General features: G+C 36.5%; 4 protein-coding genes across 14 annotated transcripts in view; 2 read left to right on the top strand and 2 right to left on the bottom strand.

Moving 5' to 3' along the window:
- The window catches only part of LOC127874089 (zinc finger SWIM domain-containing protein 6-like), a 358176-nt gene extending 333449 nt beyond the window's left edge, over positions 1 to 24727 (bottom strand). For all 6 annotated transcript variants that reach the window (XR_008046623.1, XR_008046621.1, XR_008046622.1 and 3 more), the window contains exons 1-4: positions 24360 to 24727; positions 3547 to 3637; positions 1711 to 1838; positions 210 to 353 (exon numbers count right to left, since the gene is read on the bottom strand). Coding sequence is in view for 1 of the 6 variants with exons in the window: in XM_052418208.1 (XP_052274168.1) it covers positions 210 to 353; positions 1711 to 1838; positions 3547 to 3637; positions 24360 to 24726 (730 nt within the window). In the remaining 5 variants the exon portion in view is untranslated. The remainder of the gene's footprint in view (positions 1 to 209; positions 354 to 1710; positions 1839 to 3546; positions 3638 to 24359) is intronic.
- A 9330-nt stretch (positions 24728 to 34057) lies between these two features.
- Positions 34058 to 42838, bottom strand: LOC127874098 (N-sulphoglucosamine sulphohydrolase-like). Of its 2 annotated transcripts, none has more exons than XM_052418229.1 (7): positions 42568 to 42838; positions 41851 to 41983; positions 40142 to 40275; positions 37481 to 37637; positions 35899 to 36137; positions 35179 to 35360; positions 34058 to 34821 (listed from the first exon to the last, which is right to left on the bottom strand). In XM_052418229.1, the coding sequence occupies exons 1-7, from the start codon at positions 42653 to 42655 to the stop codon at positions 34216 to 34218; spliced, it is 1539 nt and encodes a 512-aa protein (XP_052274189.1). In that variant the 5' UTR covers positions 42656 to 42838; the 3' UTR covers positions 34058 to 34215. The 2 variants fall into 2 exon arrangements, with proteins under 2 accessions (XP_052274189.1, XP_052274190.1); XM_052418230.1 differs by having other exon boundaries at positions 35185 to 35360; positions 42568 to 42836.
- Positions 42839 to 43581: 743 nt separating this feature from the next.
- On the top strand, positions 43582 to 70267 carry LOC127874094 (uncharacterized). 3 transcript variants are annotated; one of them, XM_052418222.1, is made up of 10 exons: positions 43594 to 43706; positions 43841 to 43980; positions 53371 to 53548; positions 53812 to 53885; positions 54208 to 54363; positions 54945 to 55588; positions 58704 to 59017; positions 63839 to 64009; positions 67805 to 68009; positions 68882 to 70267. In XM_052418222.1, exons 3-10 carry the CDS (start codon positions 53392 to 53394, stop codon positions 69645 to 69647), a joined length of 2487 nt encoding a protein of 828 aa, XP_052274182.1. In that variant the 5' UTR covers positions 43594 to 43706; positions 43841 to 43980; positions 53371 to 53391; the 3' UTR covers positions 69648 to 70267. The 3 variants fall into 3 exon arrangements, with proteins under 3 accessions (XP_052274183.1, XP_052274182.1, XP_052274185.1); XM_052418223.1 differs by lacking the exon at positions 43841 to 43980 and having other exon boundaries at positions 43582 to 43706; XM_052418225.1 differs by lacking the exons at positions 43594 to 43706; positions 43841 to 43980 and adding an exon at positions 45229 to 45332.
- LOC127874093 (ice nucleation protein-like) lies at positions 45352 to 49373 on the top strand. 3 transcript variants are annotated; one of them, XM_052418221.1, is made up of 2 exons: positions 45352 to 46345; positions 46586 to 49373. In XM_052418221.1, the coding sequence occupies exons 1-2, from the start codon at positions 46108 to 46110 to the stop codon at positions 49288 to 49290; spliced, it is 2943 nt and encodes a 980-aa protein (XP_052274181.1). In that variant the 5' UTR covers positions 45352 to 46107; the 3' UTR covers positions 49291 to 49373. The 3 variants fall into 3 exon arrangements, with proteins under 3 accessions (XP_052274181.1, XP_052274180.1, XP_052274179.1); XM_052418220.1 differs by having other exon boundaries at positions 46562 to 49373; XM_052418219.1 differs by having other exon boundaries at positions 45353 to 46345; positions 46538 to 49373.
- Positions 70268 to 72089: the final 1822 nt, after the last annotated feature.

Genomic DNA, 72089 nt, shown 5'->3' with positions numbered 1-72089 from the left:
TCCCTTAGAAATACATTTAATAAAAGACCTTTCTTATCGATTCAAGTTTTAAAGGCTTCATTTCCGACCCTTAGATACTGATGAGCAGCAAACAGCATAAAACCTGAACCGAGTGCGCGTTACTCGCAGGCTGTTCTGGTATAATGCTGATTGCATATAGCCATTTTCACTTTGCTTCTAAGTGGGAAAGGGGTAAAGGAAACACCTACCTGCCAGAAGGTTGATCCGTGATTTGGCCTGTAGAATTTCATCTGCTATGTTCTGTGCTGTTGGCAGGACATCTGTATGGTGTTCTGATATCAAATACTGAGCAAACTTCTGTAATTGTTCCCGATTCATCTGGAGTAATGTTTCTAAAATAAATAATGAACCAATAATAAAAGGCAAACACTATTTTTGATAATGTCTATAACATAATAAATACTGTCATACCTGCAGGCTTTTCACAAAAAATATAATATAAGTGTGAGAAAAATGCACAATCAGCATTGCAAAATATATTTTATCAGTTTTTGCACCAACAATTCTTTTTTTCATATAATTTAACATATTCATACTGATAACTATGCCACAACAAAGTTTACACAATACAATGAGACACTAACTGTTTCCTTGACTTCAGTCATTGTGGTACAATTACCACATTACATTTCTTTTGTATTCAGCTTTAAACATAATTTTCAATATTCCTATTCCTATTTTTCTTTGAACTTGTTCAGCAACAATAACCTGCTGAATAATGCAATTTTCTACCATATTTTATACATGTCTATGCAAATATGCTGTTTTACACTTGTATTAACTTAATATCCTTCTCGATGTCCCTATTCAAATATTTTATTTTTATTTTCTTTAACTATGTGAAAACTAATATAACCAATATCGCTCCACCACACCAATTTGTTGGGGTTCATTTTTCCAGCTTTTATCTTTCAAATAATTTCTCTCTAGCAATTTAATGGGAAAAAGTTAAACTCATCTGCATTCTTAAAGCCATATGAATAATATGGGATGGTGTTGATTTATTATTTTGTTTGCTTTACAACTTTTTTTCTCTCCCAATACTTTTAAAGATGTTTACATGTCTTCAATAACTTGTACATAAACATCTAAACGGGGCATTTGAACAAGAATCAATGTTTTAAAATAACAAGAACAATTTATTGACGAGATTAAATGAAATGACATGCCATGCTTGACGTAAATCCTTTCAACATGTATTCCTTCGGCTCAGTGGTTAAAGCTTTTGATCAAGGTTTTACCTTAAAATATATATAATTCTGTTACTCAAATCACAAAAAACAGAATCAGAAATTAAAACAAGAGCACCGCATAACAGGTGCCATGCTGTTCTGCTTATGCAGTTTTGAATAAATGAAAGCTTGTCAGAATTTTTTATTTTTTTTATTTTTTTAGGTCACAGTGACCTTAACCTTTGACCTAGTGACCCCAAAATGGGTGTGGCATGTAGAACTCATCAAGGTGCAGCTACATATTAAGTTTCAAAGTTGTAGGTTGAAGCACTTTGATTTTAGAGCCAATGTTCAAAACCTTGACAAAATGTCAAGGTTTTGCGGACGGCGGAAAACACGACGAGCTGGCTATGACAATACCTCGGGTTTTCTCTGAAAACAGCCGAGCTAAAAATGAGATTGAGTCATATAATGCCTATGGGCCAGGAACAGGACTTGAGTATTTCATAAGTCTTACCTGATATAGGGACTCGTAATTGAACACTATTGGCTTTTCGTATTCGATACAACGACAACGCGACCACATGTTGGCACCAGAAAATGTCCTTATTGCCACACCCGCACTTCACTGAGGTTATTTTACATCTGAAAGAGATCACACTGCACTGATTACAAAAGTGCACACTGAAATCAAAGTGGAAATGACATGTGTGTATTCATAAATATGTATGCAGGAATAAAAAAAAATTCATGTGAAATTAATCTTAGAAGCAACCTGAACATATAAAAATTTTGGAACGTTCTATTTGAACAGCTATAGCAATAACACAGTGTCTGGAAATATCTTGCAATACAATTTATAAGTGCTGCTAGAAAGATATAAGTTTATACTAGTACTTGAAAAGGCTATCCATATATTTCCAATAAAATCAAGCTCAAAAGTTCAATAAAATGAGGTCATAATGTTCATAGGCTAATAAAGTACATCTCATGAATCAAATATATTTTACTCTCTATTGGTGTATGTTTATCAAATATCGCATTCAACATTATTTAGGAGTATCAAAGCAATCTCATAACGCTGGGTCACCGGGACCTAGTCAAAAATCATTTGATGGCTGATTCAAAGTGAGGTAGAGACATTTCTACCCAATAATTTGCACAATGCAAAGGTATATCCCACATCAACTTGACTATGAACCTTGATATACTCCACATCAACTTGACTATGAACCTTGATATACTCCACATCAACTTGACTATGAACCTTGATATACTCCACATCAACTTGACTATGAACCTTGATATACTTCACATCAACTTGACTATGAACCTTGATATACTCCACATCAACTTGACTATGAACCTTGATATACTCCACATCAACTTGACTATGAACCTTGATATACTCCACATCAACTTGACTATGAACCTTGATATACTCCACATCAACTTGACTATGAACCTTGATATACTCCACATCAACTTGACTATGAACCTTGATATACTCCACATCAACTTGATTATGAACCTTGAATCTCTTTGAATATTTATGAGCCTTGCTCTGCAAAAACAAGGTTCAAAGCGTTAAGTGCCGTCCCATATTGGCCTGTGCAGTCCACAACACGGTTCAATGCGTTAAGTGTCATCCCATATTGGCCTGTGCAGTCCACAACACAGTTCAATGCGTTAAGTGCCGTCCTATATTGGCCTGTGCAGTCCACAACACGGTTCAATGCGTCAAGTGCCGTCCCATATTGGTCTGTGCAATCCACAACACGGTTCAATGTGTTAAGTGTCGACCCATATTGGCCTGTGCAGTCCACAACACGGTTCAATGCGTTAAGTGCCATCCCATATTGGCCTGTGCAGTCCACAACACGGTTCAATGCGTTAAGTGCCGTCCCATATTGGCCTGTGCAGTCCACAACACGGTTCAATGCGTTAAGTACCGTCCCATGTTGGCCTGTGCAGTCCACAACACGGTTCAATGCGTTAAGTGCCGTCCCATATTGGCCTGTGCAGTCCACAACACAGTTCAATGCGTTAAGTGCTGTCCTATATTGGCCTGTGAAGTCCGAAACACCGTTCAATGCGTTAAGTGCGGTCCCATATTGGCCTGTGCAGTCCACACAGGCTTATCTTGGACAACACTTTCCGCTTTTATGGGTTTTTCTATTGAAAGGAAATCTCTTTAACGGAATTTCAGTTTAGGCCGAAAAAGTTGTCCCTGATTAGCTCGTGCTAAATTGCGCAGGCTTATCTATGATGACACTTAATGCATAAACATAAAATCCGGTTTTCAAAAAGCGTGGCGTGGAAGGGGATCAGTAATAATAAGAACTGTACTTACCTATCAAAACTAATTGAGACTTGAAAGACACGTTCTGGCTGGGAAAACAAGGGACTAGCTGGCTCTGTGACTTTGCCACTTAAATGGAAACCTGAAAAATAACGATATACAACCATAATATTTGTTGCAGCTTTACCTTTTCGTGCCAAAAATTTAAAATCTTAAGTTCATTTTTTGTTATTATTGCAATATTTAATACACAGTGGAATCGCAATTATGCAAATTGAGATAACAGTTTTATAGCAGCAATTTTTGCAGGCCAGTCATTTTGGCTCCTTCATGTAATTTTAGTACTGTAATTTTAGTACTGTAATTTTAGTACTGTAATTTTAGTACTGTAATTTTAGTACTAATGAAAGCATCAGGATTATATGGGAAAGCCAATTAAACAAATTATTTTCAAATCATGTATGTGTTGCTATTATTTATAACAAACTTTTTTAAGTTGCATAAATTTCCGCATTCATAATAGATGCCATTTCAAGCACCATTTTTTTATGTACATGTAGTTATTATGTATGCATATTGAATTGCAGCTTTGATTTTAGTTGCCATGTATTGCAGCATTTGATATAGATCATACTAAGTAAAGTGAATGAATCTGAGACATGAAACAACATTATGTTTTATTTTCTCTGCTGAACACTATCATAAACGACACTTGACATTGTGCGATATTTAAGGGGGTTAAGTGAGGGCATTTTAAGAACTGCTAAACATACCCTTAGAATAGTTATCCAACTTCCTCAAATTTTTTAACAGTGTTTCTTGGTGTTTATGTTATTTCCTTTCTTTTTGTTGGATAAGATATTTCAGTACTGACAAAAAAGCTTAAATTCAAAGAATATGCCTTTGCCCATATAGGATGCAAAACACAGCATTACATTGCACTCATATAAACTAAAAATAAGAATACATGTTAATAATCTAAAAAAAAATCTGTTACCAAACAAACACAAATGTTAAGGAATTATTTGTATTTCCATAAATAACAGCTTGTTGCCCAGATAAATGAATGAATATGGTCATATGGCAACTAGGTGAGATTCATTTTCCAAAGATATGATCTGAAACAAATATTTGTGAAGGATGACCTTGACCTTGACCTTTCACCACTCAAAATGTGCAGCTCCATGAGATACACATGCATGCCAAATATCAAGTTGCTATATTCAATATCAATATTGCAAAAGTATTCATAAAATAAGCGATTTGGGACACATATATTTGACCTCTGACCTTGAAGGATGACCTTGACCTTGACCTTTCACCACTCAAAATGTGCAGCTCCATGAGATGCACATGCATGCCAAATATCAAGTTGTTATCTTCAATATTGCAAAAGTATTTATAAAATAAGCGATTTGGGCCACATATATTTGACCTCTGACCTTGAAGGATGATCTTGACCTTTCACCACTCAAAATGTGCAGCTCCATGAGATACACATGCATGCCAAATATCAAGTTGCCATCTTCAATATTGCAAAAGTATTCATAAAAAGAGCGATTTTGGCCGTATATATTTGACCTCTGACCTTGAAGGATGACCTTGACCTTTCACCAATCAAAATGTGCAGCTTCATGAGATACACATGCATGCCAAATATGAAGTTGCTATCTTCAATATAGCAAAAGTTATTGCAAAATGTTAAAGTTGGCGCAAACAGACCAACAGACAGACCAACAGACAGACAGACAGACAGGGCAAAAACAATATGTCCCCCACTACTATAGTGGGGGACATAAAAAGGGGGGCCATGATGGCCCTGAATCGCTCACCTGACTAACCAAATACAATCCCAACCCAGTTTTCATCAACATAAACATTCTGACCAAATTTCATAAATAATGGATGAAAACTGTGACCTCAATTGTCTACACAAGGGTTTTCTAATATTTAACCTATTGACCTAGTTTTTGACCCCAGGTGACCCAAATACAATCCCAACCCAGATTTCATCAAGACAAACATTCTGACCAAATTTCATGAAGATTGGATGAAAACTGTGACCTCTATTGTCTACACAAGGTATTTCTATTATTTGACCTAGTGACATAGTTTTTGACCCAAGATGACCCAAATACAATCCCAACCCAGATTTCATCAAGATAAAAATTTTCACCAAATTTCATAAAGATTGGATGAAAACTGCGACCTCTGTTGTCTATACAAGATTTTTCTATTATTTCAACTAGTGACCTAGTTTTTGACCTAGTGACCTAGTTTTTGACCCCAGATGACCCAAATACATTCCCAAACCAGATTTCATCAAGATAAACATTCTGACCAAATTTCATATAAAGATTGGATGAAAACTGCGACCTCTATTGTCTACACAAGGTTTTTCTATTATTTGACCTAGTTTTTGATCCCAGATGACCCAAATACAATTCCAACCCAGATTTCATCAAGATAAATATTCTGACCAAATTTCATAAACATTGGATGAAAACTGTGACCTCTTCTGTCTACACAAACAAATTGTTGATGATTTTTCAATTATTTGACCTAGTGACCTAGTTTTGGATCCCAGATGACCCAAATACAATACCACCCCAGATTTCATCAAGATAAACATTCTGACCAAATTTCATAAAGATTGGATGAAAACTCCGACCTCTATTGTCTACACAAGGTTTTTCTATTACTTGACCTATTATGTGACCTAGTGACCTAGTTTTTGACCCCAGATGACCCAAATACAATCCCAACCCAGATTTTATCAAGATAAACATTCTGACCAAATTTCATAAAGATTGGATAAAAACTGTGACCTCTACTGTCTACACCAACAAATTGTTGACGGACAGACGCACACATGCACGCACGCACACACAACCGACGCTGGACATAACATGGTCACATAAGCTCACCATGTCACTTCGTGACAGGTGAGCTGAAAAACTTACAAGGCGCAAATGAGGAAATCAGGAAAACACTATGAAAAGATGGTTCAATGACCTTTAAGATATTCCTCTTGCCACAACCTGTAGCCATACTGCTGGGGGCGGGTGGTTTGACCTGACACTGTGCACAGCTGCTACATGTACCATAATATGCACACCCAGGATGTTACATCACTCTCAGAATGTTACTCTCTCAAAGGACAAAGTTGAAAGTTTTTTTCAAGCTGTTGCGCAAGAATGCCCAGAGTCTTGCAGATTGGCATGTGTGTGTACCTTCTCTTTATTATACCTTTGTTGTCAAGTGCAAAGCTTTAATCATTATTATTACAAACACTGGTTTTAAACTGATCATAGAGTACTCACTGACTGGCGTAACCACATCCAATGAGATGTGCTCTATCCTCTGGGCTAAACACAGTCTAATATTAATGACATATGTTTCAAAGAAACATATTTTGATTAGCATAAATTTCAAACCAGTGAAAAATCATTTTGAAAGCCACAACTTCTAGTGGCATGTACAGTGTAATTACAAAAGCAGCCGATTTCAAGGCACAAACTCTCTGACCACATGATGAGTTAAGAGTTAATTAAATCAGTTTTATGGTGATCAAATTTGGAGTTCATATGCGTACTGTACGCTACAGGACAAGGGAGTTATATGGAAATCTTGTACACATGCACTCCATGTGAGGACCACAACAAAAATCATGACTAATCCAGTGTATTTCTGAGAGATTCCTAAGAAATATCATGTGACATACATTTAAATCCAGGTTAGGGGTTTCCCTGGACAAAAACACAAAAAGAATGTATTTTCTGGTCTTTCTCTCAATAAGAAATCCAGGAATTAAAGTTCCAATAAATATGCTAAATTATAGGAATCAAAGCTTTTTATGTCAACTGTAATAAATGAAACCACAGTATATTTTTGTGACCATATAAAACTGTCAACAATGTTGACAACCTTTGTGTTGAAATAAAGGGTTATAAAATTAAAATATCTCCAATAATTAGCAATTACAAAGTAACAAATCAATCAGAAGGATGTGGTTTATGCTACTTCTTGGGAGATAATTATCTTTGTTTAGACTCTGTTTCTAATGTGTCAATACAAATTCTAATTTTTTAACAAGGCATATTTTTATCATGAATTCAGTACAGGGTTTTTTTTGGCCCGATTTTATAGCCGAAATTCGGCTATGTTCCCAATCCCAAAAAGTATACTTTTTTCCCAAAATGTGGCAAAAAATTCCCAATTTCCAAAGTAACAAATCAATCAGAAGGATGTGGTTTATGCTACTTCTTGGGAGATAATTATCTTTGTTTAGACTCTGTTTCTAATGTGTCAATACAAATTCTAATTTTTTAACAAGGCATATTTTTATCATGAATTCAGTACAGGGTTTTTTTTGGCCCGATTTTATAGCCGAAATTCGGCTATGTTCCCAATCCCAAAAAGTATACTTTTTTCCCAAAATGTGGCAAAAAATTCCCAATTTCCAAAAAAAAAAAAAAAAAAAATTTTTTTTTTTTTTAAAGATGTCTAATGTGTATTTTATCTCAATTTTAATTCAATTACATCTAACAAAGTATTATATGATTTTGTTCTTTTAATTTGAATGATTATAAAGGGTTTTATCAAATTTAGTATTTCCCTAATCAGTGGACTTTTCGTGTGGAAAAAAAGGCTAATGAATTTATTTTACCAATTTCATGAAAATGCCGATAAAATTCCCAATTCCAAAGCCATGGGCTATCTTCCCAAAAAGTGTAAAAAAAAACCTGCAGTAATACTGACAGATATCATAACTACAATCAAAAAGTAACATGCGTAACTAACACAAGCAATTTTTTTTTAAACATTTCAACAAGAAAGCAACAATAAAGCATTTTGAGGTTTATGATTTATAATAAATACTGCTAATTTCAATAATAAAATAAGTATTAAAATATTGAAATAAATGTGCATTTCAAAACATAATGCCATTACAGTTAGGAATGTGTATGTTTTCATTTAAGCTGGAATTAAGTAAAATAGTTTTACCCAATGGCTTTGTATTGCAGGCGTATGTAATTCACTTTGCATGATGAATCAATGCACAAATATTTCAAGCTGATTTGTGAAAGTACTTTCAATTTTATCCATGCATTAACTTTCTTTTGATACTGTTGTTACAAGCAAGATCGTTTTTTTACATTTGATTAAATAGAGATTTCTTGAAGAACAATGCAAATACTTAATAGTTTCCCCCACAAAACAGGATTATTTTTGGACACCTGGATTTCAAATGCCTTTAAATTCTTTAAAGCTAAGGCAATCCAACACTTGAAAATCTCAATACTATTGAAGCCAGATATAAACAGTCAATCCACAATCATTGTAAAGAACAGTCTAATTCACAAACACCAGTTAAATTGCCAGCTTTTTTAATGCAAACTAAGTGTTTACATGTAGCATTGCCAATAACCAAAACAGCAAAATAAGTTAACTAAATTTGAACTGAATATTATTTTAAACTGAAAATATGATTTCCATGTAAAGACAAGTAATTGTTTGCCAGTGCCAATCCTAAACAAGAACCTTTGAAATTTGAGAATCATCAACTATCAAAGTTTGTGCATGAATTTCTTCAAAGAATGTTGTCTCACAAGCCCTTAGCCTGGTAGTTGACACAATATCATCATGGGAAATTCTCTTTCATCAAAATTGTACTTTGGCTCCAAACAATCATGCAGCTAAAGTGGAACCTGGAGTGGATCAACATGATGCATTCACAGCAGGTTTACAAACAATAGCCAGTTTACTGCTATTCAAACAGAATCGATTATAGATTGATAGAATTATTAATAGCTTCTGAAACAGTTGGCAGATTGCGCTGATCAGATAATTAAGACAATAAGTCTTTTTCAAAAGCCAAGTGCAAAACTGATGTATGCTTTAAATATTTGTATACCAGATAGAACAATAGTTTCACAAGCAAAGCCTTGACACTGCAATGTGTCAATGTGTCTGAACTGCAATGGGTTATTCATTCTGCTCCAGACATATCAATCATGGCCATGGAAGACCCTTATTCCTCACTGGCAATCGAATACCCTTCACTGTTCTGCACAGTGCTTATTGATAAATTGATGCCCAACTCATACATGGAAATGTTTGCTGCTGGTATTTATATTCAACAACAGACATTGACTTTCCCTTTCTTTGCTTAATCTATAGGCAAAGGCTTGTCCAGTAAATGGTTATAGATTGGCTTGTGCTACATTTTGACCTCAACACATCAGTGCTTAAAGTCAGAACACTTTCAAGCATTTAAAGTTTAACATCGGACATTCACAGATAACTCTTAACAAACAAGGGAATAAATAACTAGAAAACTTTTCTTAAAGCATTTGCCATGAACAACTGAATATATTTTTATTAATATAAATTACGCATTTTTGCCAAGAAATGCAAAACTGGATTTCTTACATTAGAATACACAAAGGGAATAATTTAATGCCAGCCTTTATATACTGTGAAATCATTTATTTTCGCCAGCACGAAATGTCGTCATTTTTATAAAAATGACGTTTTCGTCAGCACTTAAATTCGCCAATTCCTGACTTTAAAAAAAATGCTTCAGTCAATATCCGATTTGTTTGTCCGAAATATATCGCGGTTGTGAAAAATCGTAGTGGGGAAAGAGGGAGGACACTCAAGAGTCACTTGCAGGAGGTGGGGCCTGTTTGTCACATGTCAATATACTAGTCTTTTGTTGTCAGGTGATCAGTAATTTGCCCCCATTAGTGTATCATTATTATGATTAGCGGATGAGTGGGACCGAATAACCGTTAACGAGTGTTTGAAACACGGGTTTGAAACAGTGAAGCCAGTTGTCAATTGGTCCTATTCATTTATTATCATGGCCAAACTAAAAATAATCTTACCTTTATCGGCGCAAATTAGAAAAGGTGCGAAGATTATTGGTTAAAATTAGTGTTAGCAAACTGTTTGGTCAGTTTTCAATAAAGTTTCAAGAGTTTTGCATCGTAAATATTTTATCACTTTAAGTACAATATAAAAGATCGGAAGTGTAAAATTAACAGTGCATTATGGAACAGCGGTTTCATAGGGCAAAGTTAAGATTTAATTGTAACAACCAATGGACGAGTGAGTTTAAATAAGATTGAATGCAACAGGATACAAAGCAATGTTTTATTGCGTCATACTCAGTCATTCCAAACACGTGCTTTCCGGGGATTTCCTGAAAATCGCGCAAAAATAAAAGTGAATTTTTGAAAACAATTTCCCTACGTTTGGATGGAACTAATCGTCATGATTGCTAATTTCTCTTTACCTGTTATGTTGTCAATTGCTACAAGTAACTATTATTTGAAACATGTGTCGTAAAACTTGTAAAAGATGTCAATGATTAAAAAGATCGATAGCCCATAAAACGAAGCACAAGCTATTTTTACACCTGTATTGTAGTTAAACGCAAACAACCAAACACAAATCAAAATGTTCTGTACTTATTTGTAATCAATGCGGAGAATGTATACGGTAAGTACATACATCACCATCTTTTAATTGTGTTTATTGTCTTTGATCCGGATCTAATCCGGTGCGTGGAGGTTGTATAATCTTCTGCAACAACACTGAAAAACACAATGCACACAATGGGTAATACAGTTGTTAACAATTGGCGCTTATCGTTACAATTCTACCTAAACGAAGTCAACGCAGTCGATACAGCTGTACTGCTTTCGCGTTTTAGAGCAATGTCACGTGTCAGTTAAGTACACTGTGTAATGTACACCCTTTTGTGTCAAAACCGGATTTATCTTGATTACGTAACAGACGGAGTATTGTATGCGTGGATTACGTTGGATTTTAGTGCCTCATGCCTTTGGTAATTCAGTCTTAATTTGTTCAAATTTCGGACATAATTGTTTGTTAGGATCTTGAATTCGTCAATCGGTCGACTGACGAAATATACGAAAATTAATGCCTGACGATATATAATGGTTTCACAGTAATCTATGAAAGTCATAATCCAGCAATACAGTTTCAATTTTATACAAAACTCATCATGTCCATGCAAATTTCAATGCAAATTTAAAAGCAAATTTATCCACAAGTCTGCAGTGTCATCCTCCCCCATAATGGCCAACAGGCTGTCCATAGATAACCGGTCCACAAAAGGGTTGATAATTTATCACCTTAAATAGCTTATTGAAACATTGGGAGATGCCCTAGTCAGCGTGATGATCCAAGTGTGTGGATAAAAATCTATTCATTCATTTCATCCCAGTACTTTTGGCAAACAAATTTATCTTGGAGTTTATGTGCACAGATACAGAATGTACACATGACATACAAAAACAGGTTCTCAAAAATCCTTAGTCGCTCAAATGATTGTATAAATTGGTTTGCGTAGGCTCCAGTGAGATAGTGCTCCCTGCTATGAATTTTTCTATGAGAGTTTCATGTTTAACAGCTTGACAAAGTGATTTCCTTAGCAACCAGCCCTAGCAACCACTCTGCTGCTAAGACTTATCTGGCAGGGTATTGTGTGATTTATGACTCAAACTGTCAAATTGTTACATATTCCAGGGGACATGGGGTTGAAACCTCAATCAACAGAGGCTGTGTTCCTGTGGGTGAGTGAGTGAGGCATATTGCAAGTGTTTCTGCACGAGTGTCCTAAAATAAGACAGCAACATGGTAACTCAAACTTCTGACACAAATAAGATTACACCAACCTATGGTTTACTTTTCACACACATTAGACTGCCACAAAAGCAAGTTCTGATAACTCATTTGCATATAAAAATACTTTGCCTAGGATTCCATACAAACCTTCAATTGTTTTTACACAAGAAAAACTTTATCAAAAACCTCTTTAAGACGAAATGCAAGAATGTACAGAAAGATTAACTCAATAATTGTGCAGCCAACTGAATCAAAATCTAACATTTCAACCTACACGTGTAAATACATGGGCCGTGCACTGTGAAAAAGGGGTTTAATGCATTTGCGTAAAGTGTCGTCTCAGATTAGCCTGTGCAGTCCGCTTATCAGGGTTGATATTTTCCGCTTACATGATATATTTGTTTCAAGAAAGTCTCTTCTCAGCAAAAATCAAGTTTAGGCTGAAAATGTCCCAGGCTAATCTGGAACGACATTTAACGCACATGCATTAAACCCCCTTTTCACAGAACACGGGTCATATGTTTTAAGACTTTCAAGCCTTCAGTCAATCACTATAATAAAGTCTGATATCCGACTATCCCAGTATAGATTTACTGGTAAACCCCTTGTAACAACGGCAGTCTTACAAACACTTGTGAAAACACATAGGCTTGAGCACATAAAGGGCAGATTATACCACAATCAGTACTTGAGATCCTTACACACCAAAAGCCTTTTAAGAAAAACGCCAGTCAATATTTAACCACAGTAAAATCTGCCAACAAAAGTTTTTAAACGTGAACAAGTACGAATAAAAGGCAGCTTTCCATTTGATGCCAAAGCAATGAAAGAATAGAAAGAACAATTTGATCATAATATTTGTCATTATGCTCTGTGTTCTAAACAATCAAACAGCACAATCAGAAATTTAAAATTGTTGCATTATGACCGAAGTAGCTATAGACTTTCAGTAGATTACCTTAACACATTCCTTTTGCAGATTTTATTTGTATTATGATTTAATACAAATAAAGGCTCAACATAATTGCGATCACTTGAGTCCCATTCCTTCTCAACTTAAAATGATATACATTCCAAATGTGTGATTCATGTTTCTCTTTGGGTTCTTCCTTTGGAACATAAATGGATTCCACAAGGCTTCTTCCTTAAATTTATTTAGCACCTGATTTCAGTTGCACATTGCTCAGTTCTAAGGAAAGCTCTAGACAAGCAAATTAAGTTCTTAACATTCAAAACTTATCTGAGTAAACTTCAGATTAAGTCTTCACTAACCGCAACTGCAATTTGTAAGTTTTTCTTAAAATACTTGATTGAAATCTGTGAATATTATTAATAACAAGACTATTGCCAAGCAATATTGTCCCCTACCGGCTCCACCATTGTCAGAAATTCCACCCTTGTCAGATTTTTTTTAATTTATATTTGTTGCCATAGCAACCAGAATTTTTTAAGTAGGAACAAAATGAAATGACGTGCATAATGTCCATATTGCCATATATCCATGTTTCAAGTTTCATGAAAAAATATTTAGAACTTTTAAAGTTATCGCAGGATCCAGAAAACCACCATTTTCAGCAGTATTTCTAGTCTATTTATTTCCATAGCAACCAGAATTTTTGACGTAGGAACAAAATGAAATGACGTGCATAATATCTATATTGCCATCTGTCCATGTTTCAAGTTTCATGAAAAATATTAAGAACTTTAAAAGTTATTGCAGGATCCAGAAAAGTGTGACTGACTGACTGACAGACGGACAGAGCGCAAACCATATGTCCCTTCCGGTGAAACCGGTAGGGGACAACAAGGTAGCCCCAGCCCAACCCTCCAAAATCACTTTTCAATCAACTAGTATAGTATATGATAACCCTTTACCCCTTACATAGGTATGTTCACGCATTTGAATTCCCATAGAAAGTTATATTTTATTTAAGACCTTTCTTACTAGATTCATATGTTAAAGGCTTCACCTCCAAACCTTAGATACTGATGAGCAACAAACAGCATAAAACCGGAACAGACTATGAGTTACTCGCAGGCTGTTCTGGTTTGATGCTGTTTGCACATAGCCATTTTCATTTTGCTTCTAATCGGACAGGGGATAAATAATTGTAAGAACTACAGCCACATCAATAAAGTGCACATCAATAAAATCGTGTTCCTTCTGTTCTTTACTTGGACAAAGAACTCAGAAAACATAAAGCAGTGCACCCAATGCATTGCAGCCAATTACTTGATGCACTGACAAGAAACCAGCAATCTGCACCAAAATCAAAGGTTAAACGCAGCTGAAAAACGCCTGTTGTTACTCAATAAACAGCAAAATAAAACGGAAAGTATTTATTGGTAGGACAGTGTTCAAAATAACCAGATTTGTTATATTTTAATTTTCCAACTACAATTTATATGAGCCGTGCTCTGTGGAAGGGGGTTTAATACATGTGAATAATGTGTCGTCCCAGATTAGCCTGTGCAGTCTGCACAGGCTTATCAGGGACAACACTTTCCGCCTAAACTAGATTTTTGGCAGAGATCAAGCTAGACTCCAATTTTTGGGAGAAGTCATTTCTCCCTAAGCTCTGGAGAGGAAGAAGTGAGGCAGTTTTAGGGAAAAGTGGATCTTTTGTGATCACCATATTGTCAGGCTGTTCATTAAAAATTGTTTGTTTGCAGTAACACTACATAATCCATCAAAATCTTCCCTACTAAGTACTTGGATGTTTTTTTCAGCATGTTTCCTTAGTGAGTAGGAATTAAGTTTGATTAATTTACTATGACAAAATTACAACGATTTGGGCTGAAGAAATGGTTTTAGCAAAAGATGCTCAGGTATATACATGTTCATGTATGAGCTTCAACATTTTAACGACAAACCAGTGACTACTTGTCTCGGACTAATCCTGGCAACATGGTTTAGTAGTTTTATAAATGTTTAAGATTTTATCGGAATGTGTTAATATAGGTTTTTATTTGCAGTTATATTGCCAGTAAAAAATACCTTAATATTCGCAAAGGGCACAAACTTGTTCTGGTGCATAGTAAATGTGTGTGCAAAGACAAATAGACTGAATACTCAGGGTTAGAGCAGAAAATTTGCATCTGTTGACAAAACGTTTTGTCAAATCTGGGTAAAAACAATTTGCAGAGTTAATAATTCAGCACATTTCAAGCAAATGTGTTACACATATTATTTATTTGTCTACTTTCATGAGAATTTCTTAAAGGGACCTTTTCACAGATTTTGGCACGTTTTGAAGTTTGTCATTAAATGCTTTATATTGATAAATGTAATCATTAAATTTTAAAAGCTCCAGTAAAAAATCAAAAATAAAATTTTAAAAAGTAGCCCGCAGCAGGGCTCGAACCAGTGACCCCCGGAATCCTGAAGTAAAAACGCATTAGCCCACTGAGCTATCCTGCCAAGCATACATAAGATGCGTATTATATACGTTATATAAGAATCTTCGTAGTTTCACAAATTTAAACGACAATAACAAAACTCTCCAAATTATTGAATCGTTTCGCGTTGCAACGCTTTATAATTTTTAGGTTTTTAAATCGTCAAAAGATGCATATAATGGCTATATTAGACCATGGCAAATGTTCAGTAATTATTATACTAATACTGTTTCCTCACAAATATCATAACTAAACAGAAAATGTGCGAATCTGAAACAACTATTTTCAATTTTGTCAATTTACCAAAATGTGAAAAGATCCCTTTAATAGCACTGAGCCACAGAATTCACTGTGACACAGACAATTGTTTACATTAATTATCAAATTTTATATTGATGATTGATAAATGCAGAATGGTCTCTGTAAAGTCAATAGAGGTGAGAAAATAATCTATTGATCGGACACAGACTACAGCTCTAACAGTTTGGAACTGGGCTGAAATATCATTGGGAATGTTCTGACCAAGTTACATTTGGGCAATAAATAATATTTTATGCACACATAAAAGATTTTATGTCATTGTACGATTTCTTAATTGTTGAACATTATATTGGTTCAAGCCTTATATTTAATTACTTGTGTATAACCTCAGTGTGGGGTCACATGGGCTCTTTTGACCAATCAAATTCAGTGTTGGCCATTGTGGCCCTTTGTATCCTTTTAGACTAACGAGGAATCCAATATGGTCGAAATTAACAATTACGCTCTTAGGCGATACTTCCAAGGAATAATTTTAATAGGATATGATGCCGTTTCATTCCGTTTATGTGAAGGATTATCTCTCGTTGTACGAAGACTTACACCAATGGTGTTATCCCGTGTGATACTAAGTTTAAAGGGCAGTTGAACGAGAACACATGCTTATCACTATCAGTGCCGTGTGCAGAAAACTTTGCGACGTATACGCAGTCTACCGTGAAAGGTTTCCAAGATGGCGGCGCCCACAGCGTAATTAGCGCATATCGCCAGTCACTTTTTTTTATGCTGATCAGCTACACAGTTGTCGCTGCCCTGTATCAGTCATACTGATTCAGTTCAGATAAGTATTCAAATATCGTGTTAACATTTGTGCCTGACTTTAAGTTCTGGCTGTTTAAATTATTATTTTTTCTGCCTTTTTAAGAATGATGATCAATTCGGGTCAGCTCTATATATCTTGTATATTTATTATTGTCTTATTTAATTTAAAGTTCAGCCTGGGCTTATACTTTATGAATATTTACGACACATTTGTATTGTCAGTTTAGCTGGGTTGCCCACTGTCACATTAACAGATGTCTTCACGTTTTTATGAAATAAACAATGAAACACCCTTTCATTTTAGTCTATATTACCATACCTCATTTATATGGTCAACGTGTGTATTTTAAAATTCTTGTGATGTGTTTTGTTGTGCTATTGTTGTTCATGTTTTCTTTATGGCAATTATTTGGTCGTAATATTTTCATTAACATATCCTTGTTAAGTCTGTAACTACTAAAAACTATAAATAATTTTAATATTCTTAAAAGCTTCATATTCATATATATATATATATATATATCTTATTTGTATGTGGTGTGGTGTGTCTTATAGTCACAATGTAATTTTAACCTTCAAGTTTTGTCTTGTAGTCACATCTGGTCAGTCTATTTGTGACTTGTAGTCACAATAGTTCACATAAGGTTATACCCAAGGAGTGTCCGTAAAGGTGACCGGTAGCTGCAGAATCCCCCAGCCCGAGCCAGAGAACAGAAATATCCTTTCACGTATCCTTCAGTTAATGAAAAAGCGTGTCTTTATGATGCCAAAAACTTGCTGAAGTTTCTTTCTACATTTTTATTTATCAAACTATTTTCCATTATTATACTTTCATTAATGCTTCATAAGTGTAATATCTATCAATTTTAATTTTTTTATATCAATTTTATGTACAGGTATATGTTTTGTAAACACATTTTGATTTATATAATTATATACATAGGTGTTTCATCAAATAAGCAAGTTTCAGGTTTCAAGTATTTGTGTACGTATAACATTTGTGCTCATTATAAGCAAGACATATGTATTTGTATCTATCTAAAACACACTCTAGTGTTATTGTCACTAAAAGCCATGCTCGCTATTTAATATACTATCATTTACCGGTATGTGTCTTTATGTACTTAAGTCATGAACAATGTGAATCATATTCACAATCTTGAACTCGTGGGTTATATACTGTATGAATTATAAAAAAGCGGCTCTTCTTAACATTTGATTATGTTTTCGACTCACAGTATATTTTACAATAGGATTTTGGAGACAATTATTTATAATCTCTTTCGCAATATTAATGTAATTTTTGTTATCTGTCATTATATTTTCAAGATTATACCAAGTTTAAATCATTTTAATCATCTGTTCTGTATGTTGCTGGTTTTATAATATATGCACGCTGTTAGTTATCATTTCAGGCCATGCCTACCTCTCAACACCGCAATACAAAGGACCTGTCCGCTGGCTGGCACTTGTAATACGTCTAATGACCAAGTGACAAAGATTTCAGCCCTACATTACCCAGTTTCAAACTATATTTAGTTGGATGGGACAATGTTCTGACCTAGTTTCATGAAGACAAAAGAATAAAATAATGTGGCCTCAAGTATGGTCAAAATCTTCAATTTCAAAAAGTGACTTAGTTAAAACTGCATATGAACCTATTAAAGACTGCCACCATTAAATCGAAACTTATTTTGGACTATAAGTTAAATAACATTATAAACATGTATTGGGCAATGAGTGATCACAAAGTAAATGTAACTGTTGATGACGTATGGACTAAAAGCGATTAGAAAAGCTCACAATGAGAACATTATGCTCAGGTGAGCTAATTTAAGCAGACAAATGAGAGAAATCTCATTCCAGTTAAAAACATGTTAAAACATTGTTAATAAATCATCAGAAAGGGGAAGTTTTTTGTGTATTTACTCAACGCAAGGAAGCTATCACCAAACAAGGACTTCTTCTCAAACTTATAATTTCCCTTCCAAAAAAACATCAATTGGACAGAAAAAATATTACCTGGTTGTACACCAGCCTACTCAGTACTGGTGCTACCTGTCTCTTCATATACATGTACAAGATAACAGATGATCCATTGTTAGATCTTACCCTGTATCAAATCCAGGTCCCCCAGAACACATAAGGAGTCCAATTGGAGTCAAATTATGAGCCCATTGGACATTCCATTAGGATAGGCTTATCATAATGATGGACATGTGCTTTCTCTGAGAGCTGCCTGCACAACAACACAAAATTGTGGTCTGACTGAGTGATTCAGTTCAGTTAAATGAGCATTGTTAAGTAAAAAAAATTGTCTCATGGTTTACCTTTCTCCCACATCTCACCAGTAGTTTTGACATTATTTACAGACTTAAAACGACAAATTGTTTACATAAAGCTTCTAAAATGCTTGTATCTTGGTTTTCAAATCTATGAAACATGGTTTATCACAGTCATTGTTCACCTTTTTAAATGAAAATAAACTGGCAGAGAAAGATGTCATAAGAAATCAAGTCATAATAATGATCAACACATTAATGTTATAATAAAACATTTCAGAAATATACTTTAAAAGTATATCAATGCCAAAATATGCCTTCTGGATGTGACATCAAGGAAAGTAAATAACAACTAATATCTTCGGGCCAACAAATGTTACTTTTTCCAATAAAAATTGCCTTACAGATAGTTATGATTTATTAGGTACACAAGTCATTAGACAAGAACTTTAACAATGAGCTGAGTGACAAACGCACATAACTCACTACTATACCCCCAAGGAATTTGGAGTGCAAGTACGAATAGGCCAGGGGATATATACATTACATTGATCATAAAATAAACAAGTGTCATGTATCGGGATGTTTTTAGTGCAATTTATGAAGATCACTATACAAAATTTTAGACAATCTTTGAAAAAATTTATTACCTTTGATGTAAAGAAGCGAGAATCAATTGGTATACAGAGTGATAGTCGGATGACTGTTTGTTTTTTTAGGCTTCATTTTAAACTTATACAAAATACAAAAGGTTAAAACGTTTAATGGCATTATCAAATGATTTTAAATTAAGTAATCATTACACAATAAAAATAATACATATAAATAAATACATGTTTCATAAACACATTTTTAGTTTACTGATTTTTCTTGTTACCAATCACTACCCTTTACATGAGTCCCAGTAACATGGTAATTTTATCACGGGAAATCAATGTCTGGCAAGAGTCCAGATTTTGCACTCCAATAAATAGGTGAATGGGTCAGAGGAATGCAAGGTCTTTGACCTAGGTCTGGGATTAGCTTGGAGTTGTAAAAGGCAAATCACTTCCATTAGCCTGTTGCTGGAGTCTGGTTATGCTTGAAAGATATGGGAGAATAATATACACCAATCAGTGAATAACTGATTAAATCATGAAACTAGAGGCAAATTTCAGTGAAAAATTCTATCATGTAATGCCAATTTTTCATAAACCAGAAATTTATAAACACAAAATGTACTTGATAATAGCAAAATTTGAACATAAAACTATAAAGAACAGTTTCAAACATGGGACATTTTAGAGAGCTGCTAAAAAAATAAAGACACAAAAATGAATTTATATAAAATCAAAAATGTATATACAGTTCTTCAAACATCTTTCTCTCTGTCCAGTCAATGTTTGAAATCCCATTGTGAAGGTTTCGCAGAGTTATACTGATGTTCAAAGTAAACACAGTGAGTTTATTTAATAACTTTGTATTGTGCATTCAATAATAACAAGCAAATTCTTTAAATTGATATCCCCTGCAAAATAAATTTTGTTTATGGATGGGTGTAGAACTTAAAGAAAATGTATAAGAGAAGGGTTGTGCCTGATAATTGAGAACAATTACATCAGGACATTTTGAGAATACATTTTAGAATGGTAGAATCCTTACCAAATAAGGCATATTTAATCAAAATGTGTTATTTTGACCTTTGAGTTTGTGTGTGACTTTAACGATGACCCTAGCAACCTGGATATTATATTTGACACTCAACTATATAATGGAGAACAATTGTGGACAGTGATTACAGAATCCCTTGATGCAAAGTACATGTAAAAAGAAAGACTAAATAATGAATAATTCATCAAATTTGTGACCTTTAACCTCAATGTGTGACCTTGACCTTAGCCCATAGGATTATGGGTGTTGAATGTGAAGCACCCCCAGATGATTGAGAACAACTATGGCAAGTTTCATGGCTCTGGCTCATGTGTTAATGGAGATAAAGCTCTAAGTTTATATTAAAAAGCATTTTTTCAAGATACAAAGGGCCATAGCTCTGTTATTAACAGATGGTGTACAATGCCATTTGGCGTGCATCATCCTCTTATCCATATACATGTATATAAACTTGTATCAAGTTTCAATTAAAACCGCCAAAGCACTTCCAAGATATGGCTCTGGACACAAAAGTGAGCATTTTTTCAAGATACAAAGGGACATAACTCTGTTATTAACAGATGGTGTACAATGCCATTTGGCGTGCATCATCCTCTTATCCATATATATATACTCATACAAAGTTTCAATGAAAATCCGCCAAAGCACTTCCAAGATATGGCTCCAGACACAAAAGTGCCAGATGGAAAGACTGACGGATGGACAACGCCAAAACAATATACCCCCCCTATGGTGGGGGATAATACGGACGATCAGAAAGACGGATGGACGGAGAACGCGACAACAATATCCCTCTGCCTATGGCGCAGGATAATAACCAATTAGACTGACAGGTATCCTTTAACTCCATATAAAAGTACATTGTAACATAAATACATCAACAATCACCCAGTTTCATAGTACATGGATAGACAAACAATTAACAGTGCAAACCACCACAACAAAGAAGGTCTAATAATACAGTTCTCTGCACAAAGCACTGGCTATGAAGTGTGTTTCATTTATCCAGGCTTTATATCAATACCCATTTCAATGATTTCAAATGTGTACACAGCTTTTGATAAAACATGTGCAAAGACTACACAAAGAGGCCAGGAATTTTGTACTTCACAAAAGACGCCACAAGTCTTTGCAGCCTGCCTCACTTCCCATGTGGATCACTTAAGTGTCTAACATTTGATAAAAAGATTACAAAAGTTGTATGCCTTTGTGTAAGCAGGATATCTTTCCGGCTAATTACAGCCTGGTCAATAAGCATACACAAAACCTTGCCTGCAGTATGTGTTTATTTGATAATAATCAGCTTAATTCAATTGCACCATTGACCCACCCATAGTAACAAAAGCTTAATTATCCTCTATACTTTATGAGACATTGAAAGCAAACTGTTGTGGTAAACAATTGTGCTGTTCTCTAAACAGCCCTGTTCCTGTTGAGAACCATTCAGGTTCGCAACAAAAGACAATGAAAAGTAAATTGCACCAAGACTGGGTTGACAAACAAGTGCCCGCACTTATGACTTATTTTGATAAAATCACCAATACTTTACCAACAACTGAAAGATCATTTCCAGGGACTTTTTTAAAAACAAAGATGTAGAGAGTGAATAACCTTTCACAAGCACTTGTCTTTACATGCAAATCTCCATATTTGTTGTCAAACTCAAGTCAGTAAATGATGTTGTATCTCTTCTTTATTGTTCAACACCCTTATCATGCGGCATGTTTTTATGCAAAATATAACAGAAAACAACGAAGTTCCCTGTATGTAAATATTGTGTATTATTAATATGCTCTTATTCATAATTTATTATTACTGCATGTAAACCTTTCAGCACAGAGTTGTTTTATTGTCTAATGATCATTTGTTACTAGTATTTCAAACAATGGTTAAATTCAATGTATGTTGTATTGTACTTGAAAAAAAAAATTCTTCATGGGTTAAAATGCCCATTAATAACAATAGTATTTTTACTTTCAGGGCACTCAATCTGTCAAATCCACGGCCGAAATTCGGCTACATTCCTCCCCCTGAAAAGTATACTTTTTTTCCCCTTTTTGGGGGAAAAATTCCCCCTTTTTATAGATAGATGTGTCTCATGATTATTATATCTCAATTCTATTTTTAATTTAATCTTGTCAAACATACAAAAATTTGGAAAAAGCAATGAATATAGTGCAAACATGTACAAATGTTATAATTAGAGAGTAAGTAAAAAATCCCCCCAAAAGGGAAACGCCGTGAAAATTCCCCCTGCTAAACTGGATTTAGGGCCCTGACTTTTTTAAAGAGATCATATCTATGCAAATGTTCAGTGCATGGAAGGTAGTATATTTGACCCCATCATACTACACTGATGTTCTATATATATATGACCTAAACAGTGTATTCAAAACGCTGAAAATTGTTGTATTAATGCCAATGGATTGTCTTCAAAAAATCCCAATAAATGTACTGTAAACCATAAAGCTGTGGTCCTGCTTTTCATTTTCTTTGCAAGTGCAGTGTTTGTACCATAACCATACTACGGCATAGCTTTGTGTATTTTACTACAAATGTTACATTTTTGCCTGTATGGATGCACAAAGCTTCTTTCTTGATTTGCAGAAAGGACATGGCCTTCCATGTTTGAGGAAAATTATCAAAAAAACTGAGAAAGGGGACAAAATCTCAAAGTAAGCTTGAAATAGAGTAAAGACTAAAGTCTTATTGTGTCATCGGTCTCATTGTTAAACTTAAGTTTTCAGTGAATAATTTATTAGGATTCATACTGGTGCAGCTGAATATTCAATGTCACAAAGTGTATCTTTAACTTTTTGATGTTTAGTAAATACATGTATATAATAAATCTAGAAAAAAAGAGTTTTGAAGTTGTAAAATGTCAAACATGTTTGTTTGAAATTAATGTCTTGTGTAATTTGTATTACCAATGGATACAGATTTATTCATCAAGATATATTTTTTTGCCAAATTAACAGTAAATTGAAGCTATAATTGGATTTGTTTTCAGTATTAGTCATATTTCCCATGATCAAAACCTTGCCCTTATACATGAAAACAATATACCATACAACTTATATCCTTACGTGCAAAGTGGCAGACCAGGAAACTGTTTTTATTTGATTATTTAGTACAAAGCCCAAATATAATTGTCACTTTTGCGTCACAACTCCATCCTCTGTTGACAAGTCATGCATTGTTGAAATTATTATTATTAATCTTTCCTTAACCATTGGCTGAATTCATAATGTTTCACTGTCATTAATGTAGTAACGTTCTGACAAAAATAACTTAATTAGTCATCCTTTTTTTGTTCAATCACATTTTTTTTTAAAGGAATGATGATTTGAGATATTTAATAATGTAATTTGCTCACAGGCACGATTGGAAAAAAATTAAGCATTTTAAGTCTTTATTATGTTTAACCATGCCAACCAGACTGGTAGTAATAGACGTAGAACTAAAGCAGTTTTTTCATAGTGTGTTTAGTCATTAGCATTATTTCACTCCCTGATCAAAAAAGTGTTGTTTTTTTTAATCTTTTTTTAATATGTTTGAGTGACAAAAATCAAAAAGTTCAAAAAATCGTTTTTCAGGACATTTAAAGGAAAATAAAAATATTTCTAAAAGATGCCTTAACGCAATATAGACATAAGATGTTTTGAATATTTTATACTTAAATAAACCATGTAAATACCACTTTATATTATGAATAGAATTCTGACGAATTCATGGGTCAATGGTGCGTGACCATCGAACTGGCAACTTCATAGGGGGTGACACATTTCTTACCAATTTGTAACACATTATCCACAGCTCCTGACTCCAAAAGTTTAACTCCTTGATTGAATGGAAGCTTTTCACTGTCAGCATTTTCTTTCCCAACTTGGGTAAAGGAAGAATACATGCAAATATCCCTTTCATTTCTAGGGAATGACCAAAACACAATTCGACTTTGCACTGGTTCAGGAATACGGTCGAACCGCTGCTCTATCTTCTGAAATGGTATGTTTTCACCTACAATTTTAGCACATATATCGAGAAGAGAATCTACGTTATGAAGTTTTCCACTTTTCGAATTATTTCCTTTTGCATTAGATCCATTTTGGTCTTTCGAACAGTCACCAAGCGAAAATCGCATCCGCTTAGCAGCCGCCATTGGGAACATCTGATTGATTGACCTTCACAACGCATGCGCCAATTTTACACACACTTGAGTTCATTACACATGCGCAGACAGAGTCGAGCTTTACTTACGCCCGAGAAGGGCGTTTGGAATTCCCATTCTTTATCGATAATTACTACGTTTTCTGTATTACGGCCACGAGGCAAGTGTATAAAAAAATCCATTCATTGATTTGTTTTACGAGCAATAAAATGTCAACAATGCGTAAATTGATAATGGGTGGGATAAAGATGCTGATGATGACGATGATGATCATTAATAAATAATAATAATAATAATAATTATTATTATTATTTTTATTATTATTATTATTATTATTATTATTATTATTATTATTATTATTATTATTATTATTATTATTATTATTATTATTATTATTATTATTATTATTATTATCATTATTATTATAAATAACATAAAACAATGTATTATTATAAGTATGATTTTTATTACACTCTTTTAATGCGTATGAATCGTTTAAAAATTAACTAGAGATCTTTTTATAATATTGATAGATCTTTGATACAAATTATTATCAACTTAAATGATTTTAGTTCTAATAATCTGAAAACGCAACACTATAAGAAGCGTAGAACATTCCTGATGGCCAATAAAAACTAATGAAGTTGGAAATTAACTGTTTTGAAAATAAGATAAATAGAACTTTACACAGAAGTCTCATTTTCATACTCAGACTCAATAAATAAGCAATCAAAAAAGTGTGTCGCCCTTTACAATAACGTTTTAACGCACTCTTTTCTCTCGCCGAAAAACAAATAAATCTATTACAATACGTTCTAAGCGGTGCACAAAGGCTAATCAGGGACGACACTTTCTGCTTTATGGATCTTTTTATTAAAGGAAGGCTGTCCTAAACGAATATCCATTCTAGGCTGAAATGCAGTTTGCACAGGCTTATCAGGGCCGACACTATACCTACAAGCATTAAGCCCCGTTTTCCCAGAATAAGGAATAAGTGTGAGCGCGTATATATATACATACATACACGTGGAAGCTTAATTGGTATATGCGTGGGCGTGTTCCTACGTTCGGAGCTCGATAGCAAGTGGCATATGTTTGAGACCGTATAGATACGCAAGAGATTTCAGCAGGTCCGTGCATAAAGTAGACGTGAAGACTCAACAACGACCAGGAAATAAACTTCGGATCTTCACACGACCCCATATAGATGTCGACGTCCGACTATTTCCGCACTTGTTCTGACTCGAAATCCTACATGAACACCTGCATCAAGACATATTATCAGTTCCTGAAACCGAAGATTTGAACTTTCTTAATTATAATACAATTTTGTTGTGTTTTTTTTAATTAAAGGACCTTTTCACAGATTTTGGCATGTATCAAAATTCGTCATTAAAGGCTTTATATTGATAAATGTAAACATCTTGAAACCTCCAGTAAAAAACAGGAGCAAAATTAAAGAAATAAAAAAAGGAACCCCCAACTGGGCTCGAACAACTGACCCCTGAAGTAAAAGTCTAACGCTTAGACCACTCGGCCATCCGTGCTCATACAATGAGTGATGTATTTTATACTTTATATAAGCAATCCTCGTAGTGATACAAAATATTACGACAACAACAGTTTCCTCACAAAAATCATCACTTTAATGAAAATTTGCGAATCTGAAATATATTTTTTTAAATTGTGTCTATTTACCAAAACATGAAAAGGTCCCTTTAGCAACTATTTTTATTTTGACGCGTAGCGTTTGAGGAGCAATACACGCGCGGTTACTAACGTTTGATGTGGTGGGAACGGAAAAAAAGAAATATCAAATAATATTTACGTATGATTTTTTTATTTAACGACCCTTTTTATTTTGACACGTTAACTATGAGGAAACTTGTATGCATGCGGGGTTAAAGACGTTTGATGTAGATTTGAAGGACATGAGAAATATTCGATGAATTTTATGTACATACAATTATATATATGTTCATATGTATTAATAGTTATATATAATGCTTAGTCTGTTTAAAAAATCGACTCAAAACATGTTTTCCACATCCTTGTTGTAAGCTTATCATTTTCCAACATAGCATTATTAAAAAGCTAACAACCATGACAACTAACAGTTAACAACATCACAGTTTTCGATTAAAAAGTAGAGAAAGTATTATTCCGATAAGACCAATCAAATGTTTTTGACTGTACAGATCTAGTTACGATTACTATGTTCGACAAATATCCTCGATGACAACAGTTGCTTCCCTTATATCCTCGATGATAACAGTTGCATCCGTTATAAAATGCTATAATTTTAATGGGGCCTTTTCACAGATTAAAATAAAATTAAAGAAAGAAAAAAAGTAACCCTCAACTGGGCTCGAACCACTGACCCCTGGAGTAAAAGTCTATCGCTAAGGCCACTCGGCCATTTGTGCTTATACAATGATTGATGTATTTTATACTTTATATATGCAATCCTCGTAGTATCACAAAATATAACGGTAACAACAGAACTCTCCAAATTATTCAATCGTTTCGCGTTGCAACGCTTTATAGTTTTCAGGTTTTTAAATCGTCAACAGATACATATAATGGATATTTTAGAGCTAGTAAATGTTCAGTATTACTGTTTCCTCACGAATATCATAACTACAAGTACATTTTGTGAATCTGAAATATTTTTTTAATTTTGTCAATTTACCAAAACGTGAAAAGGCCCCTTTAAAACACAAGTTAATATTTATTGGACGCGTTCACAATATAATCGGTCAGTGCACACGTTTGAAGATCAGACGGAATGACGTTCAATCCAAGAGTACGTTCGAGTAATATACATGTAGTGTTGTGTTTGTTGTTTCAAAGATACGCCTTTAGTAGGGGGAATCTAGAATACAATAATACTGACACAGAGGACCAGAACAGCCAGGTAAACCCTCGATTTGTGGCTTTGTAATAATTTGCTAAACCAACAGTTTATTAAGCGAATCGCTTATATTCACATGACATGGGATCATACAATAATATAATAATAATTAATAATAATAATAATAATAATCTCTTTATTTTCCGAAGGTAACTCATTAAGACAACACATTGATACAAAGTCATGCAGACAGTTTAACAATGGCAATCTTATTTTCAATGAGGCCTTCAAACAACTATGGTATGTATAATGCATTTCTACAGTATAATGCAAACATGTAGACTTTGACGGACACTGTAACAGTGTAATAGAAGTGTCATAAAAAGCAAGTATATTATATGACTTCTCTTATATTATTAATTTCTCTTCCGATAATGAAATGGTCTCAAGGAACAAATATTTATAAACAGAAAGTATTTAAGAATATAAATGTATTGTTGATTACATTTTCCCATATGCACACACTCTAACGCACGCACGCACACACACACGCGCGCACGCACACACCTATACACACACACACACTTATACAATTACCATATCTTAATTAACACGACCAATATCAATAACAAAAAGTTAACAAAACAGCCGCGTACATTATTGTACAAAGTCAGAGTTTAAAAACGTGGAATACATAATTCTTGAAATAGTTAACGATTGATAGAAGCGGCTGATGTACACAAATATTATAATTACAGAAAACAATATTCATGACCAGTGTTGTTCACAATAGGATATGAAATTACCCAACTGTTATGAAGAATAGCCTGCACCTCCTTGCTATATAAATAGTTTGAAAAAGCAATATGTATATTTGATTGCAGATTTTAGATCTACAGTAATCATTACGACACTTATGGAGGAGTATTTGACTTTTGAATAAGAGGAAAACAGAAAAATGTTACTACGCAAATATGACAGTCATAACAATGTCAAATACTATGCATGACTATTAAATACAGTGATGTTTGTTAACATGCAAATGTATAGCAGCTAGACTATTTAAATTATCACATCTAAGTTTGAACGCTTCAACCAAAAAAGTGTGCAATGTTTTTGGTCTAAAGAACTTTAGTACAAGACATCATTGATAAGTGGTCTTAAAAACTTTAGTACAAGACATCAATAATATGTATTTACTTATGGTGGGCTATGATTTTCTGATATTATATTTTATACTCAATTTGTTATATAATTGACTACATAATATAAATTGATATTCGGGTTCACAAACATTCTGGTTACATAGTTTACGCTGGCATTCTTCGCGGGACAACCTGCTATATCAGTCAACTTCTATTTCAAGACAACGAGAACCTATTCGAAATGGGCTCATTTGGATTCTTTTCTTTTCATTAGATATGCAATCAACAAATTTTTCATACTCGAAGCTAAAAAAAGTGAATTCCATTTTTGACTGTGAAGCTAAAGTATCGCTCCATTCTTAAACAAATTGGTCTTTTTTATCTGATTTACCGTGTAGGCAATGTTGGACGTGAAATCAGATGTATAAAGCATAAAAGCCAAGGTTGCCTAAAGTTGACACCATAGATTATTTTTCGTACTTTTAAAATTGGTGAAAGCACGCAACTGTCCCATAACACGTTGGTATCAACATATGCAGTTTGGTTATTTACAACTTTGATCTAATAACGCAATTCTATAAGTTTGCATACAACGACAAGAAGGAATTAACCAAATTTACTAAGAACAGCATAGTTAGAAGTAGGTGTTTTACACTTACACAAAATATTTTTGCAAATTGTGTAATGTAATTTTTCAATTACAGAGTTGTCATAAACGCCCGAGACTTCACAACCATACAGTATGATTGGTTAAATATAACACACGGAATTCACTTCACGTGGATTATCTGTAAAATAATACGAATAGAATATAACGCATTTCAAAAATGATTAACCTTCCCTTTTAGAGGCGCTCCAGGAAGCAGCTATTTCGCCACAAATCTTTCCTTCAAGTACGTTAACCATTTACTACTTAGATACGTATTTTGACGCATGTCTGGTCCCTTAGAAAGTTATATTTAATTGAAGACTTTTTTTTGTACTAGATTCACGTTTTAAAGGCTTCATGTCAAACCCTTAAATACTGATGAGCAGCAAACAGCATAAAACCTGAACATATTGCGAGTTACTCACAGGCTGTTCTAGTTTTATGCTGTTTGCACATAGGCCACGACTTTTATATTTCTTGGTTTACAAAACCGCCGACCCTAATTTTTGGAAAAAGGGAACAAAAATAAAATCGGAAAATCGTCTTTTTTTTAAATATTTTATTCCCGACCGCACTGCAAAACGAACGAAACGAGAAAAAAAACCGATCCGGTTTGAGTACGGTTGCGAATAAAATCAAGTAAGTACAATCAACGATTGGTTCACATATATTGCAGAGATCGGGATATTTTTCAATGTGACACTTTATGTACCAGTCCTTTTATGGGCACTTCTCAAAATTTATTTCGGGTAAAAATTACAGACAATAAGAAAATCAGCGTCAGTAAAATGTCGACGCAACTATGTTGTTTAACATGTTAATTATATTAAACAAACCCGATATTATAGTAGATAAAAAAGTATTTGATAATTAGTATAAATAATCAAATAAAACACTGCCATTATTTACGATATATGTGTTTAGGAATTTTGTAAACACGTCCGCCATAGTTTATAGGAACTGTACAGAAAGTTTGGAAATCGGAACAAATCGGTATCAATGCTTAGGGCCGAGTAATTTCGGCAAATCGGAACTCAACTTGCGTAAAACACAAGCTCAATTAACCATTAAACTCCGCCTCCGTTCTCGGCAAAAGATTCGAAGGCGGAGCTATGCACGTGCTTTTATTAAATTGGAGGATTGCAATTGAGAAACAAACACACGATTGGTTCGGCATGTTGATTGCTAGACAAAGGAAGCCAATTTTTTCGGCGCGAAATTTGTCGCTTTATTGCTTCCGACAGAAAGCGGCTTTCCTTTGATGACGTCAAACTGTCAATTCACACAGACTGCACATTTTCGGAAGACTTTAACTGACTCCTTGTTTACAATTCCGGTAAAAAAAACACTTGCTAACATTAAACTTTGGATTAAATTATCAAAATAAAGCAAAAGCGAAGTTGACAAATATGATTAAATTAATTCGCATCAGTTCAAATAAGACGTTTTGCGTTGTAAATCAACGAGTTTTCATGACAACAATAACTTTGACAAACATTACCGCGACGACTCATGGATCGATCTACCTCGATTTTTTTTCATGTACGATCTCATAAGTCGAGTAAGAGCAAACACATACCGGGTAATTTGTGTATGAGTAGTTTATCTTATATAAGATTTATGCAACGGGCATTGCATTGCGTAATGAAGCGCATCGAATTATGGAATTGAAGCGCAGTTTTTCGTTTTAATGGGAGAAGAACGCATGTCATGTAATGGAGTGTTTAAAATTGCCTGATGTTACAAAAGGTGCTTTTAGGACTCATTTTCATTTGAAGATATAGATGTGTTTCATTGCATAATTTGACTTTTTGTCTCTGTGTTAAGGTTATAAAAGATATGTTGTCTTTGTTCTGATGTTTTTAGTATTAACTTTTTTTTCCGATGTTTTTTTTTTTTTTTTTTTCGACCGCCCGATGGACCATTTTCAAAATAATTTTTGTAAACCAATAAAAAAAAAAGTCGTGGCCATAGCCATTATGACTGCTTCTGAGTAGGAAAGGGTTAAATAACGCAAAATATACTGACACAATGATTATATACCGGTATTGATCTATATGAGGAATTATTAGTTTCTTTGATGCCGATGTGGAAAAATCGGAATGTTAAACATAGAATATTGTCAATTTACATCTTTTCTGGACTTTTCTAAAATCGTATGCAACGCTTCCAAAAAATTAAATACTTTTCGCAACTCAACGAAATAATGAGCATAAATATGGGAAAATGTGTTAAAAGCGGACATTAACTATCATAACGATGTTTTTAAAGAATTGCTATTTTTTTCCCGTAGATGTTTGTTCAATCGTGCCGTTAAGAGCAGTTTAATCCGCGCTTCTAAGACATTTTATTTTTGCTTGGAACCTAGGTGGAGGCGTACTTTTGTCTGTTTTTTTTTATTTACAAATTCTGTGATTGACTGTCCAGCAATTGGTTCCTAGCCATAGACAATTGGTTCCTAGCCATAGACAATTGGTTCCTAGCCATAGACAATTGGTTCCTAGCCATAGACAAATGACTGCATTGTATAATACGGGGTGTCTCTCTTGCTAGTGCAGAATAAGTTTCACTTTATGTGCGTTTGTAAGATAACTATGTTGTTGAAAACAATGCAAATAGAATCATAATATGAGCCTTGCTCTGTGAAAAATGGGGTTTATTGCATGTGCTTAAAGTGTCGTCCCAGATAAGCATGTGCAGTCCGCACAGGCTAATCTGGGACGACACTTTCCGCTTTTATGGTATTTTTAGTTTCAAGGAAGTCCCTCCTTACCGAAAATCAAGTTTAGGCAGAAAGTGTCGTCCCTGATTATTAGCCTGTGTAGGACTGCACAGGCCAATCTTGGATGACACTTTACGCACATGCATAAAGCCCAGTTTTTTCAGCACAAGGCTCTTATACCATCGTGTTAAAATACATACAATGTACATATCATTGTTTGTTTAAAATGTTTTCTACATACTTGTGTATCATGCAGTATCGGATTGTATATTGTCATAATACAATGTTATGATGAGATTATATAGTGCAAACAACACATTTATGCCATTTGTTTTTGTGTCATCTTTCGTTTTTGTTGATGTTGTGTTTCTATATTGATGGAATTTCCAATATAAAGTTTCAGTACTGATCGAGGCCCGATCAGGATAACACCACTAATTATTTCAGAAACAAATACATTGGCAATACATATGAACAAACGCACATACATTAATTAAGTAATAATTACATTAAATGTGTGTAATAAACGATCCACCCACAACTATGTTTGCTGGCCTAAATGGTCGTCCATCGTATGTCGTTTTGCCTTTGTTTACACGCTGGAAGTGGAAAATCCGAGTGTAAAAATCGCAACGAAAAGCACATATTGCGTATTTGTTTATGCCACCAACTTTTCACAAATCTATTTCATTCCAGTGTTAGCCTTATCTACTAATTCATAAGTGATTAAAGCGATCATAATTAAAACAACACATTTGCATTATTCATTAACCGGTTACAAATGTATGTGTTTTTTTTTCGATTTCTACGGGGCATGTACACGCGGCACATATGTGACATATAACTTTTTAAACATATTTATTTATTTCCCACGACTAAGTAACTCATTAGAGCAACATAACTAACTCATGGTAAGGGCATACTCAACCATTCAGAATACACGCTAGCAGAAAAACAAACATTCAAAAGCGCGAATATGTCCGATTTATATCGCAATAAATTGTGTTTGCTATCCACTTTCTCGGTAAGTTTCAATTATGCGCAAAACAACATGTATTTAGATTGGCTGATGATGCCGCTAAAACGAGAAATATATCTCGTTACTACGGGTTACTAGGGCGTTCTTACGAGTTACTTGGTCGGTCCTACGACTTACCATGGCGTTCCCCTGGGTTACTAGGGTGTTCACTCTAGTAACAAGGGCGTTCCCACTAGTAAGACATGTCTTTCCCACGAGTGAGTAAGTCGTTCTCTCCAGTCAGCAATGTCCATACCAAGATTAACTAAGACGCTTCAACGACTTATTTAATTTTTTCCACGACTTCCAATTAGTAAGTAATAACTTATTTACCAAGACTTACTACTTCGTCGTTGTAACGTCATAAATACAATATATGATAAATAAACCCCCGTATGAAGAGTTAATGATATGTGCATGTTTTATGTTGTTTCTACGATTCGCTAACTCGTTCACAGGACTTAGTGACTCGATAATAATTCTTGGGGGCGAGATATTGAACTCGCGTGAACGACTTAATACTTCATTAGTTGAAACTTCTAAGCTCACGGATTTCACGGGAATGACATAACTAACTCGTGGGAACGACATACTAGTAACTAACTCGTGCGAACGACTTCGTAAGTCGTGGGAACGAAATTTCTAACTCGTGGCAACGACATAAATCAACCAATCAGAATACGGGCGGTTTGAAAAGAATCTATTCTATTTACATAATACAAAATTATGTTTCTGTCTCGTATCAGCCAATTTTAAACATGCGTTGAAAACATAAATATGTATTTTGATTTGGTAGTTTGGTAGTTTCCAGGAATTACTAATCTCGTTTCACGATTTCTTACGTCGTTACCAGGAGTAAGTTATTTCGTTTCTACGTGTCACTCGGTCGTTCGAACAACTAAGTCATTGTTATGAGGACATAAATCAAAACATGTACATGTTACATATTTATTTGCCACCATATTCAATACAAAATAATTTTGGCATGTTACAGCGACCAAAGTGTGTTAGCCTTTATTTACTTACAGACTGACAGACGAACGGTGGATTAACAACCTTTGAAATGTGTCTAGTTTTTCAAAAAGAACAGTGTTATTTATTTCGACCCATTCCCTTTTTTCCGCCATTATACAGTGGGTAGCACGTGTTTCCTTCTAGTTCCCCGGCGGGCAGACATCGCCACGTGTCGTCTGTTTCAACGAGCCAAGCGTTCAGTGTCGTCTGCATGCTCGTAATGACGTCATGGTATTCTGGCGCGTCCGCCATATTCATTTGCTCGTATGGATCAGACGTCAAATTGAAAAGCTGCCACTCATCCCTGAAGTAATACTTGTCCAGCGTAGTAATCCACGGCAGTGTTTCGCCCGATTCTGTACGGTTTAAAATGTCCAAAAATGTAGGATTAAGATATAAATCCGTTGCCATTGGATATGGGGCTCTGTAATTCAAATTGTGAATAAGTTTCATGCCCATTGTGCGGATGACTCTCATTGGATAATACATCGTGACCTCGTGGAACACGTGACTTGAAAACACCAGGTCAAATGCCGGTCCTGGATTCGGAGCTAGGGCTTTTAGCAGTGACTTTCCGGTAAGTTGGACTGCCTGGCCGTTCAGGGAATACTTAGGGTATTGAATTTGAAACCAGTCTAAAATAGTGGGTAGAATGTCCATCGTACTGGCCATAAGTTCGGTCGTCTGTAAATGAACAAATAGAGAAAATTAGCAACAACGGGGAAAAATCAATAGCAGCACAAATAGAAATTAACCAATGTTAATACACACATAAATTCATGTATGAGAAATGTTTTTTAGAAACCAGACAAAGATCAGTAATGGTATCTTTCATCTCTATGATGTGTTCTTCACTATTTAACTATTCGTATAAAGTCAAATTTCATATTGCACACAATTTAATTGTACACGTATAATTGATATGGGCTTTTCCAGACGCTTTGTCGTGTACAACCTATAGCTTTCATGACACCTACAAAAATCAAACAAAACAGTAAAACATATCATCCTCTGATTGTCGTTAACCGGAAGTACACAAACCTTTACCTTTCCCCACGTGTCCCTTTGATATGGAGACGAGATCATGAAGGGTTCTCCTTGCCCCGGGTCGTACAGATTCGTCTTTGCAAGCGGAAACGGGATTCCGTTGTCAGACGTGAACAGCACCAGCGTGTCGTCTGCGAAACCGGCGTTCTCGAGTTCTCGCAGGAATAGTCCGACACCTGAGATGAGAATTCATATGCGCTCTATGAACATAGTCATGTCCATAAATGTATTTGTAGATGCCTACGTTCTATTGATGTTATTATGAAACGGACACATTGCAGAAATAATATTCGCACAATAGAAAATTGTATATACTTTGACTTATTGAATCCGTTGCAGATTTGACGCACGCTTGTTCAAAACTCTACAATACCGGCAATCTTTCACAATCTATGTATGGCCGCGCTCTTTGAAACGTGGGTATAATGCATGTGCGTTAAGTGTCGTCCCAGATTAGCATGTGCATGTGCACTTTCCGCTTTTATGGTATTTTTCGTTTACAGAAAGTCTCTTCTTAGCAAAAGTCCAGTTTAGGCGGAAAGTGTCGTCCCTAACTCATGTCAATGATTATGACAGATGAAAACGATGACAGCAACACAAACATAAAAAATAATATTTATTTATAACATCAAGTATTAATTTATAAAGTCATGAGACGGAATTTGTTTCTCATTGATTGTAGTGTTCATCTAAAAAAATATCACAATATTTCACCTTGGTCAAACCTGCTGTACGTTTTGTACATATTAGCGAGATCCTGGCGCGTAGCGGGCGTGTCGGGCAGGAAATACGGAACCTCGACATCTTCCGGTGTGTAAACTTCCGGTTTCCAGTCCGGGATAACGCCGGTCCCGGGGGAAGTTCCGTCCCCGAATTTCTCACAGAAGTCCCCGAGTTTACCGCCTGTATCGCATCGGTGGATGTCGTGAATACCGATGTACAGCATAAAAGGCCTGTAAGAAAAATTCATGTCACTATTGTTATATTTGAGTCGTGTTCTGAAAAAAATGGGAATAATGCACGTGCGTAAAGTGTCATCCCAGATTCGCCTGTGCAGTCCGCACAGGCTAACCAGGGACGACACTTTCCGCCTAAATTGGATTTTTGCTGAGATGAGACTTCATTTAAACGAAAAATGTCATAAAAGCGGAAAGTGTCGTCCCAGATTAGCCTTTGCGGACTGCCTCTGGGATTAGACTGCACAGGCTAATCTGGGACGACACTTTACGCATATGCATTATGCCCAGTTTTGTCAGAACGAGACTCATGTAATAATAACGTTATTTTAAAATCAATATCTGTAAGCAACCATAATTGCTAAGACTACACGAGTCAAAAACGTGCATATAATATATTTGATACTTTCTTTACTTATGGATATGTTGAGTGTAGAATAAGGCTTTTTTCTAAAATGATTTGATATAAAACACAAAACACAACATCCACACACACCCGCACTTGCGAACTTACGCACGCAAGAACTCACACACAAACATATTTATAAGTCTTAATTAACTGTTTGTAATGTTATTTTCAGTAAAACTAAAAATTTGTAAAAGTAAGTGGATATTTCATTATTAAATCATATTATTACAACTTAATTCAGTGTTTGAGTTAAATCCCTGAGACACCATATTCAAGAAGCGATACTCACAAAAGCAGAGGAAATACATATGCGAAAAAACACTGTACACTTTGCAACTTATAAATTTATTCCCCGATAATTAAGTTAATATCGATCGACTTATCAGTGAGCTATAAATCCTAGAGCTAAATGCTATCAGTTTGTCCTCCATTTTCCTCGATAAGCTTAGTTTCGAAGTTCACATTATTTTTCAACGACTTTTGTTTATTTCGTTGAAAAAAAAACGTACACGAAAGATTGTTTAACGAAGTCAATGGGCAATCGGAGTCTATCTTTTTCAAAGCTGAAAGGTAATTTTGTGCGATTGTCAGCTTCAATGAGTAGAATTTCCGAAATTTCTTTTTAGTCCGTTTGTACAGTGTTTCGCATTCTAGGATTTCTAAAGACTGAAAATTGCCGCAACAAAATAGCCCTGGTAAATTAAAACAAGAATAATGATGTGTCAACTTATAATGTTCATACATTTAAAGCATTTGTATTTCAGGGACTAAACTTAGTCTACTTTTGAATTAACAATATTTCATCATGCGGACTGCACAGGCTTATCTGGGACGACACTTTACGCACATTTATTACGGTACGCCCCGTTTTCCCAGAACACGGATCAAATGCATAAATACTAGCATGTTCCAACAGCATGTTCCAACTGACCTGGTGTCATTGCGCGACGCCTCCAGGAAATCCCTGACGTGTTCCTTCATGAACGTGATGTTGCGGCCCACTTGATTAATGGAGTACTCCTCTTCCGTTACTTCCACCTCGAACTTATACACCGTATCCGGTTTCACGTGTTTCTTGCCGATAAGACCTGGAATGCAACGAGTCAAATATTTAATGTTAATGTATTCTTTTATACCAAATGATAAAATGTGACATTTCTGCAGTGAAATAACAGCAGCCGGTGAAAAGAACCAATTTCCGGAAATCCTTTTTCTATTTTTAGATAATAATAAATAATTGTATGTATATTTTCTATGATCACGAGTGAATTACAATCGACATTCCACCGAATCCAACAAAATTGCTTTATATTTAATGCTTTTTCATCGTTTATTTACATTGAATTTTGGCGGTATAACGACGTCATTTTGTCACACTAATGACGTCATTTTGTGTTTTGAAATGTATTGAGGCACGCCACGGGAGAACTCCGAGAAATGGTAACTTTTAAGCGAAATGGAAACATTTTCTTTAAAAAGGGACATAAAAGAAACATAAAATGTGTTCATGTCAGTGTAAGATCGTTTGTTATTTCACGAGTGATCATAAAAAAGTATATTTTCACGAGTGGTATTTCATGTTTGTGTTCACCTTTTTAAGTTATTTTTTTATGAAAACATGCCCGTTATATATAGTCACAACGTTCAGCAATTGAAAATATTAAAAGAAAATCGTCTTTTGATCGACAGCGCACGATCATCTGCTTGTCGCCGATCAAATGCCAACCTGCAGCCGATTGACAGTGATCTGCAACAAGTCGCATTTTGTCTGCTCGACATAATTGATAGTCGATGGAGTAACGACCGATAAATGCGTTCTCGCGATCTGTTTAGGGTCTGAAAAGCAGACAGTCATACCGACACTCTGTCGCTGACCCGTAAGAACCAGTCCAAGACCAACAGCAACCACCTCCTGTCGAGAGTCTGATCGATCTTGAGTTTAAGTTGATCGCAATATATCACTGCGACATACAAGTAAAAATACATAAGACTAGGACACACATAGGAAGCATAGGTAGCAAAAAAGCTTAAAAGCTACCTACAACCGGAAAATAACATTTCCGACGACAGACAAGAACCTCTTGCGAAGACGCTCGCGCGCGTACGGATGAACTTATTATTGATTTGCACATTCTTGGTCGATAGTCCTTTGGTCGGTGTTTTTATCGATGTATATATGGTACTTAAATTATTTTAGGTTCCATGCCGTTGTAACCCGATTAGAAAATATGTTTATCCCAGGTCGTCTGTCTGTTTGCATGTTCGTCCGTCCGTTTGTTTGTCTGTCCGAATCTGACCACTTCAATAATTGTAACTCAACAAACATTAAGCCAGCTTTATAAAACTCGGTATGTTGGTAGACCGCCATATGGCCAATATACATGTTGTATCAGTACTGTTTTTGTTAGAAAAAAAATATGTTGCTATGGTAACAGAAGCTGTAATTATAGCGGGGTTTGTTGCATCTGTGCGGCCACTATCCCTTTAGGGAAATACATTCAATCGTGTTATCGAAACGTTTGCGATAACATGTATAATTGTGAACGCTGATAACAAATCATCTTTGCAGCATATCGAAGTTAAGTTCACTGTACTTAATTTTCAACACTCACTGTGTCTAAGATATTGTACTTGTTTATACAAATGATATGGTGTAAATGTATGCCTATTTGCAATTTACTAAACCACACCAAAGGTGTACTATTTACGTAATAAAGCATCCCATTTGACATTATCAAGAGCGCGCGAACAATAAGATATTTCCGTACCAAATGAAGGGCTGGGAATTGTAGACATGATTCGAAACTCGCTCCAAACTTTCGCAGAAACTTTATTAGGCGAAGATGTGATGACCCATACAGGTCTTAACATTATGCAGCAACAAGCGCAAGATGACCCTTTTGATTAAATTTGTAGTATTGAAAACACGTTGAATGGCAATGCACTTCCTTCACGCTCAAGGAGTCGCATGTTCGACATCCGCAATGCATGACTCATCTTTCATAAGAGACGCCGTGAGGTGGCGCTGTGTACGAGGTGTTTCACATCGAAGACTTGATAATAATCCACAGGGACATAGACGGTACACTCTAGAATAATCGGAATTTTGGACGAAATCTTAAATTTTAACTGCCAGTTAAGGAAGGAAACTCCGCCGGTCCGGTATGGTAACAGGAAACTCCGCCGGTCCGGTATGGTGACCATCAAACAAAACTCCCATATGCATTGAGTGGCATTTGAATCCGTGTCGCCGAGGTGAGGGGCGCGAATACCTACTACTGCGCTAACCAGATAGCTCTAGGCCCCTATATATCATAAATAGATCTCGAAAAACGGGACTGAATGCAAATGCGTAAAGTATCGTCCCAGATTAGCCTGTGCTGTCCGCAATTTCTAATCAGTATCCGCTTTTATTATATTTTTCGTTTTAAGTAAAGTTAGTGAAGAACCAGATTAGGTGGAAAGTGTCTTCCCTTATAAGCCTGTGTGGAATGCACGTATGCTATCCTGGGACAACAAATAAGGCACATTAATTAAACACTGTTTTCCCAGAGCGAGGCTAGAACGTATTATATAACACTTGTACATGTACCTGTTCGAATCCCGTGGCTTGCCAGAATGAGCGGCAGACTCTGTACCTCGTCGAACGACTGGAAGTGGTGGACATCGTGTGCGAGACCGTATTGGCCGTTCTGGTGTACCGGAAGTCCCGTCAGCACAACCGACCTGCCGAACATACGGAACGGAATGGGGTAAACATGTGCAGATATTTATATGAAAATACATGACCACATTGGCGCATTTAATGTGTGCGTTTGTAACAACAAGTATGTGTAAGGTAATCGGCGTAAATAAGTTCTTAGCGGGAAAATGCGAACATGCGCGAATGAACGGACACCAATTCATTCGTTTGTGAAAATGCTTCGCTGAATCGGCATTAATATGCATGCGAAAATATTTTACTGAATCGGTGTTTATATGTGAGTGTGTGATCATGCGTTATGTTATCGGCATTTTTAGTAATACGTGCGTTAAACTTTACGCGCACACGGATAAAATAAGGTAAGCGTGTGACCAATACACACTACTGCATACAATCTAACAATAAGACATTATACACACTACTGCATACAATCTAACAATAAGACATTATACACACTACTGCATACAATCTAACAATAAGACATTATACACACTACTGCATACAATCTAACAATAAGACATTATACACACTACTGCATACAATCTAACAATAAGACATTATACACACTACTGCATACAATCTAACAATAAGACATTATACACACTACTGCATACAATCTAACAATAAGACATTATACACACTACTGCATACAATCTAACAATAAGACATTATACACACTACTGCATATAATCTAACAATAAGACATTATACACACTACTGCATACAATCTAACAATAAGACATTATACACACTACTGCATACAATCTAACAATAAGACATTATACACACTACTGCATACAATCTAACAAAAAGACATTATACACACTACTGCATACAATCTAACAATAAGACATTATACACACTACTGCATACAATCTAACAATAAGACATTATACACACTACTGCATACAATCTAACAATAAGACATTATACACACTACTGCATACAATCTAACAATAAGACATTATACACACTACTGCATACAATCTAACAATAAGACATTATACACACTACTGCATACAATCTAACAATAAGACATTATACACACTACTGCATACAATCTAACAATAAGACATTATACACACTACTGCATACAATCTAACAATAAGACATTATACACACTACTGCATACAATCTAACAATAAGACATTATACACACTACTGCATACAATCTAACAATAAGGCATTGTACACACTACTGCATACAATCTAACAATAAGACATTATACACACAGGATACTATTTATCTGATCTAACAATAAGACATTATACACACAGGATACTATTTATCTGATCTAACAATAAGACATTATACACACAGGATACTATTTATCGGAGCCGCGCTCGGAGAAAACTGGGCCTTATCCATTTGCGAAAAGGGTCGTTTCAGATTAGCCTTCGCATAAATACTAGTAGACTCTGTTATGTGTTTTTTCGTTTAACTGTATTCTCGTCTGAGCGAAAATCGGATAGTTTCAGCGTAAGGTGTCGTCCTTGGTTAACCAATGGGAACTGTGAAGGCTAATCTGGGACGACACTTCACGCACATGAATAAGGTCTAGTTCTTCCAGATCGAGGCTCATTTATATTTTTCGTACCTGCTTGGGGAACAACTGCTGACGGAAGTGAAGCCATTTTTGAACAGCAGACTACGCTTGGCGAGAGCGTCCACGTGTGGCGACCGGATCTTCTGGTTACCATAGCAACCGAACTGGAAACCTACGTCATCACCTTTCAGAAAGAATCATATGGCATTTCACAATATTTATTTTACTCTTTTTTGAAAATATCACAGCTCATAAGGTCGCCGCGGCGTAATGGATATGGTGTCCGCCTCGCGACCGGGAGGTCACGGATTCGTTCCCCATTGTGGGAGCGTTCTTTAGATTTCCCCTATATACACCCATTCCTGGTTCTAGTCCCATGAAACGTTCTGGACCGAGAGCGTTTCAAATAAGCCTTAGGCTTTCAATGAAATCGAGCTAAAATAAATTGGTAAACAACTAAAACTAATAAGAGTATCTTTTGCTTACGAAATCTGGACGGAAATATCTCTGGTCTTAAAATTAAGTTCTCATATGTTGTTTTATTTGACGGAATAGCAGGACTAACAAAACGTTATCTTTAACCTTTTGATCAATGTCACACAATATAATCATGTAATTGTTTTATTCAATTAACATTCATTACAAAAGGCTCAATTTATTCACACATATGTGTAATGGCATACCGAGAGCGACTTAGATCTGCATTAGTATTAAAATAAATAATAATGTTGTTCAAGCATACAAAGCTGGCTTAGGTAAATCGCATACCTAGAAGAACCAATACGTTCCTTTTCCCGTCACTAACACAGGTAAACCAGAACAAAACAAACACAGTTGCCGTTACTATTGCTTTCATTTTTATAAGTAGCGCACAGTGATTCAACACACGAACATCTGCTGTTCTTATTGATTTGTCCTCAGTCTGAAATACGTTTATCTCTTTACTAAGTGTATATCAATTAAAGGCATATAATATCAAGTAACAAACGCTTGCACGTCGGTTACCCTACATTTATGTGAGAGCGTGGAACGACAACTCTGCATGGCGATTTATCGAGTAGCTGATCCATGGTCTTGTCATCTTAAAGGGGCCTTTTCACAGATTTGTGCATGTTTTAAAGTTTGTCATTAAATGCTTTATATTGATAATTGTAAACAATGGAAATAAAAAGCTCCAGTGAAAGATCGAAAATAACATTAAAAAAAGAAAAAAAAGTAACCCACAACTTTGTTCGATCCACTGACCCCTGGAGTCCTGGAGTAAAATTATAAACCATTAAGACCACTGGGCCATCTGCGCTCACACAATGTGGATAGCATTTTATGCTTTATATAAGCAATCTTCGTAGTTTCACAAAATATAACGACAACAACAAAACTCTCCAAATTATTCAATCGTTTCGCGTTGCAACGCTTTATAACTTTCAGGGTTTTTAATCGTCAAAAGATGCATATAATGGATATTTTAGAGCATGGTTAATGTTCAGTATTACTGTTTCCTCACAAATATCATAACTAAAACGAAAATTTGCGAATCTGAAACAACTTTTTGTATTTTTTTTTCAATTTACTAAAACGTAAAAAGGCCCCTTTAAGAAGACTTTTTACGATATTTTTCTGTACTTTAAACACATTTATCACCATTCATATCCTGATAATGTTGTTCCATATATTTTCAACAAGAATAATGCTAAATTGTGCGACTATGCGTTGCATTGTTTCAAATAAACTGTTTAGCACCGATTGAAGTCCGATTGAAGTCGTAAATTAACGAAGCGTTCTGATTGGGCGGAAATTTCAACGATTGGATGGACTTAGTCAGCGTTGGTAAACCCAATCGGAAAACCCATTTTCGATTTTGAGAGTGTAAAGAAACATAGTAGTGAGGAACGCGATTATAGTTTAATGTAAGTATACAACAAACGAATGACACATTTTTTTTCTAAAACATTTTTCGTCCCATACATTATTTAGATTCCTGTTTATCAAATATTGACTTTCAAACAACGTGTATTTAATCTTAAACTTAATGTTTTTGTAGGAATATGAAACCGAAAGTAGAGTCATCTTACGGACGAAAAACAATAACAAAAGAATTACGCATACTGTAAATGTTTATTACATGAAAACTGACAGATAATCTGATACTCGCAACAAGCATATCGTCGCTCACTGCATACGGTAAGTTTAAATATTTTATTGAAATGCACATGCGCATCTGGTTTAAAAGCAGAGTTTCAGAATGTTGATGGACTTGTGAAAGGTAAGTGTGTTTGCCAGAAGTGCAATATATGTTATTTACGGTAAATGTTTCTAACATGTTCACAAGACTTTCGAAGACTTCGTCTTAATCATATTCCACCTCGTAATTACATAATTCATAAGAACAAAATAATTATTATAAAGATATGTTTAACGTCGTGTGAAATGTACGACAAATTAACTATACGCCGTTTCCGAAACAGAGATCCGTATTTAGCAAGTGTTAAATTAATTATAATGTCTTTTCGACCGTTAGGAGGGGTCCAATAATAAAAACACGTTAAATTATAAATATAGGATGGTGCTAATAATGCAAAATAAGCCTCCTACACATACGTTTCAGGTGGCATTAATATGTTAATATTACGAATGCTTGTCTTTTTGAAATCTGACGAAAAGTTCAATTCGTTATTGATAATAAATATTCTTTTAAATATTTTGCATGAGACAAACATGTTCATAAGAGAAAGAACATGGTATAGTTTACCTACCAAGAACACATTAAGTTACAGAAATGAAACGCCGTGGAATGTCATGCTTACCTGTATCGTAATGAAATCATAGAAGGCGATGCTTTTCTGTATTCTTATGTTTCAATGTAGTTATATGTATCGTATTTTAGTCGAAGAAGGCGTTTACATATGAGGTCGATACACATCTTATAGATTACGTCTTGTAATTTGGACTAAATAGATTACGTCTAATAATTTGGACTGAATAGATTACGTCTAGTTATTTGGACTAAATATATTAAGTCTTATTATTTGGACTAAATAGATGAAGTCTAATTATTTGGACTTAATAGATAACGTCAATTTTTTTTGACTATACGTAAAATTATTTTGACTAAATTGATTACTCCCTTAATTGACGTTTCGGCATAATGCCTTTATCAAAACAATGAATTTTATTGTTTACGTCAATTAAAGGAGTATAATCAGAGAGTTATAATTATTTAATATCCCTTAGGAGAATTCAACTGAGCTTATATTGATAACGTCTAATTATTTTGACTAAATATATTACGTTTAATTATTTGGACTAAGTAGATTACGTCTAATTATATGGACTAAATAGATAACGTCTAATTATTTTGACTAACATTGGCTTATGTATAATGTTCTTCCTTTAGTGTAATTTATTCAGAAAATATAATCTCCGAATCAGGTTTAATACGGGGTTTCCCGAAAAGTGAACAATACTATTGTAATAGGCATTTTCCCGAAAGTTTCGGTTTCGATCTGGATCTGGCCAAATAAATCGACAAACTGGTTGGTAATGGTTGCGTTAATTTTTGTTTCTTTATGATATATCAGTATATTATTGCTACGATAGAATCACTCGTTAGTGGGAAAGATGATTTAGTTGTAATATGTGTCGATATGTTTTTGAAAAATGTCGTCTGTATGGGGAGCATACTTCTAGATAACCGGTAGTTCGAAATTCATTTCGTGACCCTTAAAACTGTAAATAAATGACCATATGAGCCGCGTTCTGAGAAAACTGGGCTTAATGCATGTGCATAAAGTGTCATCACAGATTAGCCTGTGCAGTGCATATGGTCATTTATTTAGATAGGCCAATCTGGGATGACACTTTACGCACATGCATTAAGCCCAGTTTTCTCAGAACGCGACTCATATATGTTTAATATTGATTGCTTATATCCTCGTATAGCCTAAACAATCAAAAGATGTAACTATGACTATATGTCATGGGCATTCATAGATAGGACGCCCAAAAGAAGTTTTTCCAAATTAATTTGACGCCTTACTATGTAAATATTTAGTTCAAATATAAATTTGTATGACAAGTGCCGAAGGGGTATTAAGAAATGACTAATCCTCTTATCATACTTCTTTTGTATACGTTTCGAAGTTGCCCCTATATAAAAATGCAAAAAAATTCAAAACCGAAACGTTAAAAAGGAAGAGGATCAATTATTATGACGTCACCGAAAATGACGTCACTGACGTCAATGGCATTGTTGTCGTTAGAAACACGTTCAGCACTAACAGCGATCGCAAGCGTAAAATATCAGCCATAATGAATAAAGAAAACTTGTTCAAGCTAGACCCTATTGGGAAGTATTTCGTTAGCCAGTGGGGCAACAAGGCTTATTTGAACAATGTTTTATTGCCGAAGATTAGAAGGGCAATTCAGAATAAACACGCAGAGCAAAGAAAGGTGTATAAAAATGTGAATGAACGGGCAAAGCCTTTTTTATTTGAGGACGAACTGACAACCGGATTTCGCAGCTTACGACCACAAAGAAGGAATAAAGGTATATATTTATGATTTAATAATAATATATTTCCTAATCATGTTTATCACCGATTTTGTATATATCTGATAAGCTTTGACAATGGAATGGTATCATCATTATAAAATTTAATTTCATAATAAAAAGAATGGTAAAAATTTCAATTAAAAAATAAAATGATAAGATTAGTATTATATATTTTATTATCATCAGACACCGCTGGTGAAAACAGCCCAGACACCGCTGGTGAAAACAGCCCAGACACCGCTGGTGAAAACAGCCCCGACACCTCTGATGACAACAGCACAGAAACCGCGGGTGAAAACGGCCCAGACACCGCTGGTGTCAACAGCCCACAAACCGCTGGTGCCAACAGCCCACAAACCGCTGGTGTCAACAGCCCACAAACCGCTGGTGCCAACAGCCCACAAACCGCTGATGCAAACAGCCTACAAACCGCTGGTGTCAACAGCCCACAAACCGCTGGTGCCAACAGCCCACAAAACGCTGGTGCCAACAGCCCACAAACCGCTGGTGTCAACAGCCCACAAACCGCTGGTGACAACAGCCCACAAACAGCTGGTGCCAACAGCCCTCAAACCGATGGTGAAAACAGCCCACAAACCGCTGGTGAAAACAGCCCCGATACCCCTGATGACAACAGCACAGAAACCGCTGGTGAAAACGGCCCATATACCGCTGGTGAAAACAGCCCAGACAACGCTGGTGTCAACAGCCTACACACCGCTGGTGCCAACAGCCCAAGCGCCGCTGGTGAAAACTGCCCACACATCGCTGGTGAAAACAGCCAAGACAACGTTGGTGAAAACAGCCTTCAAACCGCTGGTGTAAACCGCCCAGACACCGTTGGTGACAATGGCTCAGACAAGGCCAATGAAAAGAGCCCTCAAACCGATGGTGAAAACAACACAATCACCGTTGGTGAAAACAGCCCAGATACCGCTGGTGTCAACAGCCCTCAAACCGCTGGTGTCAACAGCCCTAAGACCGCTGGTGAAAACAGCCTAGACACCGCTTGTGTCAGAAGCCCACATATCGCTGGTGAAAACAGCATAGACAACGCTGGTGTCAGCAGCCCACACACCGCTGGTGTCAGCAGCCCACACACCGCTGGTGAAAACAGCTCAGACACCGCTGGTGAAAACAGCCCAGACACCGCTGGTGTCAACAGCCCTCAAACCGCTGGTGAGAACAGCCCAGACACCGCTGGTGTCAACAGCCCACACACCGCTGGTGAGAACAGCCCAGACACCGCTGGTGAAAACAGCCCAGACACCGCTGGTGAAAACAGCCCAGACAACGCCGATGAAAACAGATCAGGCACCGCTGGTGAAAACAGCCCAGACAACGCTGGTGTCGGCAGCCCAGACACCGCTGGTGAAAACACCCCAGACACCGCTGGTGAAAACAGCCCACACACATCTGGTGTCAACAGTCCACACATCGCTGGTGAAAACAGCATAGACACCGCTGGTGTCAGCAGCCCACACACCGCTGATGAAAACAGCATAGACACCGATGATGAAAACAGCGCAGACACCGCTGATGAAAACAGCCAACCCACCGCTTGTTTCAACAGCCCACACACATCTGGTGTCAACAATTCACACATCGCCGGTGAAAACTGCCCAGACACCGCTGGTGTCAACTACCCAGACACCGCTGGTGAAAAAAGGCTAGGCAACGCTGGTGTCATCAGCCCACACACCGCTGGTGTCAACAGCCCACAAACCGCTGATTCCAACAGCCCACACACCGCTGGTGAAAAAGGCACAGACACCGCCGATGAACACAGCCCATACACCGCTGGTGAAAACAGCCTGGACACCGTTGATGAAAACAGCCCTGACAACGCAAATGAAAACAGACCAGAAACCTCCGATGAAAACTGCTTAGACAACGCTGGTGAACACAGCCCTTACACCGCTGGTGAAAACAGCCCAGACACCGCTGGTGAAAACAGCCCTTACACCGCTGGTGAAAACAGCCCTTACACCGCTGGTGAAAACAGCCCTTACACCGCTGGTGAAAACAGCCCTGACACCGCTGATGACAACAGCCCTTACACCGCTGGTGAAAACAGCCCTTACACCGTTGGTGAAAACAGCCCAGACACCGCTGGTGAAAACAGCCCTTACACCGCTGGTGAAAACAGCCCTTACACCGCTGGTGAAAACAGCCATTTTACCGCTGGTGAAAACAGCCCTTACACCGCTGGTGAAAACAGCCCAGACAACGTCGATGAAAACAGCCCACACACCGATGGTGAGAACAGCCCAGACATCGCTGGTGAAAACAGCCATTACACCGCTGGTGAAAACAGCCCAGACAACGCCGATGAAAACAGCCCAGACACCGCTGGTGAAAACAGCCCAGACACCGCTGGTGAGAACAGCCCAGACACCGCTGGTGAGAACAGCCCTTACACCGCTGGTGAAAACAGCCCAGACAACGCAGATGAAAACAGCCCAGACATCGCTCATGACAACACTCTTAGCACCATGGATGACAACGGCCTTATCACTGCTGAATACGATAGCCACGCCACAGCTGATTTCAATGGTCTCAAGGACGCCTATGACAATGTTCTTGTGACTGCTAATGGCAATAACACTCTAACTGTTTGCAGCGCAGTCTCCGTGAAAGAGAATATCAACATCGCTGCTAACAGCTCTTTTACCTTTACTGACAACTGCTTAGTCACCGCTGATCACAGACGCCTACGCGGCGCTGATAACAAGAAATGGATTATTGAAGACAACACACCATGCAACCACAACGAGGAATACATCACCACCCGTGATGTCAATGGTCATTCATGCACCTGTGACGCCAAGTACCGTGATGCCAAGGGCAAAAATGCTATTAAAACATGCAGACGACTACTGAATAGAATCCTTTCTATGTTTCGGCGGCTTAGTTGCTGTAGAAAGTGTCAGGATTAATTAATGTTAATCAAGATTTATATTTGTATTCATTTTCTGATGCAGCGTTGTTGATCTAATGATAATAAACGTGTTCAATACTACGTATACTGTCATTATTTTTGTCATTTCAGCGCCTCAAGATATTAATTAGGAAACGAAACGTGCAAATGAATGTTAATTTACGAACATGTGTGAGCGAAAATGGGAACAATACCTATCACGAAAAAAATATCGACATGATGTTTTCCCCACATTTTAACTACATTGTAGTTAATTACTAGAACGATAGTCCCGATGGTACAATTATGTAAATTATTAATTATACCCCATTACCATTGGTAATGGGGTCTATATAGGAGTCACTTTGTCGGTCGGTCTGTCTGTCGGTCGGTCTGTTTGTCCCGAAAATTTCATCCGATCTTCACCAAACTTGACCAGAAGTTGTATATAGATGATGACTAGGTCAAGTTTTAATATGGGTCATGCCGGGTCAAAAACTAGGTAACGGGGGTCACTTAGTGCGTTTTAAATTGAAAGTTTGTCCGGACCATAACTATGTCATTTATCGTTAGATTGTAAAATGACTTGGTGCATTTGTTCATCATCATGAGGCGGTGTGTAATGCGAAAGAAGTACGTCGATATTTCCAAGGTCATGGTCACACTTGGAGTTAAAAGGTAACTGGTCAAAAACCCCATAAATGAGCTTGTCCGGGCAATAACTTTGTCATTTATTGTGAGACTTTAAAATCATTTGGGACATTTGTTCACCATCATTGGACGGTGTGGCATGCGAAAGAATTACGTCGATATCTCCAAGGTCAAGGTCACACTTTGAGTTTAAAGGTCAAACATGGCCATAAATGAGCTTGCCCGGGCCATGCCTATGTCGTTCATTGTGAGATTTTAAAATCATTTGGCACATTTGTTCACCATCATTGGACGGTGTGTCATGCGAAAGAATTACGTCGATATCTCCAAGATCAAGATCACACTTTGAGTCCAAAGGTTAAAAATGGTCATAAATGATCTTGTCCGGGCCATATCTATGTCATTCATCGTGAAATTTAAAAATTACTCGATACATTTGTTCACAATCATTGGACGGCGTGTCATGCGATTACCATTGGTAATGGGGGCTATATAGGAGTCAATTTGTCAGTCGGTCTGTCGGTCTGTCCCGAAAGTATGTCTGGACCATAACTATGTCATTTATCGTTAGATTTTAAAATGACTTGATACATTTGTTCACCATCATGGGACGGTGTGTCATGCGAAAGAAGCACGTCGATATCTCCAGGTCAAGGTCACACTTGGAGTTCAAAGGTCAAAATGCTCATAAATTAGCTTGTCCGGGCCACAACTGTGTCATTTATTGTGAAACTTATAATCATTTGGCACATTTGTTCACCATCATTGGACGATGTGTCATGCGAAAGAATTACGTCGATATCTCCAAGGTCAAGGTCACACTTTGAGTTCAAATGTAAAAAATGGCCATACATGAGCTTGTCCGGGCCATAAGTTTGTCGTTCATTGTAGGATTTTAAAATCATTTGGCACATTTGTTCACCATCATTGGACGGTGTGTCATGCGAAAGAATAACGTCGATATCTTCAAGGTCAAGGTCACACTTTGAGTTCAAAGGTTAAAAATGGCCATAAATGATCTTGTCCATGCCATATCTATGTAATTCATTGTGAAATTTTAAAATTACTCGGTACATTTGTTCAAAATCATTGGACGGCGTGTCATGCGATTACCATTGGTAATGGGGGCTATATAGGAGTCAATTTTTCGGTCGGTCTGTCGGTCTGTCCCGAAAGTATGTCCGGACCATTACTATGTCATTTATCGTTAGATTTTAAAATGACTTGATACATTTGTTCACCGTCATGGGACGGTGTGTCATGCGAAAGAAGCACGTCGATATCTCCAGGTCAAGGTCACACTAAGAGTTCAAAGGCCAAAATGCCCATAAATGAGCTTGTCCGGGCCACAATGTGTCATTTATTGTGAAACTTATAATCATTTGGCACATTTGTTCACCATCATTGGACTGTGTGTCATGCGGAATAATTACCTCGATATCTCCAAGGTCAAGGTCACACTTGGAGTTTAAAGGTCAAAAATGGCCATAAATGAGCTTGTCCGGGCCATAACTATATTGTTCATTGTGAGATTTTAAAATCATTTGGCACATTTGTTCACCATCATTGGACGGTGTGTCATACGAAAAAATTACGTCGATATCTCCAAAGTCAAAGTCACACTTTGAGTTAAAAGATCAAAAATGCCATAAATTAGCTTGTCCGGGCCATAACTATGTCGTTCATTGTGAGGTTATAAAATCATTTGGCACATTTGTTCACCATCATTTGACGGTGTGTCATGCGAAAGAATTACGTTCATATCTCCAAGGTCAAGGTCACACTTTGAGTTCAAAGGTCAAGTTTGGCCATTAATGAGCTTGTCCGGGCCATAACTATGTCGTTCATTGTGAGATTTTAAAATCATTTGGTACATTTGTTCACCATCATTGGACGGTGTGTCATGCGAAAGAATTACGTCGACATCTGCAACGTCAAGGTCACACTTTGAGTTCATTGGTCAAAAATGGCCATAAATTATCTTGTCCGGGCTATAACTATATTATTCATTGTGAGATTTTAAAATTACTCGGTACATTTGTTCTCAATCATTTGACGGTGTGTCATGCGAAAGAATTACGTCGAGTTCTCCAAGGTCAAGGTCACACTTGGAGTTGAAAAGTCAAAAATGGCCATAAATGAGCTTTTCCGGGCCATAACTATGCCATTCATTGTGAGATTTTCAAATGACTATGTACATTTATTTTGTTCACAGTCATTGGACGGCGTGTCATGCGAAAAAATTCAAGAGTTCAAAGGTCAAAATGGCCATAAATGATAATGGCCTAATAATTCTTAAAAATCGCCATAAATTAGCTTCTCTTGTTTTGTGAAGAAAGCATGCAAAATATTCAGTGTCAATGCAGCATGCGGGGGTATACGTCACGTCTGTGACAAAGCTTTAGTTTCAAAATAATTTTGGAAAATCTCGTCTTATCCCCCACCCGGTGCAGTCGCATTAAATAATAACGGTTGCTTCGGTATATGATTTTGAAATGATTTTAAATAGGTTTGCTTTATTTGTAACCGCAGATGTATTGGTTCCGGAGTAAGTTTTCATTTGAAATGAAAAGGTTATTATAAATGTAACATATATTTCGTTTATGTTCCTAACTTTTCCCTTCTTTTGATCAACAAGACAACAAAATCGCTAGCTCTGTTTACGCAATCGAGACAAACTATCGAGATTTTCTAACGCAATAGATATCGTTTTCATGACCGCTCAATACAATATATATTTTATTTAGTCCAAAAGTTGGTCGCCAAGACGCTTCGCATGTGCGGTAAATAAGCAATGCTATGTGCAAGTAAAATTTTTACTCTTTACCACTTAGATAAATATTTTTACGCATGTGCAGTTCCTTAGAAAGTTAAATTTAACTAAAGACCTTTCTTACTAGATTCAAGGTTTTAAGGCTTCATTTCCAATCTAAGATACTGATGAGCAGCAAACAGCATAAAACCTGAACAGACTGCGAGTTACTCGCAGGCTGTTCTGATTAAATGCTGTTTGCACATAGCCATTTTAACTTTGTTTCTGAGTGGGAAAGGGCTAATTACTGAGGTGTTGATAAAATTATTTCAAATTGAAAATGTGTGTGGGGGAGGATTAATAGGGACAGAGGCATCTATGAATGTAAGAAGGGAGGCGGTGATTAAGGGATCGCGGTAGAAAAGAATCAAGGACGGGTGCGAGGTAGGGTATGCGTGCGCGAATATATTTTATAGCATGTGCATGTGAAGATTGGGGGATTGGGGGTTGGGGGATGATAAGGAGCAAGAAAAGGAGGGAGGAATGGAAGAGAGAGAGAAAGAAAACCGAGGGATATAGCGAGGATAGTTTATTCTAAGAATAGGAAACACAAATTTATTTTGATTGAGTGGATCTTTAAAACAATACACACGAAATGTAGTTGTGAAGTGCAGAACTCTCCTTAAACGCATTCAGAATACTCTGTGCCGCTTTGCCATGTCCGGTATACACGTGTCAAGGCTGCCTAGCAACGTGTCTGACAAGCAGATCCAGGTCTACTTCGGCAACCCTCGGAATGGCGGTGGTCGCGTGACTAAGGTGTTACATCCGCTCCCCCGGAGCAGCGCTGTTGTACTGTTCGAAGATGAAGCCGGTATGTCTAAGGTGTTTGACGAGAGGGTGTATGCCCACAATGAAATTGTGAAAAAAAATGCAAAATTAATAATCAAGTTGTAGTAACAAACTTAGTATAATGTAATTAATTTAGTACTTAATACATACTATTGAAAAAATTATGTGTAAACCCAATATCAAAAACGGTAATTAAAAGTTAAGTAACAATTGGGGGTAAAGTTGATATATATTACTAAGATGTCAATGAAATTCGACCTATCAAGAGTACCAAATTCCTTCCAGTGGTGTCCCAGCTGTTGGGTAGCCAACACAGAATGATGAACCAAGAACTCGAGGTCACCAGGCTTCCAAAATCGGTGAGAGCTTTTACGTCACTTTTAAAGGAACTTTTTTTAGATATTTTCGTATTAAAGGGCTCAATTCAACGATCACTGTAATTATAGAAACATGCAATTTACTGTCTTCACCGGCATATTTCAAACGAAACATATTCGCGTTGCAATCGGTAAGTAAATACCTCTTTAAAAAGAAAGAAAACAACAAAAATACAACACCGTTTAAGTCGATTTTATGTCCCTTTAAACCGTATTAGTCGATGGTATGTCCCTTTACCCCATATGAATCGACAATATGTCCGTTTAAACTGGTTACTCAATGATTTTCACGTGATGTCCGTAGGTGTTCAGTCGAGTCCAAGCGGATGTAGATCCCCACGTGTCCGCGTTCATGAGACAAAACGGTCAACTCATCGACGAATTGCAATTTATTGGGGACGTCAGTGTAGAGCCGTCTGGCGGCGGTCAGACGTACGTCATCACCGGAACTTGGCACCAGGTTGGCTCAGAGTCAGGATGATTATGATGTTGTTGTTTATTGTTCTAAATTAGACAATGTATTCAGTAAATAAGAAACATTAATTTTAAAGAATTTGTTGTGGTCTATAAGCCTGTTGAATTTATGAACATGATTAATTATCGCGGAAATAGTTTTTGAAATAGAAAACTGAGAGGTGTGGTATATTTTACTGTGTGCTTTTATATATCCTACATAAGGTATTTTATGGGGAATCTATACTTTGAGTTATTGCAGGGATTCATTGATTACATTTAATCTAATTCATGTATTTTTATGTCCCCCACCACTATAGTGGGGTACATATTGTTTTTGCCCTGTCTGTTGGTCTGTCTGTTGGTCTGTTTGCGACAACTTTAACATTTTGCAATAACTTTTGCTATATTGAAGATAGCAACTTCATATTTGGCATGCATGTGTATCTCATGGAGCTGCACATTTTGAGTGGTAAAAGGTCAATGTCAAGGTCATCCTTCAAAGTCAAAGGTAAAAAAAACTAAAATGAAGCGGCGCAGAAGGGGACATAGTGTTTCTGACAAACACATTTCTTGTTTCACTTGCAGCTCGAATGGGCACTTCATTACTTAAACACCGCCGTTGACGCAATGGGGTTTACAGAGCCGATGGTGTGTGGAACAAATATACCCTCGTCTGAGCCTAGAGCTGAACAGATAACGTCGGAGGGGCCATCTGCGTCTTCGAAAAGCTTTGAAATAGCTCGTCCAAACTTTCCGATTTTGAAACGTCCAGCAGACACGGAGCGACCGGAAGTGGTCGATCAGGCGACCGGGCATCCGCCAGAGTCACACGTGAAACGTCATAAAAACAAGAACAAAAACTACCCGCCAAAGAATGTCACCGGATCAGAGGAACGCGTTTCAAGCGGAACCGGAAGTCGAAGAATAATCGACTCCACCTTGCGAAGTAATTTAAACGACGATTCGCAGGCGAACGACGATTTTGTGATACGGCAGAATGATCTGAACGCTTTTGGGTCCTCGGGTCCTTTTGGCTCCATAGGAGACGACGAGACGTTGGGGCAGAGGTTGGCCAGGGAGCTCTCAGGGGTCGAGGGATTGAAGCAGCTTCAGGACGCTTTCCTGGCAGGGCTAGGTCTCCCGTTTGACAGTGACTCGAGCAGCGACAACGACTCGGACACTTCCGGTCGACACGTGTCGTTTCATCCGGACACAATGTTCGATCAGAGGTATTTCGTTGGATTGCGACAATATTTTTTTATTGTTCTTTTTAAGGGAAAAATGTAAACTGTTTTTCGATAAATTCTGTCCCCACTTGACATTTTATAAAGAAACGTTTACTGAGTTTCGCTAAAAAAAATCAGTCTTAAGTATAGGGAGTAGAACTATGGTTAGTCTATTGTTCGTTTAAACAGAATTTTTAACTTTCAATTCATTCCGCAAGTCATGTTGGGTTGTAGACACACCTTCATCAAACGACCACTCCATAATCACCCCCGGAAACCCGATATACTGTGAGAAGTTGGATGTGCTAGGAGAAGTTGCCGATAGATTTCGATGAATTTCGGTAGGGTAAGTAAATCCAGTAATATAATTGTTTAAAGGCATTTTTGAATTGAAATATATGTTGGTGTTTGCAAAGGAGGTATTACCATGTACGTTCGAAAAATCCTGGTTATTAATATTCAGGATTTATTGAAATATGGCTATTTAAAGTAGACGATGCAGGGATTTGTCCCATATGAAGCACTTTATTTACAAAATTCTTTAAAGGTATGCCAATGAAAAGTTTTTTTGCACCGACAATTATATTAACCAATGTCCCCGAGTAACATATCCGCCAGGGTTTCTTAAAAAAATCGTATTGGTGGAAAAATTCAACTTTACATTCAACATGTTGATGAAAAAATGATATGACATGGTGCTGTACAAAGATGTCGAGATATGACATGAGTGCAGTTCATTTATAAACTTGAAAACTCACTATTACAGCTGATTTATGCCCACTCTGATGCATTGTAGATCATTTTCATTGAACTTTGAGGTTTTATAATTATATCCGTTCTGAAGTTAAGTTAATTTCCAGCTTATTTATATCTTTTATTTATTGTTTGAAAATCGTTGTCAATGTAAAGCAATTGATTCATACAGGTAAAAATATACGTCCGGTAGGAAAATCTAAACATTTATAATAATATTTTCTGCCTATAGTTCCAATTGTGGGTAGACTTTCGTGTATTGGGACAGTAAAAGCAAGTGAAGGAAAACATGTTGACCTGAAACAAAAATAATGAGATATAGGTTATGATTTAACAGTGTATAGTTAGCAAATAGGAGAGTACGGAATACCGTTAGGGCCATCGTGGTTACACATTAAAATCCAGAGGGCGACAATTCGACAATGCGATATTATGATGACGACAGTGCGACAATACGATAACGACAATGCGATAGTACGATGACGACAGTGCGACAATACGATGGCGACATTACGACAACGCGATAGTACAATGGCGACAATGCGATTGTACGATGTTATAATTTGCTGAAATCTGGCTGAATATATTCCTTCAGGCTTGGGGCTACATCAGATGAAAAATGCGTGTTATGTATGCAAATACACATAAAGAGGAGGCGCGGACTGGGTTTTGAAAATAAATGTTAACATTTTGCATATATCATTACCAAAAAGAACGAAAAGAAACAAACATTTACACGCGTGCATTGTCGGAGATGTTTGCAAAGCTGTCAACTTGAAGTCATGTATAATAGATCCAAATTTAGTTCACATTTATGAAAGTCTACCCATAATTGGAACTATAGGCAGAAAATATTATTATAAATGTTTAGATTTTCCTACCGGACGTATATTTTTGATTGTATGAATCAATTGCTTTACATTTACAATGATTTTTAAACAATAAAAAAAAGATACAAATAAGCTGGAAATAACTTAGCTTTAGAACGGATATAAGTATAAAACCTCAAAGTTCAATGAAAATGATCTACAATGCATCAGAGTGGGCATAAATCAGCTGTAATATTGAGCTTTTAAGTTTATAAATGAACTGCACTCATGTCATATCTCGACATCTTTGTACAGCACCATGTCATATCATTTTTTCATCAACATGTTGAATGTAAAGTCGAATTTTTCCACCAATACGATTTTTTTAAGAAACCCTGGCGGATATGTTACTCGGGGACACTGGTTAATATAATTGTCGGTGCAAAAACCTTTTCACTGGTATACCTTTAAAGAAATTTGTAAATAAAGTGCTAAATATGGGACAAATCCCTGCATCGTCGACTTTAAATAGACATATTTCAATAAATCCTGAACATTAATAACCAGGATTTTTCTAACATACATGGTTATACCTCCTTTGCATACACCAAAATATATTTTAATTAAAAAATGCCTTTAAACAATTATAGAAATGGATAAACTTACCCTACCGAAATTCATCGAAATCTATCGGCAACTTCGCCTAGCACATCCAACTTCTCACAGCATATCGGGTTTCCGGGGGTGATAATAGAATAGACTATTATTTCAATTCAATTAAATAACAGATGGTCGTGGCAGTAATTAAAACAAAACACGTTCACACGTCCGTGGTTTGTGTATGCTCATTAAATAGGAGCGCTGGGGACGCGCTTAGGGCTCTCAAATAATACAGCCACAGTCGAGAAAAACCCTTACATAGGAATAAATGTTTAAGCATAAGCGTTAAGAGTCGTCCAAATCCGCACAGGCGAATCTGCAACGACACTTTCCGCCTGGATTTTTGCTGAGAAGAGACTTCCTTCAAACGAAAAATAACATACAAGCGGGAAGTGTTGGAACTGAGTCACATGTGCGAACTGCACTGGCTTATCTGGGACGACACTTTGCGCACATGCATTAAGTCCCATTTATCCATGAAGTAGAAACACACGCAATCACATGGGTGTTCAGAGGTTCTTGAAACAATTGTTAATCGAATTTGACCTAATTTGACATTAGGCTATCCGCCGATGAGATTACGTATAGTACAAAACCATATTTGCAAGTGGTCGATTGTGTATACATTTAAGAATATAAATACCATTTACACGAAATAGTGTTAGCAAAACAGAATATGTAACAAACAATTCCGAAATAATTAACCGCATATAAAAATTGTTAATATTCTAGTAGAATTTGATTATCTTATGATGTTATTTTAATTAGATATCAACGGTACAACACAATTTTATGTAATATACTCTTCTATTATTCTGTTGCGCTCCTCTGGCAAGCAAAAGACCAGGTACCCGGTTACTACCAACACTCTTTTCTTTGTATGAAATCTTTTTAAGACCTCTTCCGAGGGACATTCCGGAAATGACGCGCGGAATCGACGTCTGCAACTTAGGCGCCGCGAACGAGGCGACCCTCTCGTACTCGTTCAAGATGACGGACACGTTGAGCGTCTTGGTCGCCAAGGATGACATAACCACGCAGACGACGAACGCCATTGTGAATCCGACCACGCGGAACCTGTCGTGCATGACAGGAGTGTCGCGCGCCATTATGACATCCGGCGGGCAGGACCTGCAGATGGAGTGCCGACGACAAGTAGACAAGCACGGCGAACTGGATGTGACGCAGGTGGTTCACACGGCCGCCGGTGGTAAGTCGTTAAAGTGATATTATGGGCATTTTTCACTGTTGAATTGAGCTGAAAAGAATTAAAAGGTCAAAAGAATTAGTTAAAATGTGGTAACTGATCAATTATCTACAACTCATCTTGCTACCAGTTGTTTATAATATATATTAGTTTCGATATTTTACATGACTCACCCAGTCCTCTAAGCCGAAATGATCCGTAAAAAACTTGTGTCTTTGTGTCGTATGAACGAATCTGCATGAAAACTACATTTAGACTCACATCGTACATCAAATCATTTCTGTCGTCAGTTGTCAAAACGAAAGTACGGTTGATATTCAAATGGATTATTTTTGTCTTTCCGGGATATTGTTGTAGTATGTTGATGCTGCATTAACAAATATAAGTGTATATGAAGTGAAAACACCAAAAAACAACAACGGTTGCGATAAACACTTATACACTGTTAGATGCCCATAATATCACTTTAACCGGACTTTGCACTATATACCTTATGGTATCCGAGGGCTTTCCGAATACGGCGTAATTGTGCTAATATTCCCGTCTGTCTTAATAGGTAAAACGAATATGTATCGTATTGTCTTCAGAAAGTATAAACGATTTACACTCGTGAGACAAGTAATGTAAAACAATTTAAACGAAGGTGTGGGACATTGACACAGACAAAACAATGAGGATAACGGAACATGTTCATAGAGCAATCCTCCGTTTGTTTTTATATGAGTCGTATTCTGAGAAAATTGGGCTTAATGCATGTGCGTAAAGTGTCGTCCCAGATTAGCCTGTGCAGTCCGCACAGGCTAATCAGGGACGACACTTTCCGCTTATGGTATTTTTAGTTTCAAGGAAGTCCCTCCTTACCGAAAATCCAGTTTAGGCGGAAAGTGTCGTCCCTGATTAGCCTGTGCGGACTGCACAGGCTAATCTGGGACGACACTTTACGCACATGCATTATGCCCAATTTTGTCAGAACACGACACATATGGTCAAGTTATAGTTCGAGAAATGGTTTGAGTTATGTATGAAGCATTTATTCATTAATTCGTTTATTAAAACATTCATTTATTCTCCATTCATCCTTTCATTAATTCAACCATTCATACTGCATGTGCGTAAAGCAATCCGCGCAGGCTTATCAGGGACAACACTATCCTCTTTTTGGAATTTTGATTTTTGATTTTTTTTGAAAGTGTCATTCCTGATTAGCCTGTACTGACTTCACAGACTACCGTAATCTGGGACGACACTTAACGCACTGGCATCGTTTTTCACATCGAGGATCAATCTGTGAAAAGAGACTTCTTGGAAAGGGAAATCTAGTAAAATAATTAAAGTTATGCCCCAGAACAGTCTGTACGGAACGCAGGAGCTGTTTGGGACGACACTTTACTAGCTTGTGCATGACACCCCGTATTCCCACGAGATGTAAATATGAGCTTTGTTCTGGGATAATCGGGCTCCATGCATGTGGTTAGTGTCGTGACAAATTTGTTTTTGCTGTCCACACAGGCTAATCAGGGACTCCACTTTCCGTCTACACAGGATATTCGTTTTAGAAGAAACTTTCTTTTAACGTAAAGAATACCATATAAGCGGTAAATGTTGTCCCTCGTTAAGCTGTGCCGACTGAACAGCCAAATCTGGGACAATACTTAATGCACATGCATTAAGCCCAGTTTTCCCAGAACGAGGTACGTATAAGTAAGGAAAAGTATTCAAACAAGACGAACGCCGGAAATTTCCTATTCCATGTGTTGTATGAGAGGGACTTGTTTACAGTTTTGCAAAATTGTAATGAAATGAATGTATGGATGAATACATGAATGAATAATAAAACGAATGAATAAGCTTGCTTGATACATAACTAAAAAAATCCAAAATGATAACTTGACCATGAAAAAAAACATTTGTTCTATGAAAACGTTCCGTTATCGTCATTGTATTGTCTGAGACTGTTTCAATGTTTCTTTACCAAATTGCATGTGCTGCGGTTTCACTCGTTTACATTAATTATCTTCTTTGTGCTGAGTTATAAATTCATAGATTCAGAATAAAATGTTTTAATCATATTCGAGCAAACGTTATAACCCTCTCGGTTAAGAAATTTACGAATAAAAGTTTTGTTTATGTATAATCATCAAAATAGGTAGAATCATAAAGGTGTTCCATTATAACTTGGAAACAACGTTTATTACTAAAAACGTGTAAGTACGCTTCTACGCGTGTAGATTGTTGCGTCTAAATGAGTAAGTGGCAGAAATTAAACAAGAAATATCTTTAAAAAAGATATACGGCGTAAATAGTTTAATGAATGAGATCAAGGATAGCGAATGTCTTTTTCTGTGCAGTTCTTAGCTGTATCACACGCAGTACGGGATGTTACGGGGAGTTTTCGCGGCTTATTTTACATTATAACATATTGCTGGTCATAAACCTATAGATACAAAACACAGGTGGTTAGCGTGTGGCTATGATATTAATTAGTGAAAACATCATTTTGAATGATAAATAATCATATTATAACGAAAAATTAACTTTTCTGAAAAAAAAAATTTCACTATCAAATATATATATAACAAGGTATGCAACTCAAAATCACCCCAAAACGGGGTGCATCGCTTTGAACAGCCATATCTTCATCAATTGTGCAGCGATTTTCACGATCTCGGTCTTATTCAACGCAGAAATGAATTTCCTTTCTGGAAATGTATATGTCTTGCAATATTTTTACAAATGCTGGGTCAACTTTTAAGAAATAACACGATACACAACACGCATGACCCAGTTGACAGTGATCATGTATTCTTTATGAATGAAATCTCCAGTTGTAAAGACACACCTCCGCATTGGACCAATGAAATCACTCGTATGTTTAAAATGTCAGTTAGTTGAAATGTATGTAAACAAAGGTTTCAAACGGCGCTGGACAGTTAGTCTTGATGCAGAATGTAACGACAAGAACGGTAATAATGTTTTTTCATACGTTTTATTGAATTTTGGTATCGAACTACATGAACTTTGTAGGGAAGTTGCCCTTTACTCCGTGAAGATTTCAGTCTTAAAGACAGCATGATCACTGTCAACTGGGTCATGCGTGTTGTGTATCGTGTTATTTCTTAAAAGTTGACCCAGCATTTGTTAAAATATTGCAAGACATATACATTTCCAGAAAGGAAATTCATTTCTGCGTTGAATAAGACCGAGATCGTGAAAATCGCTGCAAAATTTATGAAGATATGGCTGTTCAAAGCGATGCACCCCGTTTTGGGCTGATTTTGAGTTGCATACCTTGTTATATATATATTTGATAGTGAAATATTTTTTTTTTCAGAAAAGTTAATTTTTCGTTATAATATGATTATTTATCATTCAAAATGATGTTTTCACTAATTAATATCATAGCCACACGCTAACCACCTGTGATACAAAACAGAAAACCAAAAGAAGAATGGAAGTGAAATTTAAACATATGAGTCAACCGGCCACACGAGAAGTATCCGTATTTATAGGCGCGTTCTTCGAACAAACCTGTTTTAGTGGTTTGTCGGGCATTGCTATTTGATTCGATTATTAACAGTATCAATTATCATCGTGCTAATGCTTAAAGTAATATTATGGGCATTTTGCACTGTTGAATTGAGCTGAAAAGAATTAACAGGTCAAAATAGTCAGTTAAAATGTGGTTACTGATTAATTATCTGCAACTCACCTTGCTACCAGTTGTTTATAAAAATATATTTTATATTCGATATTCTTACGTGACCCACCCAGTCCTGTAAGCTGAAATGATCCGTAAAACAATTTCGTGTCTTTGTGTCGTATGAACAAATCTGCACTAAAACTAAATTTAGGTTCAACTCGTAAACGCATGATCAGTTGTCAAACGAAAGTACGGTTGATATTCAAATGCATTATTTTTCTCTTTCTGGTATATTGTTTTAGTATGATGATGCTGCATTAATTAATATAAGTGTATATGAAGTAGAAACATCAAAAATAATCAACGGTTGCGATAGACACCTATAAACTGTTACATGCTCATAATATCACTTTAGTACATTAGGCAATATGGACGAATAATTATTGTTAAATTTATCAACAATAATATTTATCATTGTATTGTTGAAAACACATTAAGAATCTATTATTTACATACCATAATTATATTGCTGAATATCTTCATTTAACATATTTCTGGTCTTAAGAAAATTCCAGGTCACCTAGTTCACGGATAGCGTCTTTATTATATAACGATTATTTTACTGGCCGCCAACTCCGGTGATGACCTGTATATAAACTCTGAATGTCCGCGAATTGACCCGATATACCTCGCGGGTTGAAATGCAATGCTTTAAAGTGAGGCCTCGCTTTCATTGCTCTTTATACTTTTACATGTTAACATGTTGACAGGAATAAGGAAGTAAGTACTAAATATAAGAACATAGCCTTTTAAGTATAAACGCTCTTGCGCTGGTAATACTCTGAAAATAAAAGGTGTACGCACAAACTGTATTGATATCGAGAATTGAGTGTAAAACTGTTCTATCTATTAAGCCTTTTCATTCGAGATAAAATTGTTTCATACAGTAAAACAGTGTTACAAAGACGCGGATATGTTTCCAATGTTCTGGTGGTATACTCAAATCAGCCAATGGAATAAATGAAGTGTATTCATTCGTACCTAGCCGCGGGAAATTTTATTGGAATTTTATTGGACACTTACAAAGGTCAGGCTAAGGTGAAAAGCTGGCTTATGCAGCTTACGCCGAAAAAAGGAATATCTTTGAACAAGTCCCTTATATAGTACGGTGTGTGCATTTTCAGGTAAGTTGAACCCGAACGTGGCGTTTGTCGTTCACGCATTTGGACCAAGTTGGCGCGAAACTGAGAGCGAGAGGTCTACGCATCTTCTTGTCTGTACCTATCTGAACTGCCTCATTTACGCGGACAAAACGCTCTGGGCGAAGTCTCTGTCAACACCGCTTATCAGCGCTGGTAATTCATAATACGCTTTTTATGTGTGATTGAACGATCTATTGATGAATGTGCGAGTATTCGGCTTATTCATAGTAAATTGGCAAGCTTAATTTTCCCAATAGTGATAACAATTTGAATGTTTAATATTTTTAGTTAATATTGTGTACTTTTATATGTATGCCCCCATTCGAAGAAGATGGGGTATATTGTTTTGCACATATCGGTCGGTCCGTCGGTCCGTCGGTCTGTCCGTCCATAAAATGGTTTCCGGATGATAACTCAAGAACGCTTAGGCCTGGTATCAGGAAAGTTCATAGGGACATTTGTCATGACCGGCAGATGACCCATATTGACTTTCAGGTCACTTGGTCAAAGTTCAAGGTCACAGTGACTCGAAACAGTAAAATGGTTTCTGGATGATAACTCAATAACGCTCAAGTCTGTGATGAAAGTTAAAAGGGACATTGGTCATGACTGACAGATGACCCCTATTGATTTTCAGTACTCTAGGTCAAGGTCACAGTGACTCGAAACAGTAAAATGGTTTCCGGATGATAACTCACAAATGCTTAGGGTTAGTATCAGGAAATTAATGGGGACATTGGTCATGACCGACGGATGACCCCTATTCATTTTTACTACTCTAGGTCACAGTTCAAGGTCACAGTGACCTGAAGCAGTTAAATGGTTTCCGGATGATAAATCAAGAACGCTTAGGCCTGCTATCAAGAAAGTTCATAGGTACATTGGTCAAGACCGGCAGATGACCCTTATTGACTTTCAGGTCACTTGGTCAAAGTTCAAGGTCAAATTTACTCGAAACAGTAAAATGGTTTCCGGATGATAACTCAAGAACACTTAAGTCTGTGTTAAAGTTCATAGGGACATTGGTCATGACTGACAGATAACCCCTATTAATTTTCAGTGCTCTTTGTCAAAGGTCAAGGTCACAGTGACTTGAAACAGTATAATGGTTTCCGGATAATAACTCACGACTGCTTTAGGTTAGGATCAGGAAAGTTCATGGGGACATTGGTCATGACCAACAGATGACCCCTATTGATTTTCAGGACTCTAGGTCAAATTTCAAGGTCACAGTGACCTGAAGCAGTAAATGGTTTCCGGATGATAACTCAAGAATGCTTAGGCATAGGATCATAAAGTTTCATAGGTGTATTGGTCATGTCTGTCAGACGATCCCTATTAATTTTTTCTATGTGTTGTTCATAATATGCAATTATATGTGTGAGAAGATGTTGTATTTAAGTTTTTATGTGAACACCAGTAATATTTTGCTTCATTGCTAGAAAAGTAACATTTAGTTTACCTGTAGTGTGCTTGTTGTTACAGAAAACTGTTACGTAGAACACAGAGTACGTCTGTCGCAAGGTCAGACTGCTCTCCTAAAGGGATGGCAAACGATATCACACTTAAAAAAAATAGGAACTCTATTTCTGCAGTATTCCTTATTAAACACGAGTCACTTAATTACTGAGCTGGATATAAATGTTCCTTTATATCCCCACACATCACGCTGAAGTAAAACTTTCCAAGAGTTCAACATTTCCTGCGTTTTCTATGTCAAACAGTCAAACATGAATGACTTGCATTTTGTTCTGCTTTTAAAAAGAAATTCTTTGCCATTCCTTCATCCTCAGCATGAATTACGCATCGTTCATTCATTTGATATGTTTTACTTTTCTAGCCTTGTCTTCAGTCAGTGCTGTCATTTCAGTCAGAAAAACAGAGAAAAATTGTTGAAGAAGTTTTAAAGATTGAATTAGTATTAATTAACATATTTGTAATTAAAGAAAACAGTCAACTTAAAAATTATATTATTTATGAATGTGCGTACTTTTTATGTCCCCCAGTCTATACTGGTAACATATTGTGTTTTCCCTGTCTGTTGGTTTGTTGGTTTGTTTGTTTGTTTGCGTCAAACTTTAACTTTTGCAATAACTTTTGCAATATTGAAGATAGCAACTTCATATTTGGCTTGCATGTGTATCTCATAGAGCTGTACATTTTGAGTGGTGAGAGGTCAAGGTCGTCTTTCAAGGTCAAAGGTCAAATACTTGGGTCAAAATCGCTCATTTAATATACACTTTTGCAATATTGAAGATAGCAACTTGATATTTGGCATGCATGTGTATCTCATGGAGCTGCACATTTTAAGTGATGAAAGGTCAAGGTCATCCTTTAAGGTAAAAGGTCAAAGGGGAATAGGTCATGACGAGCAGATGACCTCTATTGATTTTTTAGTACTCTAGGTCAAAGGTAAAGGTCACAGTGACTTGAACCAGTAAAATTGTTTCCGGATGATAACTTACCAATGCCTAGGGTTAGGATCAGGAAAGTTCATGGGTACATTGGTCATGACCGACAGATGACCACTATTGATTTTCAGGACTCTTGGTCAAAGTTCAAGGTCACAGTGATCTGAAGCAGTAAAATACTCTAACTTATTAACACAATGGCTGCCACTACAACTGACAGCCCATTTGGGTGGCATGCGTGTTTTACAAACAGCCCTTGTTAAAAAAACATTGCATATTTCATTAGAGATGCTATTTGATCATTTAATAATTTAGAAATTGATCGTTCAAAGAAAATATAATAATTAAGCCTCTCTCTCAGATAACTAGGCTTAATGAATGTTCGTAAAGTGTCCTCCCAGTTTATCCTTTGCAGTACGCACAGCTAATCGGGGTTGAAACTTTCCGCTTTTATGGAATTGTTCGTTTAAATTAAGTCTCTTCTGAAATAGAACAAAGCCTAGACTATTTACACGAATGCATCGAGTCCCCTTTCCGAAAACGCGTCTTTTGTTTACCTTGTAAAGGGTTAACAACTCTATCAGCAATAACACAACTGATATTGAAAAAACTGAGGTTTCTCCCCTTGTGAACCGAGAATTGTTCGTATAGCAAAACATTATTGAGCGGACAGCCATTAACTCAATTAGCATTAAATATAACATATGAATGACTTATTATTGTATAAATGTAACAGTGAACAAATGTTTATTATATATGTTACTCATAAAACACACATTTAGTACGAGAATGAAAGGTTATAAATTTAGCAAGCGAAAATATTACCGGGTATCTGACCATTATGATTTGTTATGTCCCCCACCACTATAGTGGGGCCACTATAGTGGGGGACATATTGTTTTTGCCCTGTCTATTGGTTTGTTGGTTTGTTTGTTGGTTGGTTTGTTTGGGCAAACTTAAACATTTACCATAACTTTTGCAATATTGAAGATAGCAACTTCATATGTGGCATGCATGTATATCTCATGGAGCTGCACATTTTGAGTGGTGAAAGGTCAAGGTCATCCTTCAAGGTCAAAGGTAAAAAAAATCAAAGCGGCGCAGAAGGGGACATAGTGTTTCCGACAAACACATTTCTTGTTATGTTCTTGTTTTTTTAATTACATTGCATTACAAGAGAATATACAGCTTATTCAATTGCGAACTTCTCAATCCGTAAACTATGCGCAATAACCGCAAAGCAGTTCACGTATATACATGTATCATTATAATACACCAGCTCTCTGTGTGCAGTTTGCTAAAAACTTTAACGGCCAGATAATTTAACAGTCTTTGAGCTTCAGAAAATTAATGTTCACAGCAATGTTCTCATCATACTTATGCAAATTATTCGATCATACACGTTCATTTACAATTAACGCATGTGTTAATGAGTTAAGAATAAGGTATCATAAGTAGCTAAGATGTTACCTCAACTGGCCGTGTACGTTTGGAGCAACCAGGCAAAGATGTATGATTGTATGTGTTTGCAAATTAGGTCCTTACGGATTCCCAGTGGACGTCTGCGTGTCCGCGTTCTACGACGCGCTGCTTTTGTACGTCGACAACGTGGGCACAAGCGCTCGCCTGGCGACGATCAATCTGATCTGCTACGACGCCGACACCGCGGGCGCCGCCATCATGATAGTGCAGTCCTTGCGTGACTGCGATACAACCCAGGCGGCAGCAGCCGCTATGGATCGGTGAGCCTTATAATGTTTTAGCATACTTATTTTAGCTCAATCATAGCGAAAGCCTCAAGCTGACTAAAAGGCTCTGGAGTCCGTCCCCTGGGTAGAACCTGTACTTGATGTTTTTTGGGAGTTTTAATGAACTTTCCAACGGAAGATATCGACCCCGTGACCTCCCTTACGCTAGGCGGACATCATATCCTCGACGCCATGGCGTCATATTAGCCTATTTGAGCCTTTATAGGGGTTTAGAGTGATGTTGAAGCTCACCTGTACACAGCGTCATCAGTGTGAACTTCTCGGATCGCCTTTTTTTCGCCGTGCATCGTATGTAAAAAATCTTCATTAAACTATATACCTATTTAATTTGCTGTGTAGCTTAAAGTTCTTGAAATGCTTTTGAATAAAAAAGAACCTAGCTATGTGAAAACGGGGGCTTGATGCAAGTGCGTAAAGTGTTGTTCCAGATAAGCCGGTTCTGTCCGCACAGGACAATCAGGGACGACACTTTTCCCTTATACTGGATTTTCGTTAAGAAGGGCATCCTTATTGAACGAAACAGTCCATACAAGTAGAAAGAATGAGAACCTAGGTTCTAATGAAAAACCTAGTTTCTTTGGATTATGCGTCGAACCGCTTGCCATAAAAGAGCACATTTAATGAGTATACTGTATATATGTTTTTTGGAGCATGGCATTTTTAAAATGCAATTTTGCCAATCTTTGAACGTTTCCCTTAAACACGTGAAAATAAATCCACCTTAAAACCTTTTAAACTGCCCTTATCCGTTTACAATGCTGTCATTGTATTGCGTTAGTATATAAAGCATATGTTTTTATATTGTCTGTGCTTCAAATTTCATATCAAAATTGATACATTTTCAGTTATACCATCCGAAAGCTTAATTTTGATGTTGCTGCTGAACTCCTCGAGACCACCATGCCCATAACTGATGACCATAATGATGAATTTATGGATTACGATGATGATGAAATCGACGTCAATAATACATTAAAGGCAATGAAACAAAGAGAACAAGTCAAAGCGAATATCACGGACGATGGCAAAGAAGTCAATGCTTCAGGGATAATAAGAGCGGTCAAAGTTGATACTAAATTCCAGAACTTGGATGGTGGCAGCGATGCAAATGTCCCTCGCGTCGATGATCAACGTAAATGTAAGGCAACGGATGACGACAGAGAGAAGGTAAATCGTGTTGTTGACGAATCAGAAGACAGCGACGATGACAATGAACATACTTGTGTAATTGATAAGGATTTAGAGAAAGTTGAATACTGTTCAAACAAAGTCGGCGCGGAGGGGAAAGAACAAGAAACCGAAGGTTTGCCTGAAGAAATTGAAGAAGGCATGCAAGAAATGAATATTGACGATGACAAGGATAATGACGATGGCAAGGATAATGACAAAGATATTGACGATCAAAAGGACCAAGCGGTAGTTGTCACAAGTAAAGCAGAAGAAATAGCTGAAGGCGAGGATGTCAAACTTGAAGCGGTAGTTGTTACAATTAAAGCAGAAGAAATAGCTGAAGACGAGGCTGTCAAACATGAAAAGAAAGATACGCCAATTGCCAGTGGAATCGTTGATTACGCCACGCATACCCCATGCGACGAAGAAGAAATAATCTAGCCTAAAATAGAAATAATCAAGAACGCGAGACCCCTTCAGTCGACAATTAAGATGTCGATCAGGAAAAGCTATTTTAATATTAACTGGTAATATTGTTTGCTGTCTTGTTGGAGATCGTTGCGTTTGGTTTTAACATTTACAATTTTTAGTTCATATAATGTTGTTGTTGTTTTTTGTTGTTATTTTATATATGTTTAAATCCAAACAAATGTAAAACACACATTTTTATGAGCTTCCAAATGGTTGGCGGTGTTGCGTTGAAATAGATCGGTATCATGTCAATGGTATTTGTGAAACCTTCGTGTACATGTCGACGTGGTAATCCCCAGTGAATGGGCACATTGACTGACTTGTAATTAAGAGACGTGACATCGCTTGGAATCTCTGTCTAGGAATACTGGCATCTACCTTTGTGTGATTTAGGGTATTTCATAAGTCAACAATATGTCATTTTCACCTAGGAATTCTGGTCTTCTTGCTACATGTATATGCGTTGTTCAATTATCATTTATTGTCAGTTTGATAATTTCTTTTTAGTTCGCATAATTTGTGTAAGTATGGAAAACGACAGGTAGTTATGTTACAGCTAGCTTAATCAAATAAATTGAACTCAATTCGAATTATGCTTTCGTTCATTATACAGGAATGTTTGCATACATATAATTATATAATACGTTGATGATGTACATGTATTGATGTACAATTCTATAATAACGTGTACTTAATTACTGTTATTTTCCGTGATTCGCTTGTACTTATACCTGTATTAGCATCGGAAGCTGTAACGGACTGCTTTGTAACGAGGAGGTGTTCCGCGTTAACTTATAGCTAAAGAGACATTAACCGCATGAAAGATATATTAATCGCATTAAATATATATTAACCGAATGAAAGATATATTAAACGCATGAAAGATATATTTACCAAATGAAAGATATATTAAACGAATGAAAGATGTATTAACCGAATGAAGTATATATTAACCGAATGAAAGATATATTAACCGAATGAAAACTCAAAGATAACAATTACGTCTGCGGCCGTTCTCGTCCTACCAGTGATTCAAGAAGGGAAGTCGTGTGTTACTGCCATATGTATGTGCTTTGTGAAAAGAGGGTTTAATGCATGTGCGTAAAGTGTCGACCCAGATTAGCATGTGCAGTCCGCACAGGCTAATCAAGAAAAACACTTTCCTTGTAAACTTGACTTTTGCTAAGAGGAGACTTTCTTTAAACGAAAAATATTTTAAAAGCGGAAAGTGTCGTCCCTGATTAGCCTGTGTGGAATCTCGAACGCCACTTCACGCGCATGCATTAAACCCCCTTTTAACAGAGCACGGCCCGTATGTATGTGCTTTTGTGAACGGTTAACCAGCTTTCCCGCGAATAGTGTGAGTATAAGTTAACTGACTTCAGGATATTTATACTAAATATGGGAGAAAACGACAACACGCATAAAAAGCAAGTACCGGCTAAGGACATTTACCGTAAGTGCATGTCATTAAACTTGACATTAATCTATCATAGTGTATACCAGGGTGCAGAATCAACGGGGTTTTCAGGGGGTTACGCACGGGCTGGACAGAATGTAAACACACCGTTAAGTACTTTATTTTTGCAAATATCTCAAGTTATTGAAATACAATTGCAAAAATATTTAGTGTATTAAAGACAATTTTTCTTGCAGTTTGTGTCGATATCTTAAGGTATTAGAATAATTCCTTGGATACGTCTGAAAGCAGTGACAAAATCTCACGTTGCGTGACGCATGGTCGTGCAGTATTCATGGAATTTTTAACAAGAACACAGGCTTATACAATAAAATAATTCTTATGTATTTCACAGTGCCATAAGGAGCATACAAATCTGTCTTTTATACACAAATTTAAATTCTCAAGAAAAACAAAACTGTTTCTAAAAGTTATTTTGAAAAAAGCAGCACTTACCGGTGTGTCAAATCTATTAACGTTTAATTGGCAACCCAACAAAATCACGTGATCCTGCACCCTGTATACATCACGTGATCCTGCACCCTGTATACATCTTATGATTTAAAGCCTTCGCTGCCTGCTGTCTCGAATTAATGAGAATACAGTTACTTCTGTGTATTTATTTTCTAAAACAGTTGCAAACAGAACGGTAGAAACACAATTTAATGTATTCTGTATTCAAAAGATAAGTTTAAAAAAACAAAGACATTATTTTCCAAGCCAATTGTCGACGTTTGTGAGATTAATAATTATTTAAGTCTTTTTATTACACAGTTTAAGTGTGCAGTATAATTTGACCCAATATAGATTTATTTAGACAATAATATTCTTTTTTTCAAAGGTGATTGGCTAAGAATCTGAGAAGTCCATACTTTTCCATTAACGCCTAATTTGGAAAAGTAACAAAATAGTTACGTGATTTATATGCAAACAATGTCCGTTTTTTATTGTGA

This window comes from Dreissena polymorpha, chromosome 3 (genome assembly GCF_020536995.1).
Source record: "Dreissena polymorpha isolate Duluth1 chromosome 3, UMN_Dpol_1.0, whole genome shotgun sequence".
NCBI lineage: Eukaryota > Metazoa > Mollusca > Bivalvia > Myida > Dreissenidae > Dreissena > Dreissena polymorpha.
Note: the sequence above shows the minus strand (reverse complement) of the source record. Positions and strands in the feature narration are given on the sequence as shown.

Coding starts and splice junctions, on each gene's coding strand:
- LOC127874094 (XM_052418223.1), top strand. CDS start 53,392: ATGTCCGGTATACACGTGTCAAGGCTGCCTAGCAACGTGTCTGACAAG. Junction 54,364..54,944: donor TCACCGGAACTTGGCACCAG/GTTGGCTCAGAG, acceptor TTTCACTTGCAG/CTCGAATGGGCACTTCATTA. Junction 64,010..67,804: donor AACACCGCTTATCAGCGCTG/GTAATTCATAAT, acceptor TTTGCAAATTAG/GTCCTTACGGATTCCCAGTG.
- LOC127874098 (XM_052418229.1), bottom strand. CDS start 42,655: ATGAAAGCAATAGTAACGGCAACTGTGTTTGTTTTGTTCTGGTTTACC. Junction 41,984..42,567: donor GAACGTATTGGTTCTTCTAG/GTATGCGATTTA, acceptor TCTTTCTGAAAG/GTGATGACGTAGGTTTCCAG. Junction 35,361..35,898: donor GTACAGCAGGTTTGACCAAG/GTGAAATATTGT, acceptor TTCTCATCTCAG/GTGTCGGACTATTCCTGCGA.
- LOC127874093 (XM_052418219.1), top strand. CDS start 46,108: ATGAATAAAGAAAACTTGTTCAAGCTAGACCCTATTGGGAAGTATTTC. Junction 46,346..46,537: donor ACCACAAAGAAGGAATAAAG/GTATATATTTAT, acceptor TATTATCATCAG/ACACCGCTGGTGAAAACAGC.